Here is a 65,414-nt window from a genome sequence, read left to right as displayed (position 1 = left end):
CGGGATTACAGGCTGAGCCACCGAGCCCGGCTAGGAAGTCCAATGTTAAGGCCCAGACAGTGGTGGTCTGAGGACTGGGATAAATGTCCACATTGGATACAGAAGCTGAATAGCAATAACAGCTAATGCTTTTATCATGTACTCTTCATGTACCAGGAATTGCTCTAATCATTTTATATGTAGTAACTCATTTGATCCTTCTCGGAGCCCTATAAAATGGAATTGATTAGACCCATTTTCCAGACAGAAGAAATGCAGTTAAGAACCACAGCTAGTGCAACCTCTTTGGAAAACAGTGTGGCTATTTCTGAAAGAACTGGAAATTGACCTTCCATATGATCCAGCAATCCCCCTATTGGGAATATACCTGGAGGAACTCAAATCATTCTATAAGAAAGATACTTGCATAGACATGTTTATTGCAGCACTATTCACAACAGCAAAAACACGGAACCAACTGGGTTGCCCATCAAAGGTGAACTGGATAAAAAAATGTGATACACATACACGATGGAATATTATGCAACCATAAAGAAGGACAAACATATGGACTTTGCAGCAACTTGGATGGATTTAGAGTCTGTCATACTCAGTGATCCATCACGGAAACAAAGAACAGAGTACCATATGTTCTCACTCATAAGTGGACCTTGAACAATTATCATAGTACTATAATAAAGGGATCGGCAGTAGTGGGGAACTGCCGGGGCGGGTGGGATTAGCAGTTGAAGGAAACTGCCAGGGTAGTGGGGGGAGCACACGTCATCCACAAGGGTACCTGCATAATGAACATTTGTATACCTAACCCTGAATTGTGCCCCACATCTTTAATATTAAAAATTTTTTAAAAGAACCACAGCTAGTAAGTGCAGTAGCCCGCTTTTGCACCATACAGCAGGACTGCAGAGCATGTGTGTTCAGCCAGTCCCCCCATGACACCCCTGAAGGAGACAGGAAATTCCCCCATTCCTGGCTCCTGTATGGAGATTCTGGTGTCAACTGCCAAGGTGAAAGGAGCCTCTGAGGAAGAGCAATGGCACACCTGACAAAGGCAGCCGTCCACACACGGGTCAGGAGTTAATAGCCTACTGCATTCAGGAGAAATCGAAACTCGCAAAGTAATATTTTTGATGAAAATCAAAAACACATTTGTATTTGTCAGATTCCTAAAATACCTTGTGTCTATAGCAAACAACAACAGAAAAGTTGGGTTGGTCAGTCAGTATGATTTAGGTGTCCCAGATTCAGCCTTGACTTTGACCTGTTCTTTGTCAGTCACATGCAGGTAGCCAAGCTTACAAAGCCCACCTTTTCCTCCAGTAAATTCCCAAAGTTGGATTCTGGCTGCACCCAGATGGATATTAATGTTCCCTTCTGAAAGGAGAACTGAAAAAAACCCAGTTCCCCTGTTGGAGGGACTATTATGGCATTGCCCATTCTAGTCACTAAACTTTTCACATCAACAGATAGATGCAGAAACCCATTGAGTCAGATGTCTAGCTGGAGGGTTGTATGAGTTGGAAATAATGAAATTAACAACTGGGACACCACCGATAATGACATTAATAGTCAACATTTATGGAAATCCTGCCAAGTATGGCACTGTGCTCAACACTGTCACAGTCGTGAACAGAAAAGTTAAGTAACTTGACACAAAACCACACATCATCTAGCAAATGGTAGAAACAGACTTTACAACCAGATGTTCTGACGGCAAAGCCTGCTCTTTTACCCTGTGTGAAATATTGGCCTGGTTTCATATGAGGTTTGGCAATTAGGCTCGCAAATTCATCTAGAAAAAGTGCTACATACCTCATTGCTGAATATCACTACAGTCACCTTCAAAGTACTTCCCTTGGGAAGCTGAGTATCAATGCCAGTGCCTAGTCCACCAAAGCAATTTTGGAACTCTTTTTCTAGAATGGTCATCAGAGCCATTGTCGTATTACCTTTGATATACTGAATGTCATCAAATGTCTTCCTTTCAATATTTCCTTTAACTTCGAGTAAAGAAAAAAGTCACTGGGGGCCAGATCAGTTGAGTAGGAAGGGTGTTCCAAAACAGTTATTTTTACAGCTCTGCCAATGTAAGTGCACAGTGGCAAATTTGCAAAGTTAATTGTCAGACTTCAACAAATAATGACAGCAGCTCTGAAGGCCATCCCAGAAAAAGAGTTCCAAAATTGCTTTGACAGGTGGACTAGGCACTGGGGTCAGTGCATAGCTTCCCAAGCTGAGTACTTTGAAGATGACCATAATGATATTCAGCAATGAGGTATGTAGTACTTTTTCTAGGATGATTCGTGAACCTAATTATCAGGCTTCATATGTTTGATTTACTACGCAGTTAAGCAGATTTGTACGACAAACTATGGAACTGCTAGATTGAGGCTGTGATGTCAGATCTGATGTCTTCCTTAGCTAGGGAAGTGGTTTCTGGTCAGGCAGGATGGGATTCTCCTTGCTTTGGTTTGCTGGTAAGATCTGCTGATCATCTTGCGAAGGTCTCCGCTCTTCTCTTTCATGCTCCATCTGAGAATCACATCACTTCCATGAATGGAGGGTCTTAAAACCCTTTGAAGAAAGATCTCGGTTGTTATACCTTCCAGTTCTCAAAGTCTTAAGTAAGTACGTCTTGAGTTCTGATCAAAGAATGGCTGTCTCACTTGTGAGTCTGGAATAGACATTTCCCTGTGGGTGGGTGCTGCGGTGGCATGTCAGTCTCTAATCAAAAAGTTCTACCTCCCTCTGTGAGATATATTCCCCACCAGCAGTTGCTAAAAGAGGGCACTTGTAGAGTCTCTTTTAGAGAAAATAGCTATTTTGATTAAGATTTGCAAGCCACTTTCTGAATTGCAAATTCACTTGTTGATAACTCGTCTTGGAAGAGTGTTTGCCAATGCACCACCCCACCCTGTGTTGTATTGCTCTCCCCTACATTGTGTCTGGGTTGGCCCTGTGACCCACTTTAACCAGCAGAGTGTGATAGAAGCAACTCCATGCCGGTTTCTTAAGACAGTCTGCCTACTTCTGCATTCGTGCTCTTAGGGGCCCTGAGTTATCATGTAAGAAGTCCAGTCCCCCTGTTGGAAGGACCATATAGAGAGGCCAGTGGAGTGGCTACCTGGAAAGGAAGAAACCTAAGAAGGCCCTCATCCCCATCCATGCTGTCCCAAACAGCCCTCAGCCACCAAGCCACAGAGCAGAGTCAGCGACCTGTGAGTGGAGAAACCACCTGGGGTGTTCCAACCCCAGCAGACATCATGTGACACAGAAGTGGCCATTCCTACTGGGTCGGCCTGAATTCCTGACCTACAGAATTATAAGTAATAGTAACATAATTGATGTTTTAAGCTTCTAAGCTTTGGAATAGTTTCTTATGGCAATCCTAGATAGCAGAAACCCTGGGTAACATTACATAATATCCATAACTGCATCATAATTCAAAAGCCAGACTATTCAGTCATTCACTGTTTGTTTCGGGGCTTCACAAGAACAGGAGATGTTTCTCAGACTTCCCTACCCCAGCCGCCACCCCAGTGACATAAGGAAAATATATGGTTTTCTACTTAGAGTTACCCATGTCATAATTATAGATGTGTACAATTACTTGAGTTTATTTCCTCTATTAAGCTGCATGCACTGCTGAATCCTTTCTGTAGCACAGGGTCCAGTGCATGGTGGATGCTGAAAACATGTACTTTTGAATAAATAAATCAGTGCAAAGTTTGCATTGAGGTGAAGTTTAGAGTAGCTGAAGCATGCAGATTGGGAAATCGTTCATTTGCTGTGCTAAGGTGTTTGAACTTGATCCTGTAGCAAATGAACAAACAGATGAACAAGGTGGCTTAAATTTTACTATTTGCCACTGCTAATCTACAAAATCAATGCAACTACATAGTCCATCCAGTTGCTTCCAGTCCCCCTCAGGTAATTAATTTCAGGGCACAGTGCCAGGTGGAATCTCATTTTCTCCCCTCACACACCTCTAGCATCCCTGGAAATATCTGAAAAGAGAAAATGAGTCCTCTTCCCATTTTATTTTTTGTCAGTCAATTGCCTGTACTTATATATAAAAACATTTGCAAAAATGTGCTACCCTAAGTTGAACTTGAGATGTTTCATTGTCTGTGCCAGTGGTATCAAGACCTCATGCCTTGTGAGGTCACTAAAATATTCAAACTTTTCTGGGAATCAAAAAAGTGGTTAATAAGAAATATGTATGGTGCCTCTGATAGTAAATGCATAGCTAGACAGAGACATGGAGAATCACTGGGTGGCCTCTGAGCCATCCAGCTTATGGAGCCATCTACATGACATCCTGGAGATACTCCTGCTCCATGACCAGTGTCTCAAAGTTTCCCCTGGTTGTGGAGTCCCCACTGAAAGTATAAGCTTCATCACCATCATGGCCCACTGTGTTTTTCTAGTGTTTTTTCTTGACCCCTTCTCCTCCTATATACTGGTGAGTTCCCTCTAATGACACTCTGGCCTGTGGTCAGGAGCCAAGCAGTATGTCCACGCCAGGCCCTAAATCACTAGCACCAAATCAAACTGTACCTAAAGGGTGATCTCCCTCATCTTTCCAAGTATTATTTAACAAGCACATCCAAGTGATGGAGATGAAGGTTGCAAATTCAGCTCTCCTCTCAGCACTCTGGGGAACCCTTGGCCTTGGACACACTGATGGCCTCTCACATTCACCTGGTTATTATAATGTTCATCATCATTGTCATCAGTGCTGACCAACTGTCCTTGGTATATGTCCTGTCTGTTCCTGAACTGTAGGGTTACACACAGTGTCCTAAATCTATTTGTACTTATAGCCAGAGAGAAATACTTGTCTATAATTTATGGATCATGCACAATAGAAGACAAAGGGCACCTGTGCATGTCTACAGAGAGGCACATATCTATTCTTTATATACAGAGATATACATAATAGAGGACACAGAATTCATATATCTGCCAACACAGAGGACAAACAAAACCTTGAAACCAACCGTGAGCCCCCTCTGCTAAATAAACACTGCCTTGCTGCCACTAGCAGAGTCATTTCATAGTCATTGGCCACTTGGATGACCATTTTCAAGTCATGTCTCCTTTCCAGTGAATATTTGCCAGTTCTGAGAGGTGGAAATGAAGACTGTGAGGAGGGTATATTCACTGAGGTAACACTAACCACTATACAGAAAACACTGATATCTCAGCGAGACTAACAAGTTTCTTTCTTACTCATGTATAGTCAATCAGTAGAGGGTGGGGAAGATTCTTTTCCATACGGTCATGCAGAAACCCAGGCTTCCAGAGATTCTGTCTTCTTCAACACAAGCTTTCAAGTTGACCTTGGGTATCCACGTCTAGCTGCCAGATGGGGAAAAGAGGTATAAAATTGCAGATGGGAGGTTTTTTTAAATGGGTCAGGTAGAAAACAGCATACAAAACTTCTCCCTATATCCCCTTAACCAAACTTTATCACAGGGTTAAGCATAATTCCAGGGGAGGCTAGTGTAACCTTAGAGGCAGGGCTCCATGGCAGCTATTATCTTTGCCACAAGAGAATAATTTTGTCTATAAGAAATACTTATAGACAAGTATTTCTTTCCTTTAATTTTGTTTCCTTCTTATTTTTTCCAGTTGGTATAGAGCCATTTCCTTTTCTCATTTGAGTCTTATTTTCCCCAGGTAGTCCTCCAATGACCCCACTCAGTCCACCAGCACTTCTTTCTGGGACAGTTTTGAACTTCAGAGCGGTGAAAATACCCATGCCATGAATAGGGTGCTCCACTACTCATAATCACCTTTGGTAATGTAAGGACCACAGCAGTCTGCTAAAAGCTCTTTTAAATCAGTTGCCCAGACCACAAGGAAAATCCTACCATAAAAACGGTAGAGATCAAGGATTCTGAGGCCCTGATTAGGACTCGAACAGTAGAAGGGAGATAGAGCCTCCAGAATTCGGGAAGGTGGGCCTGAAAGACAAGGCAGTCACCTGAAGGTGGCTGAGTCTGCACTGTCCTCCACAGGATTGTGGGTGATGAAGGAGGAAATGTGTGCTGTGTAGGGTGGTGTCCCTCTGAACAGCTGCCAGGCTCAGCCTGGAGACTTCACAGACTTTCCTTAGCAGAGAACCATAATCTCAGTCATCATAATCCCACCTTTGTGCAGAGCTGCATAGGGTACACCGCCCTTCACTGCTCACTCGTAGTGTGTTATTTACTTCTCTCAGCAACCTAAGACAGACATTATGTTGGTGCCCCCTCTCCATCTCTGTTCTCTCCTCGGTTACCACTGCCGGCATTCAGGTCTTCTTCGTCTCCCAGTAGACTGTCAGAACAGCCTTCTAACGCGTCTCCCTGCTCCCATTTGTCTTCCTCTAATCCATCCTCACAGTGCAGCAAGAGTAATATCTCAAAGCAGCAGCCTGCTTCATTCCCCTCCCAGTACCCCTCAATAGCTCCCCTTCTACTTAGATAAAATCTATATCCCTAGCTTGCCCATCAGACCCTACCTGATATGGCTTCTGCCTGCCTCTCTCAGTCCATTTCTTCCCACTGCTTCTGCTGAACTCTGTGCCCCGGTGGCACTGATGGCCTATGGTTCCCATGGACCCTATGAGGGTTCTCACCTTTGTGTCTTGATTCTGCTGATCCAGTTGCTTGTAATGCCACGTGCCCTCCCTTTGGTTTGCAAACTCTTCTTAAGGGTCAGCTCACTCCTGAGAAAGCTTTTCCAATGACCGCACACACACACACACACACACACACACACACACACACACAGCTGAGGCCCAAACTATACTGTACAGACCTCGCTCACTGTACTTATCACACTGTACTGCTGTGATATTGTACTGTGCCTGCCCCTCTCACTAAGCTTGTCCGCTCTCATAGGGAAGGCCTGTTGCATAACCATCTTGATATCTGGTCAACTAACATTGTGCTCAATAAATGTTTATAGAAGCATTATTCCAACAAAGCCTGCATTTTAAACTAAGAAAACTATTGCTCAGAGGGCTTAAGGAATTTGTCCAGGATGTAAGCAAATACACTGGAACCTCTTTTAAATCTCAGATCCTTTTGAGACACTGTGGAAAGGTATGGACTTTCCCCCCCCAAAAAATGTACACATACATCAGATTTTATATGTAGCATAAAAGTATATTGGTCAAGATAAGGTAGTTATTGATGCAGTCATACGTAAACCACAAAATCTCGCTGATGGAGCACAACAATTGAATTCTCACTCACATAAAGTTGTCTGTGATTCAGCAGGGGCTCTCCTTCATCCAGTGACTCAGGGGTGTAGATTCCCTTCACCATAAGACCCTGTTATCTCAACACATGCTTCCAAATCAACAGGATGGAAGAAGAGAGAAATGGAGAAGGCACGCCCACTCTGAACTGCCTCAGCATGAAAGTGATGCATGTCTGTAGTAAGTTGTGCGATAGCCACAAATCCCTTTCAATCTTGTATGCATACCCCTTTTCATTGTCACTCTGCTGTGCATATCACCAGATATAAGTTATTACTCTATCTCTTGACTTTGGGCTTTGGCCAATGAGACACTAAGAAACATCATGCAAGCAGAGGCTTGGAAAGCACTTGTGTACTGGAGCGTGTACTTTCTTGCTGCTTTGAGGAACCAGGAACTCACCATGAGCTCAAGCCCAAGTTAGTCTATTGGGAGACGTGTAGTCCAGTCACTTCATCAGCCCCTGCTGACCTACCAACTGACTGAAACCAGGCAAGACCAGTAGAGCTACCCAGCATAGCCTAGACTTATTGCATGACCCTAAGAACTATGAGCTGAGAAATAATTATTGTTTTAAGTTACTGCATTCTGGGGCTATTTGTTATGCAGCAAAAAGCTAACACATACAAAAACAGATACCAGGAGTGAGGCACTGCTGCAGCAAAAACCTGAAACATGGCACTGGTTGTGGAATTGCTGGAGGCTGGAAAATCAGTCTTAAAAAAGTTGTAAAAACAACACCTGTTAGTGGATTTGTAGACGTAATTTCTACACATGAATTAAAAGTTTAGAGACATATGATCACTCTTAAAAGTTCTCTCACAGTCAGAGACGAGAGCTAAGGCTCTTAGTAAGAGCAGCTAGTCCAGAGGCGTGGTGAGCTATGATAATTGTACTAGACCTGTGTTCAGTGCTGGAATATTCTAAGGGCAAGTTAAGGGCAGGATAAAGCTTCAGAACCAGAAAAAGTAGAGTTTGGGGGCCAGAAAAACTTGCATTTAGCCATCTATTTGCTACGGACGAGCTGTTAACCCAACTGTGGAACCCCATCTCAGAGGCATGGAAGACAATACTTTGTTGGCTTCTCATCAAGATCAAACGAGGTGATGTATGGACAAACTTATATTGCTAAGAGCCGTCAGAGGAAAACGTGTGTATTATCATCACTGCAACCTGAGGTCGCCTTTCTCCTGTAACGATGCAGGTGAGCAGCGGAACCTGACACCACCAGGGGGCGCTATGGGGTTGGGATTGCTGGAGTCCTACTAGACTTTGGCACCAAGGGACCCGGAGGGAGCCAATGGGGAAGGATTTCTTGTAATGAGTTGTATTTAGCCAAGTAGCACATATTCCGGGAAAAGGGGAAAAGGGATGCACAAAAACCTAGAGGTGAGAGAACACACGATTCTTTCCTGTAACTGCAGATTTGCTGGTTCTTCCTCGAGTGCATCAGGTTGAGGAGGTCTAGAGAAGGAAGTCTTACCTCGTAGGGATTTAGTTTCTCTTAAACGTAGGCACACAGGAGAGGGGACATGGATCTTTCTTGAAACGCAATTTTCTGCTTGTTTACAAATGATTAACTACCACAATCAATTGTGTCAAAGTTCAGGTCAACTGCATCCTTTGGGACCGTGGTGAAATGGTGCCTTGTGCTTGAACTAATGACAGCTTGAATGTGTTCTGTATGGTCTGACAGCAGAGCTTGTGTTCTGTGTTTGGGACAAAATTAATGCGAGCAAACTATTGTCCTCTGTGGTTTTCCATCCATCCCTTAGCTATGCTTTCTTATTATACTTCCAACCCCGACCTGGCTGGCAGCTCTGCAGTCATGGCAGGATGGGAAGTACTCTAATGGTGTCAGAAAAGAGATCGAAGGCATCATGGCTCACACATTCAAACCCCAAAGCAATCTTACGGGTATTCATGAATTACTATCCCCATTTTACAGATGAGAAAACGGAGTCTTCAGAGACATTGTAGAACTTGTCTAAGGAAATCCAATCCAGGCTCTGCTCTTTCGACCAGCCCCCATCATGTGCTTCCTGCTGCCTCTCCCTGCAAGGCTGCCCACCCACAACTGCCATAGAACAAGCAACAGGACTGTCATTCACTATGAGGACTCAACACTTTATGGGTTACAGATTGGTTTTGTAAATGCCAGGTTGGTGCAGTTTAAACTTTAATGTGTTGAATCTGGGGAGTCAGGGGTGGTTCTCAGGAAGGTAGGTTTGAGAGCCTCCGTCATTTTTTTGCATATTGCCGTTGAGTTTGCAAAGTGCTTCTCTCTCACGCCTGTGCTCCTTGCCATAGGTAGAGTGGGCCCTGTCTCCAGGTCAGGAATCAGGGCTGACACTCTGTGTCCAGGCTGGAACTGGAAATGTGAAAACGTCCATCCCACATCTGGTCACGCATATTCTAGGAAGCACTTCTAGTGATTTTGAGCAAGGTGGACGTTTGCTTGGATTATGCTACTTCAAGAGCACTTGGTGTGACATTTTCCTTCAATCCAGGTTAACCGGGAAGGACTGTAGGTTAATCTGTGAACTATTCAGAACAAGAAAAAGAAGGAGGTGGGAGTCCTCTTCCCAGTTCAAATAAAACAAGTTGACTCATCAGACTTGAGTGACAACTGCCTTAGCTATGTTCGGCTCTAGAAGAAAGACAGCGGGTCTCCTCTGACCTTGAAGGTGGGAGAGGTGATGGGTGAAGGGCAAAGGCATTTACTGAGCTCCTCACAAGTGCTGCTGCCACTTGTGACTTTGCAGGGTTGCTAGCAAATGTTGGAGACAAATGTTAAATCTATCTATACCAGTCATCTGCTACACATCACTTCCCAACAAGGTCAAGGAAGCTATCTCCCCCTAACTATAGTGAAACTCCATTTAAGTTATATAATAATAGCAGCAATAACACATTTTGGTTAACTATTCTCATAGTTATTTTGAATACGCCTATTCGTGCAACATTTTCACAGTTAGTATTTGGTCTGACTCTCCTAACACTGATAGGTAGGCACTGTCTTCTCAGTTTCACATATGAGGAGACAGAGTCAGAGGCAGTCAGTAAAAGTATCAGCTCGCGCCAGGTGTGGTGGCTCATGCCTGTAATCCCGGCACTTTAGGAGGCCAAGGCCAGAGGATTACCTGGGCCCAGGGGTTCGAGACCAGCCTGGGCAACTTAGCGACACTTCGTCTTTAAAAAGAAAATATAAAGCATCAGCTCTCTTATAGAGAGAGCCAGACAATGATCAGAGTGTGACTATTTAGATTTATTTAATCTTCACACAAGTGCTGTGAAGTTGGTACTGTTATAATCCTTGATTTATAGATGAGGAAACCTAGGCTCAGAAAAGGTGAGCAACTTGCCCTGGTAACACAGCTGGTAAATCATATGGAAGAAGTTTGAGCTCAGGTAAAGGGTCTCTAGAGCCCCACAGCCTATTCCTGATTTGCTCAAACTCACATTACTAGAAGGAGGCAAATCTGGAATTTAAACCTTGACTTGTCTGATTCCAAAGCCTGCACTCTACTTAGTCATGATAGCTCAAATGTCTGAATGCTCTACCTGGGCCTATTCTAAGTGCTTTCGTTCTATCAGCTTATTTAATTCTCACCATTTTGTAGATGAGGAAACTGAGGCACAGAAGTAAAGCAACCCATCCATGACATCAAAGCTAACAAGAGGCAGAAAATGTACTTGAACTCAGACTGTCTAGACCTCAAACCCACAGTCCTTACTGCCTCGCTAACAGCCTTTTCTCTGAGTGGCTGACCCCAAAGGCTGTGACAGACAAATAAACACGATGTTGCTGCAGAGTCTTCCATCATTCTCATTGGTTTCCAGAGTTTCAGGTAAGTTTTCCATCTGTGCAAAGTCTAAGCAGTTTCCAGTCACTGATGGTTTTCTGTTTACTTTGCTGAGCTGTTTGCACTTGGGGACAGAAGCTGATAATGACACTCCCTGGGCAAACTTGTCATGAACATAGAAGCCTTGGTGGCTTCTCCTGTCATGTAGAGAAAATGAAGAATTCCAGGATGTGGGTGTGGAGGGCACCAGTGAAGCTATTTCTTTTCTGTGCTGTCCTGGGCTGTCTCAGTTTGCCTGGTTCCAGGTAAGTGATTGGTTATTGGTGATTCCCTGATCAATAATATGACAGGGAAGGTGCAGCCACATAATACTATTATCTCTCTGTCACATGTCTACTGAATGGAGGACATCTCTTGCAGAACTTTGCATGCATCTATTAAAATAATATCAACAATTCTCTTCAAATTATTGTAGAACCAGGGGGCTGATTTCAACAAAAGTTCCTGTAAGAAACTGACATGTTTAAATATATTTTGTCATGCTGAGAAGAATAGGATATTCGTTCTGTATTCCAAATGAAACCTCAGTGTGATTTATTATGCAAAAGAAAGTTTGTTGTGCACAGGGGGGAAAAGCTGATTCCTAAGCTGTTTTTAATAAGTGAGAGAGACCCCCTCTACCTGCTCACCAACCCCAAATCTCGGGATTCTCAGGTTTTCTCCCCCCAAATTCTCTTTTTCCTTCACACACATACACGCATTCTCCAGATGTTCCCAGCAGTGAAATGCTAGCTGATTATTTCATCATTTTTAGTCTCCATTAATAGGGTGCAAAACGAACTAGAGAAAATATCTTATGGGTGTTCAAATTTGGGCTCCAGTGAAAGAAGAGCCAGTGACGGGGTGATTTGGGGTCCCTGCAGGTGCACGAAAAACCCTACGGTGAGATATTGAAGCACTCACGTGTCCCAGACCTCCTAGCGAGCGCTTCTGTGGGAAGACAGACTATGAATGCCATTCCTTTTGCTTTGTCCAAAAATGCTATCTGAGCACAACCTCTCACTTAGTGTGAGGAGTATCTAATACCCATGGGACACATCCTCTGGTCTCAGCTCTGCTAACTACTCAGATCCCATTAGGCACCAAAAGTCTCTGAGTATTTACTCACTCCCCATTGGGTACTCCATAAGTAATAGCTATTAGGATGGTCAGAAATCTCGACTTAGCCCAGGTAATAACTAAGCTGCAAAGGACGTCCCTGTGTATATTATGTGTACACAGAAAAGTACTCAGGACCCAAGGAAATGTGTCTGGAGCAAAGAGGTCTTAAGCGAATTGCAACAACCTTACCTATAGCACTGTGTCCCTGAGTAAAGCCCTCTGTTGGACTCTGAGGATACAGAGATAAACAAGATACAAGACTTCATGGCCTCACAAAGAATGTCAATGTGTGAGCACATGCTGTGAATTCCATTGCAAACCATGGTATGGTGCAGCTGGGAAGTAATTACTACCAAGGAGGGAGTAATTAACTCTTCTGGGCATGGGGTCTGCAAAGGTTTCTTGAAGAGACAGTGCTTGAGCTAAATTTTTAGATATGACTAGGTGTCCCGGAGCCCCTGTCTTCATTCTGTGGAATAGCTAGGGAGTGGAAAAGTGTGGTAGGCAAAGACATGGAAGTGTAAGAGAGCTGGCATGTTCCAGAAGCTTCAGGGCACTTCAGTAGGCCTTGAGCACGGGCCACAGCAGGGAGCTGCAAGGATGAGGTAGGGTAGGAAAGAACGGGAGTCAGGTCATGGGAAGAGTCAGGGGAGGCTGGAGCACCAGGTAAGGACCTTGAAGTGTATCCTCCAAGCGAAGGGAGCCATGGAAGGACTTGAAGCAAAGGAGCGCCAAGATTAGATTATGTATTAGGAAGTCCACTGTGATGTAGGGAGTGGAGGTTCCAGTGGGTTAGTATCTAATCTTTGTTGAATCCTTTCAGCAATGTCATGAGGTGGGGGTCACCTCTTCTCATGATGTGGAAGAACAAACCAATCCTCTGAGAGCAGAAGAGATTCACTCATGTGTAGTGAGTCTTAAACCCTCACATGAATCCAGGTGTACTGTCTGGCTCTTACCCAGGATTCCCATGGGCAGTCCCAAGCCTGGCAGGTATTTGAATGCCATGCATGAAGTAGAAGCATGGTCTTCAGTTCTGGAATAGAAGATGCTGAGACCACCTTTGCATTAGCTAAGAGAGTTTGGGTTTGTTTGTTAGTTTTGTTTTTGTTTTTATTTACTCTTGTATTCAAGTCAGATAAATCATCATCCCCCTTTTTATAAGACTTGTCAATAATTGATTGCCACCCCATGCAAGGCACTTGGAAACATTAGCTCTAATCCTTACAGCTATTTGGGGTGCTATTGTTTACAGTTTCATAGAGAGGGAAACAGCTGAGAATCTGAGAGAGCATGAGCCTGTCAAGGCCGCTCACCTAATATGGGCTCAAATGGTTTTTGTTCGGGTTCCAGAGCCCCCGTCTTACTCTGCATCTCTCTGTCTCTCGCTAGTGCATTGTCCCCTCTCCCCCTCAGTTGTGTGCCTGACTTGCTGACCTTCTACGCTGTATCTCTATCTCTGGCCACACATTTCTTGCCCTGGATGTTGCTTTAAATTTCATGTCTACCACAGCAAACGACAGGGAGAAGAGAAATTGAAAACCTGCCACCCAGAAGCTGCCCCTTCTAGCAAAGAAAAAGGATGCTGTTTGCGAAGGGGATGCAGCTGCCTAACAAATTGTGTGTGACAAGAAAGTTGTTGTGTCAGGGCATTTCTACCGAAAGTCAAAATGTATTGACGCACCCCATCTATATAAGCTGATGGTTCGCAATTTACTGCTGACCTAATCCTGCTGTACTGGGTGGATCCATCTTTATTTTGATCAGAGACGCCTGTTAGGAGGAGAGTGGGAGATCTGGGCCCGGTGAAATGTGTCCTAATGCTAGCTACAGCATTCTCCGCACCCCAAGGAAAAGTCCCTCCTTGCCAGCCACCTAAGTAGAAGGAACACATGTACATGGACTTGTGTAAGAGTGTTTATTGTAGCATTAATTGCAATTGCAAATCATTGGGAAAATATGAATATCCCCCCAAAAGAAGCAGAATAAATTAAATGCAATTTATGTCCTATGATGGAACATGCAGACAAAAGAAAGAAATAAACTAGATCTCTTTATGAATCAACAAAGCTAGGCCTCTGAAATGAATTTTGTTTTTGTTGTTTGTTTGTTTGAATCGAGGTCTTGCTCTGTGATCTAGGCTAGAGTGCAGTGGCACAATGAGGGCTCACTGCAGCACGACCTCCTGGGCTCAGGTGATCCTTCTGCCTCATCTTCCTGAGTACCTGGGACTACAGGGGCATGCCACCATGCCCAGTTACTTTTTCAATTTTTTATAGAGACAAGGTCTTACCATGTTGCCCAGGCTGGAGAAAAGCAATGCTGATCAACAAAAGCAAGTTGCAGAATAGCATTATAGTATGAGCAAAGCACACACAAGCAATACTATAGTGTACATGTGTCAACATATTTTTTTAAAATGGGAAAGATACACACCAAATTCATGGCAAAAGCTTCCCCTGAAGCAGGGGAGGAAAATGAAACTGAGGTTGCTGTGAAATGCAGGTGTCAAATGTGCAAAGGCTTTTTTTTGTAATGTAAAAAATTGCAAAAAATTATAACTGTACTTTATTACAATTAAAAAGTGTAGTTTTTAAAACTTTTTTTAAAAAAGACTTGAGGGAAGTATGTAAAAATGTTAGCAATTGCCAATCTGGGTGTGAGTACATGAGTGTTTGTTTATTTTTATTTTTTGTACTTCTTTAGAAGTGCTAATTTTTCATTGTTAACAAATACAGAGAAGCCAGGTGCAGTGGCTCACACCTGTAATCCCAGCACTTTGGGAGGCCAAGGTGAAAGGATTACCTAAGCCCAGGGGTTTGAGACCAGCCTGGACAACTTGGCAAGATCTCCTCTCTACAATAAATTAAAAAATTAACCAGGCGTGGTGGCACTCACCTTTACTTCTAGCTACTTGGAGGGCTGAGACGGAAGGATTGCCTGTAGGTCAAGCCATGAGTGTGCCACTACCCTCCAGCCTGGGCAACAGAGTGAGACTTTGACTCAAAAAAAAAAAAAAAAAAAAAAAAAAAAAGCTACAGAAGATTTTAAATGCCAGAAATCCAGTCAGTTGGCCAAATGTCCACTGGTTTTCTTTCTGTGAAAATGTCCATTGGTTTTCTTTCTGTGGAAGTGCATAAGGGTGAAAGGCAGGTGTTGGAACCATACACAGAGGCCCTGATGAAAACTGGCCTTAATGTGGCTTTCTGTCTTTCTCAACAATTATAGCTGCAATTTAATGCTAGCCATTCTTTCAGATTTGCATTTTGTAGTACTAATAAACCACACACATCTCATCCAATGTAATTTACAAACATACTATTTATTTCTGCTGATTACTTCATTATATTGCCACCTCCATAATGAAAATTGGGTACAAAAATGAGAGATCTGGTAGTTATAACTACTTTTTACCAAGTTCCTTCTATAAGTGAGTATCTTGCCCATTAGCAAGCTTTCAAATCTCAGAGAGGAAAATAATTGTGACTCTTAATAGTTAGTGTGCACATTACTTATCCACTCAGTCTCAACTGTGGCCCTGGAGTTGGTTTGATAGTTGCTAAAAACACAGTGTAACTGCTTTGTAGTTGAAATAGGAAGAGGGTACCCTGCAGAGCTGTCAAATACATACTTAGGCGAAGCCAAATCACAGACAATATTGTTTTGTCAAACCCTGGCAAATTAGTAGATAAGAACACATTCTGAAGCCCCCCGCTGGTGTGCAGCATCCTGCCTCCAGTAACCATTTTAAAGTATCCACCTGTGGTTTTCAGTAGAGTCTTTGACCTTTCGTTAAAGATCCAGCTTTACTAGGCAATTGATTTTTGCTGGTCTCTGGGGCAGTCATGGACATGGATTTCACCATAGTTACTATTATCCTCTTTTTTAGAACTTTTGCCAAGTGAGAATGTATTGTTAATGACCTTGTCTGGAGTGGCATCCTGTGTATTTGAGATGGTAAAAACTATGTGATGTTCTTCTCCCTAATGACTCAATCTTGGATACAGGGATGAAGGGGCCCTTACAAAGAGACCAGAGGGAGTTGGTGGAGTTGGTATGGTCCGATTCCCTTCCATGCAGCATGGGGCAATGGGCAAAGCACATACTCTAGAGTTGAGCAGACCTCTGTTCAGATCCCAATGCCACTGCACACCAGCTGTATGACAATGGACATACCACTGTCTCTCTGGGTCACTTCCCTGCTCCGTCCAGGTGGTGATACTCCAGAGCTGCCTTCTAGCCTTGCTATGAGGATGGAATGAGATTGAATGTGTAAACACCTAGCACAACCTTGACACATCCATCATGGGTGCTCAGTAAATCTTCGTTCCTTCTCTCTCTTTTCCTTTTTTGTTTTGGAAAGGAACACAGATTACCAAAAAAAAAAAAAAAAAACTTACAGTGTGATATACTCTTTCAGATGCAGGAAAAAATAAGAATTATAATATACCCATCATATTACATTTGGGAAATTGGAGGCCCAGGCAGATTTTAAAAATACATAGCACGAGCATTCATTCACTCATGTCCACTGTATGCCAAGAACTGCACAAAAAACATTGCCTAATCTTCTAGACGTATTTCAAAAGCTCAGGTAGCTTGACTGCTTTGCAGATGTCTGCTGCTTCCGCAGCCCCAGACCTCACCCCTACACCCCTTACACCTCTAAAGAACAATCATACCCTGGACTGGCAGGTCCCCAATCTCTCCTGGTCTGCTGATGTTGCCCAAGGGCTTATCCTTGGTTTGCTTCTCCTTTCAAGAACGATCTCACTCTCTTCCATGGATTTTCATGATCAAATGTCTATCATTAGCACAAATCTCCCTTCCTGAGCTCCAAACCCATATAGGAACTATTCATGGAATGAGGCTATGTAGGTGTTTCAGGGGCACCCCGGACTCAGCATGCCCCAGCCAAAACTCACATCTTCCCCAACAAGTCTTTTCCTTTTCTGTCATATTCTCTGCCCCACCACAAACTCAAACTGGAAACTGACATTCACCTAAGCTCTTCCTCTCTCTAACACTCCCCTCTGCCATCAAATTACCCATCGCTTTCTTTCTTTTTTTTTTTAAGTTGGAGTGTCACTTTGTTGCCCAGGCTGGAGTGCAGTGGCATGCTCATGGCCACCCCAGCATCAACTGCTGGGCTCCGGTGATCCTTCCACCTCAGCCCTCCAAGTAGCTGGAACTATAGGCGCACTACCACGTCTAATTTTTTGATTTACTATAGAGATGAGGTCTTGCCAAGTTGCCCAGGCTGTCCTTGAACGCGTGGCCTCCCAAAGTGCTGGGATTATGGGCTTGATTCACCGCACCCAACCCAATTACCTATCACTTTCTATCTATTCCGCCTGAGAAATGACTTCTATGTGGTCCTCTCCTTGGCCACTATGGTGGTTCAGGCTCACAACCCTCACTGACACTGCTCGCCAGCCTCCTTCCTGCTTCTTTCCCACCAGGTTCTCCTGAATCCCACCCAGTCTGCACACATCCTAAAGCACAGCTGGGGTCTGCATGCTGAAAAACCTTGCCTATCAGGTACAGCCTCTTAGAGTTAGGATGTGAGACATGTTTCTCTTTTTCTTTTTCTGAAACAAACTGTGACACAGGCAGAGCCTGTGTCTTGCATTTCTCTGTATCCCCTATAGCACAATAAACTGAGTATCTTTTGTTCTTGAAAAATGTTTCATAGACTCTTAACACAAAAAGTTACCTTAAAGACAATCTAGTACAAACCTCTCATTTTCCAGAGGATAAAATAGAAGCCCAGAGATGGGGAATGAGTTGCTTAAGATTGTCCATCTAGCTGTGGTTGTATTCCCTGCGTAGTTGTAGAACTTAGAGTCTATAAAGTGTTTTTCCATATACTATAATTTTTAATCCTAGAAATAGCCTTATGTGGTAGATATAATTGTCCCTATTATGTAGATGAGAAAGTGAAGTTCATACAGGTTAAAAAACGGAGTCAAGATCACCCAGCTGCTAATGGACTATCGTCTGGTCCAAGTTCAATACTCTTTTGACCATAATGTTTAGGCACTTACTGGTGGCTCAATAAATATTTGTTAGATGAATTAACCTATACTGGAATGTAAACTAATAGCCTTTCACTAGCAAGCAAATATGTATTTATTAAATGAACGGAGAGGTGTTTGGATGTATACTTAATTCCCTTCCGATTCTTGACTCCCTTCTCTCATGATGACATTTTAGAGGTGAAAGGCTGCCTTCCTTTGAGTCAAATGCTGTCAACAAGAGCTTCGCTAGGAGCAGACAGACGCGGAGTGTGGATGTGACCCCGAGGCCAATTGACTGTGAGCTGTCCAGCTGGTCCTCCTGGACCACATGTGACCCCTGTCAGAAGAAAAGGGTATGTACCCAGGCCTCAGAGAGCTTCAAAGATACCGGGAGCCCTTGTTCTCAGCAAGATTGACTGATACATTGCTGACAGTGCCTGGCACATAGTAGGCCGTCAATAAGTATTGGCTGATTTAGTTAATTCTCCCAGGTAGCAATCAGGTCCTTCCTTTGGTCCCTAGGTGTTTTCCAAGCACATCCATCCTTGCTTACTCTAGCAGCTCCCTAATTGGACTCCCTGCCTCGAATCTGGTCTTTCAATCCATCTTTCATGGTGCAGCCAGGCACCGCATCACAGTGTAAGTCTGAACTGTCTTTCACCAGCTGGAAACAATTCAGTCTACCTGTGTCCCTAAGGATGAAGTCCAGACTCCTGGTAGTCAAGGGTCCCCATGCCCTACCTGGCCAACATCGCCAACACACTGACCCCTTGCCCTACTCTGACCATGCACTCTGTCTGGGCCTTTATTCATGCTGCTTACTCAGGCAAAAGTGGCCTTTTGCATTTCCTTCACTGGCTGATGCCTACCCATAGTTTGAAACTCTGTTTGGGAGCCACCTCTTTTGAGAAGTCTTCCTTGACTCCTCTTCAGCCCATCTCCGGTTAGGTAAGGCAACCCTTCACAAGCTGCGATAGCTCCCCAATACCCCTGTATCCTACCAGCTGTCACACCACACTGCTTATTCTTTGCCTTCACTAAACAGTGAATTCGTGAAGGCAGATCCAATTTTGCATCTTCAGTGTGTAGGCCAATTCCTGGCACATAATAGATGATTCATAAATATTTGGTGTTTGGTCTCCTATTTTTTGTGGTCTCTTTCAAGAAAAGATTGCTGTTACACTTTCCATTAGTTTGGTGAACAGAATCAGAGCAGGTAAGTGATTTTTTGGGTTTACCTGTAGTAAATACAGGCTTTGAATGCAGGCCCCTGGCTCTTTGTCTAGTGTTTTACCAATGAACACACAGAGTCTCCGCAGTATTTGTCCTTCAGCCTCCCTTGCCACAGGAGGGCTGACCCAGGATCCAAGCTCTGAGAAGAGCAGATGTGTCAGAGAAAAGAGAATGGTGGCTATTTCCCCAGCTCCTTGGGAAACCAAACCAACCAAGGGCTGAGACCCTAAAGGGGCTGTGGAAGTAGGCCCAGGACAATTACGAAGTTAATTGGATCAATGGAGAGACCCAAGCAGGATCATTCCATTCCCCAAGTAGGTTTTATTGCTGAAGTTATCAGCATTGATCCAATTATCTGGATAATTGCTTCATCTGCACCATAAACCAGGAAGACTCAGCATGGGCCAGCCAGCCAGAGCTCCCTGTTCTGACTTTGCTGCAGACTTCCTCCCAGCTGGCCATCCCCCCGTCTGCAGGGTCACTAGCAGGGATGCAACAAGACCTCTCTACTTGGGTTGGAAGATGTATTTCCTCCATTGTGTCCAAATAAAGCCTACTTTGTTTTTGAAGCCTGGGTGAGTCTCCTCACAGTCTTCCTGGCAGGCCTTGTCCCTGCTCTGATGGGCTCTGCCTTTCAGGAAGAATGCCCCTTTGCAGGAACAAAGGTGCATGGGTGATGGTTATCAACATTTCTTCTTTGGATTTCCAAAGCCCCAAGTACAGATGTAAGGAATAACTATGCCTTGTTAAAATGTCATTCTGCAAAGGGGCAGCTAGCCCTGTTTGTTCTTTTTTTGTGCACCAAAACTTGCCTGCAACAAACATGTGAAAACCACCCAAATCCGATCAGTTCCTTCTTCTGAAGTGACTTCTCCTTGCCCAAGGATAAAACACTAAATCTACCTTCGGGAGGCCTGGAGGACCCTGTGTTACCTGAACGTGTCTATGTCTTCCTCCCACTCTGGTCACTTACCCTCTGGAGCCTTCAAGTTTCAGCCTAGGTGTTACTCCTTTCAAAAACCTTCTACCATCTTCTAAGTTTGCATGAGGGATCCCCCACAAGTGTATAGAGCACTCTGTACTTCCCTTCATGGAACTCTTGTTCCTTCTTGTTGCTGCCTGGGGTCCAACAACGCCACGTGTGACCTTCTCAAGGGCAGACTGGAGAACATGATTCTGAGTGAAAACAAAGCAATAATACCACCTACTTTTTTCAACATTGGGTGTCTCAGTCGATACTTTGGAATAAATGAACAAGAAGGAAGCGATCTAGCAATGTTGACTTCTAAAAATCATTAATGATAACAAAGTTCAAGAAATTGAGTGTTAATTATGTACTGTGGAAGAGCCAGAGAGCCTCTCCAAGACACTGTTAGCTCCAATGTGGGCTCTTTGGCTGAATCTGGAAACCATATTGACACAAAGCAGATCAACAGGAGAAAGCATACACATGTTATTAGTTTTACATGTACATGGGGATTGTTACAAGAGTCTGAAGAAGTGGTCAAAACAAGATGCTTTCATACTTTTTAGACAAAGAACAATACATTTATAAAGAAATTATAGGACAGAGGGGATCCGGCTAAGGGCAGTAAATTTCTAGAGGAGTCGCTGGGAGATAGAGACAGGGTATAAAACTAGTGGAAGATAAGGGAGACTTCGTTAAGGGTGCTTTTCAAGTCTGTTGCAGCTCCCGACTCCCAGTCTCTGGTGATAAGGGTTATTTTCTTTCTCTGGTACAGGGAGAGAACACATCCCAGAGGAATCTTTATGACTTGCTTCATGCAAGGGGAGACAGGTTAGCTAGCACTTTCTGCAACTGCAATTTCTCTAATGTTTTCTTTTCTTTTCTTTTCTTTTGTGTGTGTGTATGTGGGAGTCTCACTCTGTTGCCCAGACTGGAGTGCAGTGGCACACTCATGGCTACCCCAGCATCGACCTGCTGGGCTCAGGTGATCTTTCCGCCTCAGTCTTCCAAGTAGCCGGAACTATAGGCACATGCTACCTTGCTTGGCTGATTTTTTAATTATTATTATTTATTGTAGAGATGAGGTCTCGCTAACTTGCCGAGGCTGGTTTTGAATCCCTGGGCTCAGGCAATCCTCTCACCTAGGCCTCCTAAAGGGCTGGGATTACAGGTTTGAGCCACCGTGCCTAGCCTTTCTAATGTTTTCAACTCTAAATAATCAGTATACGAATCTGGCATATTTTAGGACGTACATCCTTCATTCCTTCAGTACTAGACAACATAATAAGATGATATATATGTGCATAATTTAAACTCCCTAACTATACATTTAGATAATTCATTATCCCCATTTTACAGATGAGAGTCACAAAGGTTAAGTAAATTGTCCAATATCACATGACTAGAAAGTATAAGACTGAGTTGTAGTTCCAAAGCTCATGCTTTGTCATTTATAATATACTTATGCCTCCCAGCATAAATGAGAATATTTGAGTCAACCCACTGGAGTAATTAAGCTAATAGATTTTATTATTGTGGTTATTAGTATTATTATTTGTTATTCAACTGGCTACATCAGTCCACTTACTAATTTTTTTTTTTAGTCAGAATCTCACTTATCACCCAGGCTGGATTGCAGTGGTATCATCACAGCTTACCACAGCCTTGACCTCCTGGGTTCAAGCAATCCTTCCACCTTAGCCTCCTGAGAAGCTGAGACTTCAGGCACGTGCCACCACACTAGGCTAGTTTTTTTGAATTTTTTGTAGAGACCAAATTTTGCTATGCTGCCCAGGCTGGTCTCAAAACTCCCCAGCTCAAGCAATCCTCCCACCCCAGAATGAGCCTCCCAAAGTGCCCACTTACTAACTTTTGACTCCAAAGCCCATGTCTTTCCCACATCCAGCAAATCTTGACTGTCACTGCAGATGCAGAAATCAAAGGCAAGATCCTTGCCCTCAGAGAGCTCGCAGACTAGCTGAAGAGCCCCTCAGACAAACAGCCAATCACAACATAGACCCTTAAGAGTACCTAGTGAGGGAAGCGCGAGGGGCTGAGGCAGCAGCAATCAGACACCTCAAAGCTCTTGTGGAGCCCAAGTCTTGGCTTGAGACCCATTTGCACAGGTATCCCTCAGATCTGAGGTCCTGTCGGCTCTGCCTTAGTTCACCCTGCTTTTCTCTGCTACAGTACAGGCATGCCTACTTGCTACAGCCCTCTCAGTTCCTCGGGGAACCGTGCAACCTCTTTGACAAGGAAGTTGAAGACTGTGTTACCAGCAGACCATGCAGAAGTCAAGTGCGATGTGAAGGTTTTGTGTGTGCACAGACAGGTATGACTCCATTAGGAGTGGGCCGGGGGAGCCTGCAAATGAGGAGAGGGCACGTGAAGAGCAAGAGGATGGGCCATGCCTGGGGCTCAAGATCAGGGTCATGGGACAGGTCAGGAGGTCCCCTCGTCCTCAAACCTCTGATCCCTTTTCGCATGTGTTATTTCATGAAAATAACCCCATAATATAGATATTATTTTACCCCCATTTTACAAGAAATTGAGACTTGGAGAAGTTACTTGCCCAAGATCATATGACAGATAAGTGGAAGAGCTTCAGTTAGAAATCTGAGTACTCAGACTTACATTCCTTGACATTAAGGACACCAAAAAGATGCATGCTAATGTCAGAAATCTTGGGTCACGTCTTATCTTGACTTATTGACCAGGCGAAACCTTCTTGTATTTTGGTTCCCTCAACAGAAAACTAGGTGATGTGAAAGCTTCAAGTGACATCATGGATATGAAAGCTCTTTGGAGACTGTTAGCTCAGCTAGCTCGCTCAGAGGCCTTGGGTTGAATACAATGTGACAAATCCTAAAACAGTTAAACAGGGTGGTTAGCATCATTTATCTCTGAGGAGTCTTCGCAAAGATATTCCCTGTCACTTGCATTTTTGCATCACCAAGTCCAGGATGCATGATGTAGTCAGTAAAAATGACTGATTGTAAGAAGGAAAGAAAGAAAAAAAGGACAGATGGATAGATGAACCAAAGGAAGGAAGATACAAAAGGGAGGGGGTAGGGAGAGAATGAGGAAGGGAAGACAGAGTGCACAAATGAATAATCACCTGCTGCAAAACTAAATGAACGGTTATTTTTTTCAACGTATTCATTTAGAAACTCCAAGCAAATGTATGCCTCTCTATTTCTTCAAGTCTCTGGAAAAATAAGAATATCTAGACCCAAATGGTCTAGATAGGAGTTGCAACTATCTGTATTTACTGTAGCCATGTGGACTGTGCCTGGGGATCTTTTAAGAAGGAGTTAGAGATTCTTAGGACAATTTCTAGGGCTGATTGCAAATGCAGAATTCCATCCAATAAATCTGAGATACGTTTTTTACAGTGTATCCATGTACTCATTATGGCCAGTGTTCCATGATTCTGACCAAAGCCATAATGGTTATTCAGGCAGGATTTAGTTTAAACTCCTTTTGAGAAACATTTAAAGACCAGATTGTTATTTTTCTGCTGTTAACACTCCAAGAACATTGGTTAAAAGTGACCAGATGCATCTAAGGAAACAAGGTCACCTGTTTTATGGGCTTTATCTCCTAACAATATACAAATGAGAAAGAAAATCAATCAAAGGGAAAAAGGTTAAAGAAAGCAAAAGCAACACAAATAATTTTCCACGGTCCAAATGGCTATGGTGTTGAAGATGGTGTGGTTTGATGGAAATAATTTGTGATTAAAGAGTCAAAAGTCCCAAACCTATAGCAAATATATTCTACCACTGTGTTCTTGGTCCTTTAAAGCACTAACAACAATAATGATAACACTCAACACTTCCTGGGTGCGGTCAGTACTGTTTTATTATTCATTTAAATGATCAAAAACAACCCTATGGGATAGGTATGATGACTTTCCTATCTTACAAATGAGTAAATTGAGGAAGAGAGGTTAAGTAGCACATGAAAGGTGGCCCAGCTAGAACTACTTGCAGGATCCTCCAATCTCACCTCCTCTCTCCAACTTGAAAGAGGGAGTCTAGATTGTCCTCCTGTCTGGTCACCTGGCCCCTATTTGTGACACACTTTCCCTGTTCCCACCTCTCCCCTTACAGAATGATTCCAAATCAACCTCCCTCAAAGTGCTTTTGGGAGTACAACCCTGGCCTCTTTTCCCTGGGGGAAGTTGAAAATTGAGGAATAAACTGTGAGTGCCACAACCAATCTGGATACATGATGAGTAATTAAAACAGCATTAAAGGCCCAGCAAAATGTCTGGCACCTAGTAGGTGCTTATACTATCTTGCCATCCTTGTGGTTGTAGGTAAAACCCTTTCTCCATTCCAGGGAGGTGTGTGAACCGCAGACTTCTTTGCAATGGGGACAATGACTGTGGAGACCAGTCAGATGAGGCAAACTGCAGAAGAATTTATAAAAAATGTCATCATGAAATGGACCAATACTGGGCAATCGGCCGTCTGGCTAGTGGGTAAGTTACTGTATTTCTGGTGTGTAGATGGGTAGGCACAACATTAGATAGAATTCTGGAGAGTAGAGAGGGAGAGAGCTGATAGAAACAGAGGTCCTCTCTTTCCTTTCTGAGAAAAAACTGTAGTGTAGGTGATGTGTCTGGCTGCTCTTTGAGAACAGTTCCAATTGCTGCAGGAGAGTGTCCCATGGAAAGATCTGGAATTGGAAGGGCTGGGTGAGGGACACCAGGACGGAGCTGGGCATGGAAACCACATAGGCTGCTGCATGAGGGCTTAGGAGAAAGCTTTTTTAACTCCAGCACTGTGACTGTGTTAGGTGCTTCCTAAGCATTTCCTCTTGAATCCTATTGACAACCTGCAACATAGATTTTATCTATTTCTGTGTCCCTAGCTGCCAGTATTTGTCCTGGCCGAGAGGAGAGGCTTCTAATTAGTCAGTGAAGGAATGGATTTCCAGGATGCGAATACAGTCTGTTTCAAGCTTCTGGGGATCTCTGAGTTGGTCCAATCTTCTGGCAAGGTCAGAGGAGCAAATTCAGAAGGGAACACACTGGCCTGACATTCACCCTACTTTTCTGCCACATTTTGCAGCTTCTCAGCCTGAAGGTAGAAAAATGAGGCACTCCCTTCAGACACATTGAGAATCATCATATGTGAGACTGGGCAAGGTGGTTCACACCTATAATCTTAACACTTTGGGAGGCCAAGGTGGGAAGTTTGCTTGAACCCAGGAATTTGAGGCTGCAGTGAGTCACAATTGTGCCACTGCACTCCAGCCTGGGCAACAGAGCAAGATCCTATCTTTTAATTTAAAAAAAAAAAAGCATCACATGTAATGCAGCCTGGGGAGTGGAAGAGTGACCTGAATAGACTTCTTCCTAAACAAACATCAAATCTCAGTCATTAAAGATTATCTTTAGAGAGAGAGACTCTTCATGTGGGGTGGAGCTTTTCTCAGGACCACCTTATAAGCTAGTTATCATAACCCCTGCCCTGCAGACACAAAAACCAAGGCTTGGAAGAACTGAGTGAGTTACACAGCTAGAGGGTGGTGAGCAGAGCCAGTACTGAGGTCTGCCTCGACTCTGTAGGAGGGGACAGAAGGAGCATCTCACTGGGGACCTTGAGGGAGGCACTTTATATGGGACTTGAGTTTGTCATCTGTAGAAGGATGTTAATCGTATCCTTCTTTCAAAGTTCTGTGAGGATTGAATAAGTGAGTGTGACTGTCACAAACAAAGTGAGAGGCAGCTTGTGTGGTGGGAAGAATACGAACTCTGCTCTCAAACCAGACTGTCAAACTTCGAGTCCCAGCCTCACCCATTGCTGCTGGCAGGGAGGCCTTGGGCTAGTCGATTATTCTCACTTTCCTCATCTGTGAAATGGGGATAGCAATATGCCTACCTCATAAGGATTAAAGCTCATAAGGACTAGATGAACCAATATATGTAAACTGATTAAAATGATGCCTCTACAAAGTAAGCACATGTTATATTTCTTAAATAAAACCAATAAGCATGCATTATTATAATATGTGGAAGCCTGTCTTGAGGAAGAGCCCCCAGACAGCTCCGGTGAGGAACAGAACCAAGGCCAACAGGTGGAAGCCACCCAATTCGCAATACTACACACTCTGTCCCTGTAACGAATACACATGTGTAACCTCTGAATCTAAAAAATAACAACAACAACAAAAACAAAAACAAAAACAACTGGAAGCTGATAGGAGACAGAGCCCCTTTCAACAACAACAACAAAAAAAGAACTTTTAGTAGTCAAAGATGGTCAAAATGGAGGCTGGTCTTAGGAGGCAGTAAGAAATAATGTCTGAGTAGAGGCTGAACTTCCTCTCTAAAATGGAGATAATAACATCTGATGCCCAGGGCTGCAGGCACAGTAAATGAGACGAGTCACGGAACCACCCACAACTATGTCTGTCACCAATTAAACTCTCAGTAAATAGTAATTATCGTGAGCAAATTTCATAATGAGGTTGTACAGAAATTAAGAAAACTGCCACCATCAAACAGTACATGATATAGTGGAGGTGACAGACACATAAATAGCAAACATTTACCATGGCCCAAGCAGTGTTTTAAGCACTCCATAAAAAATCACATATGTGATTCTCACAACATCCCCATGAGATAGTATTTTCACTTCCCCATTTTGCATATGAGGAGACCGAGGCACAAAGAGCTTGACTGGTTTGCCCAAGGTCACTTAGGACGTAACTGGCAGAAAAGAGATTTGAACTGAGGTGTCTCCCTCCAAAGACTATGAGTTTATCTATCCCACTCTTGTAAGAAATCTGCAACAGCACAGAACAATAAATGTATGATGGGGCAAGCACGTGGCGTTGTGAGGGTCTCTAAATCAGCTGCAGTGGGAGTTTCAGGCACAAGTGTCAGTGAAGCCTTTCTGCCATAGGTAACTACAGAGCACAATCTTGACAGACAAATAAGAGATAAAACAGCGACTAACTGGAAAGGCATTCTGGGCCCAGGGTACAGTATTGACCGAAATAGGAGCAGTACAGACTTGAGCGAGAGCAAGCCTCTCTAATGGCTGAGGAGGACCAGGGTATGCAGTCCTGGTTGGGAGTGGCTACAGATGAAGCTGGAAAGTTGGTTTGGACCAGACATTGAGGGCCTTTGAATGCTGTGCCAAGACATTTTTGGTTTCATGCAACAGAGTCTGCCAATCAAGATCACACAACCTGAAACCCTAACCTCTTCACCATCTCTATGCCTTCCTTGCAGGATAAATTTGTTCACAAACAGTTTGGAAGGTCCGGTTCTTGATCATAGGTACTATGCTGGAGGATGTTCCCCTCACTATATCCTGAACACGAAGTTTAGGAAGCCATACAATGTGGAGAGCTACACGCCACAGGTAAGTGACAGCCAGGTGGAAGGAGGAAACTGAGGCATAGAAAGGCCAAGTCATTTGCCCACAGTCTAGAAAAGGACAAAGACTAGAGAGGGGCAGTGACACAGTGCAGCTCAGCAGCCTTACTGCAGACACTTCCCAAATCACTTCTGCTTTCTTCTGCAGCAGCTGAAGTATTTGCCTCTTCTGAGAATTGCAGACATTCGGAAGTCCATGGAACTTGGACTTCAGGACCATTGAGGCAGTACTCTTGGCCCTTCCCTGTCACAAGAGGATGAATACTGATGTTCTAGCAAATGGTTCCCCTAAGTTCTCTCTAAGGCACTTTCCTGCTCTTGCCACTTCGTCCCCTTTATTGCCTCAGACCAAACTCTCATCAATTGTCATCTGCACATACAGCCTCTACAAGGGCTTGTCTCTCTGACTCCAAATTGTGTCTTGCAATCCAACCATGCTGTCCCAAATGATCTTCCTGAGGCTCAGCCACTTCCTCTGTTAGCTCATCATTGGATGAAGCCCAGATTTCAGAACACGAAGTTCAGAAACCTCAATGTTTTGGTGCCAGCATATCCTCTCACAACATCTTCCCTCTCTCCTTGCTCTTGCATTCTCTGATTCCACCTTGCAGCTCCTAGAAAACACCTTGCCCCTCCCCACTTCTATGCCTTTGCTTGAGCCGAACCCATAACCCAGAATGTCCTCCTGGATTTCTACCAGTCGAAATCCAAATCAGACACCAACCTCTGAGTTTCAATCCAAGTATTGAACAGGTCTGGATCTACTGATCAGGAACCGTGAGGGTGGGATCACAAATTGGCCCTGAATTTTCTGTATCCAGAGCATCTAGTCCAGTATCTGGCACATAGTGAGAAAAGGGCATGTCTGATGACTTGTACTGAACTGATTTGAATCAAATAAAATAAACGTTTTCTTTTTTATTCCTTTAGACCCAAGGAAAATATGAATTTGCACTGACAGAATATGAGTCATACTCAGATTTTGAACACAATGTCATAAAGAATGCAACTGGCATGTCTAGTTTCAGTTTTGGTTTTAAAGTCACTGGAATATTTGAACTTGGCATTAACAGTGCAAGTGGTCAAGGCAGACATTATATTAGCAGAACCAAGCGATTCTCTCATACTGTAAGTATCCTTTTGTTGCTTTTAAACTAATAAATTGTTTTAGCTTAGTTTCTGCTGCTATAAAATAATACCTCAAACTGGATAATTTATAAAGCTAAGAGTTTTGTTTGGCTCACAGTTCTGGAAACTTGGAAGTCCAAGAATGAAGGGCCACATCTGGTGAGGCCCTTTTTGCTATGTCATGCCATGGTGGAAGGTACCACATGGCAAGAAAGCACACACATAACGTCAGATTTTTACCAGGGGCCCACTTCCTTAATAACCACCCCCAGACAATGGCATTAATCCATTCATGAGGGCAGAACCCTCATGACATAATCACCTATTAAAGCTTCTACCTCCCAACACTGTTAGAATAGCAGTTAAGTTTCAACACAAGTTTTGGAGGGACCATATAAACCATAACATATGGATTCTTTTGAAATTGCATGCCCACAGATGCATCTATATTCCACATAACCACTAGTCCTAACAACCAACTATGTATCTGTTGTTTTGAAATCTTTTCACAAAAAAAATAACTTGGTCTTACATTAACTCTTTTTTTCCCTATTCTTTTCTTCTTCTTTTTTTTGAGTTGGAGAATCTCACTTCGTCACCCAGGCTGGAGTGCAGTGGCAGGTTCACGGCCACCCCAGTGACGACCTGCTGGGCTCTGGCAATCCTTCTGCCTCAGCCTTCCAAGTAGCCAGAACTACAGGCATGCGCTACCTACCACACCCGGCTAATTTTTTGATTTTTCATTGTAGAGATGAGGTCCTGCCAAGTTGCCCAGGCTGTTCTTGAACCTGTGGGCTCAGGCAATCCACTCACCTTAGTCTCCCAAAGTGCTGGGATTACAGGCTTGAGCCACCGCACCCAACCGATATTTTTTTTTTATTTATTGTAGAGATGAGGTCTCAGGCAATCCTCTCACCTCTGCCTCCCAAAGTGCTGAGATAACAGACATAAGCTACCATGTCCAGCTTCATCTTCTTCTTCTTTTTTTTTTGAATTGAGATTTTATTTTATTTTAAAGATGTGGGATAAAGGGCAACCCCCTTGGGTCTCCTCCCACTGTGGGAGCTTTTCTGTTTTCTAAAAAACAAAAAAAGATGTAGAGTACAATTCAGAATTAGGTACATAAATGATCATCGTACAGGGACAAGCTATGAGCCTTTACCACTGCTTCCAACTGCTTTCTGTAAATCTCCATAACTGTTCCACCCACTCTTCTGAGCATCTAACCTGGATGCCTTGCTGACACTCCAAAGCAACTTCTTCTTTCTAAATGTTCAATCTGTGTTAGTGGCATTTTTCCATCTTCATCTTTTCCAGGCTAAGAACTGCAGAATCATTTGTGGCTGTCACTCCTGCTTCATTTCCACATCTGTTGGTCGCCAGATCCTTCAATGTTACACTCCAATGTTTTTGTTTGGTTGGTTTTATACACTCTGGCTCCTATTACACCTTAATTAACCCAGGCCCTTTCATCTCTTGCTCTGCCCTACTAAATGGTCTGTCTCCCAGCTTGCTCCTTCACATATACATGTTGGCAGAGAAATGTTTCTACAATACTAATTCAATTATATCGCCTGCTCCGTATTGCCCAGAATGTAAAGGAGAAACCCTGTGGTTTGATGGGAGGGGAGTAACTAGAATGGGAATCAATGGCACAGGATGTTGGAAGAAGCAGGTGACAGGCAGAATTGAGCAACCCCGAATCCCAGGGTGGGGGAGGTGCATTTTATTCTCCAGTCTCTGAGAGTTTTTAACTTGAGTGTGATTTAATAGAAAATTAATCAGAGGGGCATATGAAAGAGAAATATAGATTCATATGAGCAAAAATACATACTGAGGGACTCAGAAAGGTGTCTGCTGCCAATATAATAACCAGCAGCAAATGGGTCCTGCACCTCCCATTTGCTCCTTGGAGGCAGAGGCTGTGAGCTCCTTGGAGGCAGAGCCTATTTCTTCCATCTTTAGACTCAGAATGACTCAAGACTAAACTGTAGCAATTAAAGATAGTACCATTTAAAAGGAACTTACCTTGTTAGGAGGGAAAACAAAGGATGCTATCTGTTATCTCCCTCTCTTTCTCCTTTTCTTTCTCCTCCCTCCCACCCCTTCTTCCACAATCAGTGACCAGATATAGGATGCTAACGTTATGCTAGGCAACTCCCCCTAGAGACTAGGGACCCAAATGATTCTTGTCTTCATGTTCACAGCCTAGTAGAAGCAGTAAAGAAGTAAGTAGATACATTATTCTTAATTGTTTATATCAGTTGTAATACAGCATGGCAAATGCTTTAAAGGAGATACAAGCAAGTGCAGTGCAATGCTAGAAAAGGGAATGCTGAGTGTGTGTCTGGGACCTTCAGGGATGGTATCAAATAGGAGGCAATGGCCAAGTATGGGTTTAAAAGATAAATAGGTGTGCATCAGATAGATAAGGAAGGGAAGAACATTTCAGGGAGAAAGAACAGCACATGATAATTACATCATGAAAGGAAATGTTTGGAAACATGGGAAAATTGGATGAATTCTAATGTATGGTGTGTAGGTAGAAAATAGTAAGGTATGGAGAGAAAAGCTTCAAGTGTGTAGAAATTGAATCCAGAGAGGCCACTGGGGGACAGATTGTGATGGTCTCATACTCAAAGCAAGGGAGGTGGTTTCATTCTGGAAGCAATGGTGAACCTATGCACATTTTATTTTAAGTCCAGAGGAACATTATTCCAATATTGTCAGAGTTAAAGACATTGATTCTAATTGGGCATTGAAGGCAGGCTAGAGAAAGAAGGGAGATGGGGCGGGGAGAAGCTTTGATAATAACCCAAGCAAGAGGAGGTGTAACCTAAAATATTCAGAGTATGAACAGAGTACCTGATGACTGCTTAGGCAGGAGGGGCAAGGGAGAAGGAAGGGGATCATGAGTCACTGGGCTGGACTAAAATGGAGTGAGAGCAAGCCAGGAGACAGGGTGAAGAGCTTGAGCAATAACCTCTAGTAGAGTTGGCATGGATTTATAAAGCTGAAGGATTTAGGATTGGCAGATTGTAGCTTACAGATGTTTCCCACCCTTCCCCTTTTTCTTGGCTCATATTTCATTTGGCATCACCAACTTTCAGGCTATCCCATACATCGAGGGGTTACCAGACTTACTCTGTAAAGGGCCAGGTAGGAAATATTTTAGGCTTCGAGGGACCTCAGGATCTCTGCTGCAACTACTCAGTGCTACCACTACAGGACAACAACAACTGCAGACAGTATGTAAACTAGTGTATGTGGCTGTGTTACAATAAAACTTTATTTACAAAAGCAGGCACTGGGTTTGATGTGCTGGTTGTAGTGGTGCTGACTCCTGCAATGCCTACCATAGCTGGCCTTCCTAAAGCACTCCTTTGTTTCCCATCAGAATGGCCCCAAGCACTCCAGCTGCTCCCTGCCATGCCCACTTCTGTTACACTTCTCAGTCCTTATTCGATACAGTGAGGAGGCGAATTGAGAACCGTTTTTTCCAAGCTGAACAGGATGTCAGAATATGCATGAAAATTGAAAATTTGTCATAGAGACCGTCTGTCCTCCCTCAAGGATCCTAAAGGAATTATAAGAGTGATGACCCTGGGCCAAGAACATCGGATGGTATTTGTAAAGTTCACCTTCTCGTTCCAGATTCCTAACTTTAAAGGTCTGGTTTTCCCATGTTGGTATTTCATTTAGAAAAGCACATTTCTGCATGCGCGCTCTGACCTTGAAGTAGCACATTACAAGCTGAAACCCAGAAGCCTCATGCTCCATTACGAATTCCTTCAGAGAGTTAAGCGGCTGCCCCTGGAGTACAGCTACGGAGAGTACAGAGATCTCTTCCGTGATTTTGGGACCCACTACATCACCGAGGCTGTGCTTGGGGGCATTTATGAATACACACTCATTATGAACAAAGAGGCCATGGAGAGAGCAGGTACGCTGCCCTGGGGACCATGACTTTCCTGGTGGGGCTCTTGTGAATGATGGGCTGATGGGAGAAGTTGTTATTCATTGTTGCGGGGAGAGTCCTAAGTTATTCTTCTGGTTTTCCTTCTACCTACCTGGCTACATTCACAGTCTCATTGGCAGATGCCTCGTCCACCTCTTTTTGATTTGTTAGTATCAGTCCTCTTCAACCTAGCCTTCTGTTTAGACCATTTCCTTCCTTACAACTTTTCTCTCTAGATAATTACATCCAATCTCATGGCTCTAAGTGCCTTCAACACGCAGATAACTCCTAACATATATACCCATCCTGGATCTCTTCCCTGCACCCAGGAGCTTATGTTGTAAGGTCTCCTTGATGTCTCTACTTGGATGTAACAGCCATCACAAATGTAAGAAACCCCTGAGAAATTTTGTTTTTCTTTCTCCAACATGTTTCTTCTATAGTCATCTACATCTCAGAAACAGTTTCACCCTCCAATCAGTTGCTCCAACCAAAAACCAAGGAATCAACCTTGATGATTTTTCTTTATTTCTAATCTATTAGGAAATCCCATCAGCTCTACCCTCAAATTACATTTTCTGCTTTTTTACTGCTACCACCATAGGCTCACCACATGACCAGAACTTCATGTTCAGAATTTAGTGTGGAATGTGAGTTACATATGAATCTTGGAAGAGGTAGATCCCGACTCAGTGGGTTTGGAGTGAGACTTGAGAGCCTGAGAGTCTACCTTTCTAACAAGCTTTGAGGTGATGCTAATGCTGCAGGCTCAGAGACAACACTTTATATAGCAAGATCCCAAATTATTACCATAGTTCCAAACTAATATTCAACCTCACTCCTTCCCCATAATCTATCCTCTATACAGATATCCCAGTCAGAAAGCTAACTGTAGTCAATTACAAGTCTGAAATGTAAGTCCTGCTTTCCTACAACATGGCACTTGTCAGGTTAAGCAAACTGGTCTAGGTCACACAGATTACAGTGGCATAGCCAGGGCTTGGTTACAAGTCCAGGGTACTTGCAAAAAGACTCATGGTATATGGTGTAAATTTATGTCAGTGTGGCCTCAGTCTTGCCAAGATCAGGGGTACCTTTCCCCATAACAGTGGCTTCAAAAATGTTATTAATTGTTCCTCAAAAATGCCTCCTACAAAGGGGCTCTATAATCAAATAAGTCTGGGAAATGCATTATAGATTCCACTCTTAGGGTTCATTAATGTACTGCAATAAAATGACCTATCTCATTTGATGCAACATTTGTCACTCTTACTTGACCACAACAGTTCTTTTTTTAAACACCTGCTACTATCTCATAGGACTCGTTTCAAGGAATGCACTTTGAGAAAAACTGGTCTACACAACATTTCTAGACAACCCTAGTGGTCAAAATTGCTCTGTTGTCCCTGTAATGGCCTCAAGGTGCTCCAGAAAAAAATACTTACGAGCCATATCTGAGGTTTCTGCAAGACCAAGGGAGGAGGATGGCTTGGGGAGAATTAGGGAGTAACAAACTGAGTAATGGTTCAAAAATAAAGAAATAAGGAAAATTGGCTGTCCTCTTTACCAGGTACTGTATTAGACATTTTAAATACATTACCTCAATCAACTAATTAAGAAGGTTTTAAAAATAATTTATTAAAGATGGGTCAGGATATGGTGATCAGATTGCAGCAGCCTCTCTACTCACTGGTTCTGTTCCTAGAGACTTGATTAGAAGTCAAATTTTTAGAAAATGGTCCCCTGAGTACTTCTCCTCTTTGGAGGGCAGCAAAAATCCTCAGAGTCTTGGGAAGAGGCTGAAAAAAGTTGAGTCTGAGTTCTATGAGGTCTCTTCTCTTGTGCCAGTAGCTGCTTACATTTCTTGTCATCAAGGTGGTGACCCATTTATTTGAACCCAAGTCCCTGTGATGGCCTTCAAGAGTTGGACCTCTGGAATTGATCACAGGAAAAGGGACAGAGTGAACTACCTTTTTAGGTCATGGATTTGTTTCCTTGCTTCCTTCAGATTATTCTCTTGACAACGTCCGTGACTGTGCCAAAAACGATTTTAAAATTGGTGGTGCCATAAAAAATGTCTACGTCAGTCTGGGTGTGTCAGCAGGCAAATGCAATGGTATTCTGAATGAAATAAAAGGTGAGTGGCAGGGCCTTGTGACGTCTATGCTTATAATCTTTTTCTCCTTAGTGCCTCCTGGTCCCAGTCTTTCTTTAAGCCAAAGACTGGCTATTCAAAGCATTTCAATTAAAATAATAATATATCCATGTTTTTACTGTTGTGAATAGTATTGCAGTAAACATGTGTGTGCAGGTATCATTTTTATAGAATAATTTGAGTTCCTCCAAGAATATTCCCAGAAGGAGTATTGCTGGGTCATATGGAAGATAAATTTCTAGTTATTTTTAAAATCGCCACACTGTTTTCCATAGAGACTGAACTAGTTTGCATTCCCACCAACAGTGTAGAAGTACTCCCTTTTCTCTGCATCCTTGCCAGCATCTGTTTTTTTTTTAAATTTAATTAATGATTGCCATTCTTACTGGAGCTAGGTGGTATCTCAATGTGGTTTTGATTTGCATTTCTCTGGTGATTAGTGAGGCTGAGCATTTTTTCATGTATCTGTTGGCTGTTCATATGTCTTTTTTTTTTAAGTGCCTATTCATGTCTTTTGCCCACTTTTTAATAAGGCTGTTAGTGCTCTTTCCTTTCAGCTCATTTGAGTTCTTCATAGATCTTGGATGTTAGGCCTTTAGGTACACAGTTAGTAAAATATTTTTTTTCCCTATCCTGTGTACTGTCTCCCCACTCTCTTGATGGTTTCTTTTGCTTTGCAAAAACATTTCAGTTTGATGAGGTACCACTTGTCTGTTGTATCTTTTATAGCATATACTTTTGGGATTATGATCAAGAATTGGTTCCAGTGTGCAGAAGACTATATCCTGCATTTTCTTCTAAGATTCTCATAGTTTGAGGTTTTACATTTAGGTCTTTGATCCAAATAGAGTTGATTTTTATGTATGGTGATAGGTAGGGGTCCTGTTTCATTCCTCTGCATGTGGTCAACCAGTTTTTCCAGCACCGTATACTGAATAAGGTATCCTTTCCCCAGCTATTGGATTTTAAAAATGTAGTACATATATATGACGGACTATTATGCAGCCATAGAGAAGGGCAAAATTATGGATTTCACAGCAACTTGGATAGATTTAGAGGCCATTATACCCAGTGATCTATCACCAAAACAAAGAACTGAATACTGCATATTCTCACCCATAAGTGGTTCCTGAACAATTATCACAGTACTATAAAAGAGGGATCAGCAGTAGTGGGACATTGCAAGGGAAGGGAGAGAGGTGAAGTACATAACATCACTAAGGTTACCCAATCCTAAACTAGAGGAAGTGAGGACCAGTGGGAGGCCCAAACTTCACCTGCACATAGACCACTTATATACCTAATTCTGACTTGTACTCCACAGCTTTAAAATAAAATAAGGGGAAAAATAATAGTTTATCCAATAAAAATGTTCCAAGGTTTTACTCCTATGTGCTGAGTGTGCAAAAAGGTGTAAGACTGAATTCACATCCTCATAGTGTTCATGTGAGGTTAGCAAACAACTAAAGAGATAATGGCAGGGCCATATCTGGTCCGGTACATCAGAATAGGCTTCCTAGAAAAGGGAATAGGTGAACTGCAAGTTGAGGAGCAAAATAATGAACTTGTTTCTAGGCAGGAAAAGGTCAACTGATAATGTAAATCTGCTCTGAGGGCTGGAAGTTGGCCTGGCTCATTGTAGGATGCTGGGGTGGATGGTAGGTAGAGGAGGTTAGTTCTTACCTGAGATAATGAATGATATGGAGACAAGAAGAGCAGGCAAGGTCACAAATTCCGTAGCTGGAACTAAGTGGCAGGAAAGACAAGACCTAAGTTGGGTATTGAAGCCATGCTGTAGAGCCAGCTGTCTGGGGGCAGGAAATTTGGGAGCAATTCAAGGGAGTCAGGAATCCACATAGCAAGTAGGGTAGGCAAGAGGCTGAGCAGCTGGACTCTGATTTCTAACCCTTCTGTACTCAAGCAGCTCTGCCTTTATCTTTCTACTTACTAAACTTGTGCCTGGAATTATATGGGACACAAAACAAAATAAGACTATAACCACAAAAATCAACTGCTAATCTAGCACAGCCTCTTGTGCTTGTGACTGACTTGTTGATATTGCTGTTTCTTTGTTCATTTTGGTGGGGCTAGGTTGGAAGACGTATCATACATAGGCATACATAAAACACAGGCACTTTTTATTGTTTATTTATTTATCTTAAAATTGTTTTATTTTTAAAATGTGGGATACAAATGAGGGTTAGATACATTCGTAGTCATCATACAGGTGAAGTATGGGTACCCTTATTGATGTTATGTGCCCCCCATCCCCTAGCAGTGTCTCACTACTGCCAATCCCTTTCTTATGGTATTATGAAAAATGTTCAAGGTACACTTATGAGTGAGTACATGTGGCACTTCAGATCTTTGTTTCTGTGATAAATTACTGAGTACTATAGACTCTAATTCCATCCAGGTTGCTGCAAAGTTCATAATTTTGTTTTTATTTATAGCTGCATAATATTCCACTGTGTAAATTCACCACATCTTCTTTATCCAGTCCACTTTCGATGGGCAGCATGGTTGGTTCCATGTTTTTGCTATTATGAATAATGCTGCAATAAACATGTGTCTGTGTATATCTTTATTGTAGAGTGATTTGAGTTTCTCTGGGTATATTCCCAGAAGGGGGATTGCTGGGTTGTATGGAAAGTCAATTTTCAGATTTTTTAGAAATCGTCACAGTTTTCCACAGAGGTGTACTAGTTTACATTCCCACAACAATGTAAAGGGGTTTCTTTTCCCCACATCCTCTCCAGCATTTGTTGTTTTTGAGTTATTTGATGATAGTCATCCTGTTAAGTGGTATCTCAGTGTGGTTTTAATTTGCATTTCTTTGATGACTAGTGAGGCTGAGTATTTTTTCATGTATCTGCTGGTTGCTTGTGTGTCTTCTTCTGAGAAGTGTCTATTCATATATTTTGCCCATTTTTAATAGGGTTCTTTGTTTTCTTTCTTTTTGGCACATTTGAGTTCTTTGTATATCCTAGATAAAACATAGATACTGTTGATGGACATGTAAGTTATTTCCTTTTTCAAGCAATTATAATCCATGCTGCTATGACTTGAAAAGTAACCCCTCATCTAGGTCACTAAATAGAACATTTCCCACCACACCAGAAACCCTTGCTGAAGAACAGCACCTGCCTCCCTTTTTTAGACAAATACTTTCTCAACTTCTATGCTAAATATGCCCTTTCATTCTTTATGGTTTATCACCTACCTGTGTCATTAGCCAATGTGACTTAGTGCTGCTTGCTTCTGAACTATATGTTGATGGAATATAATCTTTCCAGGTTTGTATTTTTCATTCAATGTGTGTGTGTGTGTGTGTGTGTGTGTGTGTGTGTGTGTGTAAACATAATTAGTTCACTTCCATTGCTGCATGCTATTTTATTATGTGAATATACCCCTGTTTCTTGGTCCACTCTACAGTTGATGGACATGTAAGTTATTTCCTTTTTCAAGCAATTATAATCCATACTACTATGAGCATCTCTCACAGTCATCTGGTGCACATGTAAGTGTTTTTCCAGGGAATATACTTAGGACTTGAATTGCTGAGTGGTAGAGAGTGGGTGTTTTCTACTTGACTAGATAGTGCTAAGCTGTTTTCTAAAATGGTTGTACCAATTTATACTCTTATCAGCAGTATACTAGACTTCCATTTTTTATGATGCTTGAGTGTTGCAGGCTCAGAACTGAGGAGCCATTTTACACCTGTTAGCTATTTTGGCATTGAAAACATAGACACATTAGAATGGGAATGACTTCCTGATATGATTGAGGGCTTTCTTGGCAACTCCATGATAAGTCAAAATAATAGTTGCTTTATAGTAGCCACTGGTTAGTGAGTTTCTCTTAGGTACTGAGCACAGTCATTGTAAAATTTCTAACATTTGTCATCTCACACAAAGACAGGCTAAAGGCCTGGACAGAGCCATCTGGGTGAGTACCTTTACCTCTCTGAGATTTCTTATCTGCAAAATGAGGGCTCTATAGTTCCTATTTTGTAGTAAAGATTAATGAGTTTTATTCATGTGCAACATTTGGATTAGTTACTGATGTATACATGAACAATAATTATTAGCTGTTATCACACCATTCATTTTTTACATTGATGTAGTAGATCCACTTCATAAATGAGGTGAAAAGAAATGTCACACTGAAAAAAAAGAAATGTCACACTGTATAAATGATTTGTTCAAGGCTGCAAGGCTATACCGATGTCCTATCATCTATCTACCTATTTATCTATAGATTATCTATATACCTACTAGCCTACCACCTTATTACCTACCTATCAACTTTCCTGCCTGCCTACCCACCTATTTACCAATCTATGATCTACCTATCTACCTATTTGCCTATCTGTTATCTATCACCTACCTACTTACCTACCTATACACCTACCTATTTACCTATTTATCTGTCTACCAATCTGCTATCTGTCTCCTTTTATCTACCTATTTACCTATTATCTATCTATCTACCTGTTTATCTGTCTACCTACCTATTTTCCTATTAATTATCTATTTATATCTACCAATCTATTTATATCTATCTTTTATCCATTTATCATCTTTCTATCTTTCATAAACTCACTCAGTGACTGGCACATATAGATGCTCAAGATAAATGTCCCCTTCTTGTCCTGCCCCCATCTTGAGCGAGCTTCCATTTGCCCTATGCACCATGATAGCAGAGATGTGTCTTGTCCACTCACATCTCCCAGGTAAGCTCAGTGAATATTAAAATGGTCAGGTCATTGACTGGGCTGCAGTAAATTCCAGAGTGTAAAACTGAGTCCTCTAATGACATGTCAGCTTTCCGTGTCTATTCCAGATAGAAACACGAGGAACACCATGGTGGAGGACTTGGTGGTCCTTGTACGAGGAGGGGCAAGTGAGCACATCACTGCCCTGGCATACAAGGAGCTACCCACAGCAGAACTGATGCAGGAGTGGGGAGACGCAGTGCAGTACAACCCAGCCATCATCAAAGTTAAGGTACGCAAAGCTGCTCTGTCCAGGTCCTAGTGTTAAGGCACATAGATTAATGTGAAAAACACATATGGGATAAAGAGATTATAACATACTGCTCAGTATCACCTAGAGACCTCTGACTCCCTCTTACTTGGGACCCCCTATTGCTAGAGGAAATTAATGATCAGCTTCTAATTCTAATATTCTTAACTTAATGTTCTTTCTATTTCAACAGGGAATCACTTGTTCAGTTATTTGTTCATTTAAATATTCATACATTCAGCCAAATAGCTGCTAAGTTTCTGCTGTGTTTCAGGAAATAAAGTCCTGAAGAAAAACAGAGGAAGGTGCAAGGATGAAAAATAGTCTAGGATGAAGAGTAAGATACACCCATAACTGTCTTACAGGACAGAATAAGGCACCATGATAATTGCTAACGCATTTTGCGCACCTACTATATTCATGACTTTCTGCCAAGGGCTTTAGAAATGTCATTTTATCTAATGCTCACAATAGTCTGCAAGTTAAATATTCTTCTCTCCATATTGTGACTGATAAAAATCAAAGGTCAGAGAGGTTGTATCCATATGTGACTGTTCAAGAGTTTCTGTTAGGTCCAGACAGAAAACTTTAACTTCTTCCTTCCCCTCTTAGACTTTCTTGTGTGTTTACTGAATAAAAAATAATGATCCCAACCACCTGTCACCCAAGCAAGAGGAGTTTTACAATGTTAAACTAAAAAGACATGTGTTAGATCAGGACTGTCAAACATATCAGCAATGGTAGATCCTTGCCTGTGGGGACTTCTGCATGCTATCCACAGCCCGTCTTATACCACCTCTTCTTGCCAGTGTCTGTACAGTCATTGATGGGCTGGTGTCCATCCCCTGGAGACCCTTCTTGCAGTCAAGGTGGGGGATGAGGGGTTGGAACTCTGGAGAGACTGTAGTCCCCACTCCTGGCAATTCCCCATAGTGTCTTTATTTGTATGTCCAATGTACAGTTTCTGCAGAATAAGAAGGCTGCCATTCAAACCCTCTCCTCTGCACTTATTCAGCAGTGACAATTAGAGTACAGTTGCTGGCGAGCATGAGAGGGATAAAACCAGCTGAGTTGCCAGCAGTTCCTGATAAATCAGGCATTGGCTGATAGTGGCATTAAGGTATGCGAAGCTGCTCTGCCCAGCTTTCCCTCTACTCAGAAAGCATCTTCAAAGATGGTCATGGAAAAGAACAGAAAGTTCAGCAGAAAGCAGATCCCTGGTCTTTACTTTTTACTGAGATGTCTTATCTGCATTTTTTCAAAAAACTGAGAACCAAAGGAATGCCCTGGTTACTCAGAGAGGTTGAATATGGCTGCCTATACACTGGGAATGTCAAGTGCCAAGCAGGTAATGTGATGTGTGATGTTGGAGAATCAGAGGTGTTTGCAGGAGTGTTGCAGGAGTTGAGGAGGCAAGATTTTGAAGATTTTAAGCCCCTCTGTGCCTCTCTACCTTGAGTGGGAAACATACATGCTGGGCTTCCCACTCTCGCGAGCACTCTTTCCTGGCAAGAAAAAAAAAACTGCAGATGTCTTCACATTATGTCAGAATAATTCCTCTCTGCAAAGTCAGCTTACCAGGTAGTAGGAATGGCAATTGATTTCAAGATAGCAGGGCCTATAGACAAGAAATTCCTAGATACCAGAGTCTTAGCCAAAGCTTGAGCACATAAGCAAGTCTTTAAAATCAAGATCTGAAACATGATTTCTATAGAAGCCAGATAGGCGGGGAAGGCGAACACAGAGGAGCCATTCACAATGTTTTGTGGTAAACTTTACCCGTAGAGGGATGGGTCTTTGCTCAAAGAAGACTTAAGAGATAGCAATGGACAAATAAAGAGATTTTTGAACACAAAGGACTGAAATTGTATTCAAGATGTAGAAAATTAGCCTATATCTAAAAAATGGAAAAAGAGAAGTAAACTTTAGAATGCATTTTCTTTGTGATTATAAAAAAATTCAAGAAAAATGAAGAATGTATAAAATTCAAATAATAGAAGCTGAGGTGTTTAGACACTAATCAGATGAAAAGGAAAATGGTTGAATATAGGAAACCAACAGCACAAGAGCAAAATTAAAAACCTACATTAGAAACTATAAAGAACAGAATTGACACTGCAGAAAATTGAGTCAGTGATGTGGAAGGTGCTGTAAAAATGTTCTTATAATGCAAGAGCAAAAGACAAAGAGATTAAAACAATGACAGAAAAGAAATATGATGGACAGAGAGTACAGAAGAGAAAATCTAAAACACAGAGACTATTTCCTAAGAAAGAGATGAGATTAAATGTGAAGATACATTAACCGAGACCATAATAAGAGAAATTTCCCTGAGCTGATAATGCAAAATGAACAACTCATTGAAAACTAGGCAAAAGTACTGAAAACAAAACAATACTGAAACACATCCTGGTGCAATGTTTTTACTTTTAGAAACTACCATATGCTACAAAAGACAAACTTGTCTTAGAATTCCTTGTAACATGAAATTCCTGATGATAATGGAACAATAACTATGAGATCTCAAAGGAAGAAACTTGTGGCCTTGTGAAACAGTCATTAATAGGTGAATAATTCAAAGACATTTTGAGATATTAAAGAAGTCACAAAAGGTTTGCCAGATTCTGCAAAGAAAAACATAGGGTATCCAGTTAAATTTGAATTTCAGATAAATAAAGAATCATTTTTTAGTATAAGGATCTCCCAAATATTGCATGGGACATACTTATATTAAAATAGTATTTGCTGTTTATCTGATATTAAAATGTACCTGAGTGTCTTGTATTTAGGTGGTAATCCTAGGCATAAAGGCTATCTTCTGTGTGCATTTCTGTACAAGTAAGAGTAGCTAGGTTGTGGGCTGGGATCCATGCTGATGGAGAAGTCATTGTTTGAATTATTGGCATTGCCCAGGATGAAAGGAAGAAAATAAGGTAGAGAATGTTGCTGACACAAAGACCAGGATGACCTAAGCCATACTGCAAAAAACAACCCCCAAATTTTAGTGGCTTAGTACAAAATTCTATCAATCATACAACATGTTCGAAATGTGTTGGCGAGAAGGCTTTGCTCAATGTAGTCACTCAGCGATCCAGAAATGGGGACCTTATTTTGTCATGGACTCCCAAGATCTTCACAGCAGTGATAAAAGAGTGGGCCAAATCACCTCACTGTGCTCTCGAAGTTTCAACTGGGAAATGACACCCTGTTCTTCTCACCTTTCACTGGTCAAAACAAGTCACTTTGCAAATGTGACTTCACAGAAGACAGGAAATGCAGCCCTCTCTTGTTCCAAAAAGAAAAAAAGCTGAAATATATGATAAGCAGTAAAAATAACCATCACATTCTTCTAAAAGCAGATTACTTGAATATTTTCTCAAAGCAAATTACTCCAGCCAAGAGAAAGTTTCAAGAACAAATGTGGTAGCATGCTCCTGGTAAGACTACATTGGATTTGAACCCCCAAAATAAATTCTGAATTTCAAACAAGGAAACCATGAATACAACTAAATGGCAGATAGCACACCAAAATAAATAAATAAATTTGCCACAAATGAAAGCCTTACTATGTGAGGAGTGATACAATTTCTAAGAAAGAAGCATCTCAAAGGAGATGGACACTTCTCAGTTGGCCAACAAATACACAAAATTTTAACTTCTCTAGTAATAAAAATTAAAATTAAAGTAACACTGTAACACTATTTTCTACATATCAAATTGATAACGGTTAAAAATCTGTAATACTCAATGGCATTGAAAGTGATTAGATCTGCACTTTTGTAAAATAGGATGGGTGTATGATTTGATATAACTCTTTAGAAAAAGAACTTAAGCAGATATATCCAAAGCATTAAGCATGTTTATAGCTTTTGATCCAATAACCCAAATGCAAGAATATACTAAAGAAATTGAAAAGGTGGTAAAGATGTATGTGTAAAGAGTGTTTTGCTCTTTGTAGTAGCAAAGGAATAAAGGAAAACGGAAACATCTTAAAGTCTCCACAATAAGAGAAGAGTTGAATATGTTGTGGTTCATCTGTACAGGTGGATACTCTGAAGTCATGGAAAATCATTTTATCAAAGGCTATTGAATCACACGGGAAAATATTCTTCTTCTTATGTTAAATAAAAAAAGTGAGATATAAAACTGCACTTATGCCACCAATTTGGTGTAGATAGCCACCTATCCATCCTTTGAATAGGGCTACCTACCTACCCAAAAATATATGCTGAAAGAAAAGAGACCACAACAGCTAACAGTTCAAATCCTTTCCTACCACTTACTGTATAACTTTCATCAATTGACTTAACTTTTCTGTGCTTCAGCTTTTTCATTTGTTCAATGAGTAAACAGAAGACAAATACCTAAGACTGTTGTAGAGATTAAGCTATGTAATATTTGTGAAGTACTTAGTTTGGCCCCTAATAAATGGTAATAATTATTTGTTTTCACATGAATACAAATGTCCACTATAGAGACCAGCATGGAGTTTAATAGATGGTGCTCGCCATGTCTTTGCGACAGTGTGATAAAGAAAATGTTTACAAGGGCAGGTGTTCGGTGGACCCAATGATTAATGTGAGCTGTTAGTACCATGTGCTGGGGGAAGAGATGGCAAAGAAAGACAAAGAGGAAAAAGGGGAAGAAGGAGGAAGACAGGGAGAAAACAAAAAACACTAAAAAAAAGGAGCAGCAAACCAAAGAACAGACAAATGTGCTCTGCTAAGTTAAAAAGGTAGCTGTGGAGTCCTGAGAAACTACTGCTGAATTCCAAGGGAAAGTGTTGCCTGTAAAATTTGGAGAATCCTGGAATGGAGAGGATAAATGGGAGTGATCATCATGACTAGTAGGAAAAAAACAAGCTTTGGTTTAGAATCCTGGTAATGACATTTTATGAGTTGTGTGTCCTTGATCAAGTTACTTAACCTCATCTAAAAGTGGAGCTAATAGTTGCTACCTTGTGAGGATGATGTGGGATCCTATTTGTAGACCTCCACATAATCTGGAACACAATGTGTGTGGAGGGTATATTTCAGTTAGGCTACTGACTTGCTCTGTCTGGAGCAAATCTCAGTACTGGTAGAAAAAAATACCTTGGTGGCTAAAGGCAGCCTTTCAAGGTACTGCTGGAGCAAAAGCAGATTGTTGGAAGAGCTCTCTGTTGGTGTAAAGCAAGCTCCCCCTTTTCTCCCTCCCAACCTCCCTCCTCATGTGTGGTCAGCAGGCTGGATAGTTCTGCAACAGCCTCTGGATCAATTCATTGACCACAAAACGGTGAGACAATGGGACCACCAAGGGGTCTTGCTTTGCCCACTGGAGCGAAGGTCAGCATCAGATGCATTAAGAAATGGAAGCAATTTTCTTCCCACTGGAGGCTTCTATTAGTCATAATTGCCTGCATTTAGTCAGACCCTAAACTCTCCAGGACTGGATTAGGGCAGGATCACAAACAAAATCTGGAGAGGAACCTGACCCTGGAGTTGAAACTTGAACCAAGAGGAACTAAACATTTTTCACTACCTCTTTGGACCATGCTTCTGGTTTTTCTAGTTTACAAACAACACCACGTCCATCTGTGACTTCTCCTTCTCAAACACTGCCACATCCACCGAGCAAGCAGTATCTGCTGCTGCTGCTCCTTCTGTGTTTTTAATAGCCACACCCTCTCCTCCATGCCTGCTGCCAACCCTAAGGAGGCCCTCCAATTTCCCTGCATCCATCTAGCCACTCTACCCATTCAGCTGGGGGCTGGACCCTAGAGACACAGAGCTGAGCTATAGCCCTGAGCTCCAGGAGCTTACAAACTAACCAGGAAAGGAAAAGAAGGCCTTTGCACATAAAAAAAAAATTAATAACTGTACAAGAGCAGCTAAAAACATGGAATTTTTATCAGATGAGTCTTGAGTGTTTAAGGAAAGGAAGATGGTCTGTGGTCTTTGGAGCTTCCTGATGGAAAGAGGAATGATATTGGGACAGTGCTCCTATAATCCTTCCAAAGAACTGCTAAACATCACGTTCTTTGCCCCACCAGAGATAGATAAACCATCCATCCTCTCTACCTCTCACCTGCTTTTCTCTGCTTCTGCTGCCACCTGTAACCACCATGTTGTAACCATCTGTTGGTGTGTTTCTTTCTCTCTCTCTCTCTATTCTGAGTTCCTTGAGAGGAGGAATTTTATCTTCCTCATTTTTTAATGCTTAATACGCTTTTGTACCTAGTACTTAGTAGGTATTCAGCAAGTGTTTGTTGACCTAAACTTGAATGAGCTAATTTGTGTGTTATCTGAAGCAAAGAGAGGATGAAGCATTCATCCAGTTCTATATGAATCCACATGTGGTCCCTGCATTGACCCCTGTCCACTCTTGTGTAGTTTTGCTTTATGCTTCTATTTGATAAATGTTTTCTCTCAAATTAAGTGCTTGTTCCCTTTTCCAGGTGGAGCCTCTGTATGAACTCATAACAGCCACAGATTTTGCCTATTCCAGCACAGTGAGGCAGAACATGAAGCAGGCCCTGGAGGAGTTCCAGAAGGAAGTCAGCTCCTGCCACTGTGCTCCCTGCCAAAGGAATGGAGTCCCTGTCCTGAAAGGTACATTTTCAGGCAACTGATATCCCTTGTAAAAGTCACAATCTGGAGGAAGCTGGCTCTAGGACCAGCCATTTGCCTGCACCTGTTTCCTAAGAAGTTAAAATGCTATCAACTAGAAGATACTTGGGATACCTGGGTTCTAGCTCCAGTAGGCACAGTGTTGACAGTAGCATTCAACTGAAGACAGGAGCAGACTGAGACCATGTGGTCTAAAACAGACAGTGGGATAAACTCAGGAAATCTTTAAGGGCCAAAGATGAGAGCCTGAGCTGAATAAGAGAAAGCCTTTGTGCATGTTCTGATTAATTACATAGCAAGAAGAATTAGCAGCAGCAGCAAAAATTGACCACTAGAATGTTCAGAGTCATGTCTGGGGTCACTGTGGTGGGCAGGGCAAACTGGGACGGGTGGGGACCTGGAATCTTATGCTCTTATTGTAATAGCCTTGCAAGGCTTTGAAGAAGAGTCCAGTCTATCACCCAAAAAAAAGCATCGGGTGCAACTGGCTATAGCAAGTCGCAGCCCAGAAGGAGCCAGCTGGAGTCAGGACAGAACCCATATGGATAAAAAACGCTCAACACAGGGGATACAAGAGAAGATGTATTATCAGAAAGAAAAATTCCAGCCTTCAGTCTGGGATTCAGGAATACGTCTCTGGCTTCTTGGATAGGGTGGATATGAGCAAAACAGATGTTGAGAGCATAAGGCCTAGAAGTTCTACCATAAGTGCAAGGACCCCTATGTAAGAGTCAGCTCCACAGCAAGTGGGATCAGCTCATCAGTTCATCAAGGTTTTGATCTAGGGTTGCTGAAATCTCCCTTGCTGTGTGTGACATTTGGACCTGGAAGCTGGAACCCACCTGAGGCTGTAAAGTGGAGATGAGGGAGAATATGAAGCCAATGACTGGAATACGCACAGGGCCTGGGCTATAAAGGACAGTCCTACAAAGAGATTCTTTGGGATCCAGATGAGAAGTTCTATGACAGATTACAAATAAACATGGAAAATCACTTCCAAAGTGTCAGAACTGGCCATGGATAGGATAAAGTATCTAAGGGTAATGTGTTCCCCCAGGTATCTAAGAGTAATAAGTTCTCCATCCTAGAGATATTCAAGCATAGGCTAGACAATTACTTGTGATGAACATCAGTGATGGCTGTCTCAGTGACTGCTAATATAGCTTCTGGACTTGAAAACTTATAAGTCAAATATCAGCTAATGAGTAATTGTCCTCAATGACTCTGTGAAATAAACATTCCTTCAAGGCAAAGGATCCTCAAGAAAAGAGTAGGTATTCTTCGCATGGAACCTGCTTATTGAAAACCATTCAACTAAGTAAATGCTGTTTTAACCTGATGGGAATGCAGCGATGTGGAGGACTGAGCTCCAAGAGTTCTTTGCTCCACACGGGATGATTCAATCTTTCTTCCTTGTCTTCTCAGAATCACGCTGTGACTGCATCTGTCCTGCTGGATCCCAAGGCCCAGCCTGCGAGATCTCCTCTAGGAAAAGTAAGGAGTCTTTGAGAGTTTGTTGGGAAAGAGAAATCTGGGGGAGTCCAGAGAATAATTCACAAGGATAAGAGCAAGGCCGGGGTATGAAGTAGGGGGCTGGACACTAGGAAGTTTGAGATCCATCCTGACTCCAGATTGTATATTTCATTGTTTTCAAAATCGAGCGTGCTTTGTATTACAGAAATATCAATGCATGTCATTTGTAAACCATCTCTTTGGATCATTTTGGAATGCTTACCCTCTTTTTCTTTCTTTTTTTTTTTTTGAGCCGGAGTCTCACTCTGTTACCCAGGCTGGAGTGCAGCGGCACCCTCACGGCTACCACAACTTCAACATACTGGGCTCAGACAATCCTTCCATTTCAGTCTTCCAAGTAGCTGGAACTAAAGGCACGCACCACCATGCCTGGCTAATTTTTTTATTTTGTTTTATTGTAGAGATGAGGTCTCGCCAAGTTGCCCAGGCTGGTCTCAAACTCATGGGCTCAGGCAATCCTCTCACCTCCCGAAGTGCTGGGATTATAAGTGTGAACCACCGCACCCGGCTCTCTTTTTCTATATAGCCCTCAAATTCAGCCCTCAAATTCCAGCACAGTTATCCCCTCCACTGTAAAAATTTCTCTAATCCTCTAAGTAGAATTAGTTCATTCTTCCTGTGGGCTCCCTGAAGACTCTGAACATATATTTATTACAGATCTTTGCACGTAGTATTTTTTGTTTGGCATGTGTATCTATCTCCCTGGCCTCTTTAAATAGGCAGGAGCATAAGTACAATGGTCATAAAGAAGGAAGATTGATTAGAGGAGGAAGATTAGAGATTCAGAGTCCCAAAGTCTTTTGGCTTATATACTCCCCACCACCCCAGTAAGGCAACAGAATGTAACAAAGGCTAATTAATGTGTGTTGACCTTCTTTCTTATAGATGTCCCCATTGATGGGAAGTGGAATTGCTGGTCCAACTGGTCTTCATGCTCTGGAGGACATAAAACAAGACAAAGGCAGTGTAACAATCCACCGCCTCAAAATGGGGGCAGACCCTGCTTGGGCCCTGCTTCAGAAACACTGAACTGCTAGGGAAGAGAGCACGTCTAGTAGATGACACAGCTGTGGGCTGCACACAGTGAGAGCTCTGAACCCCCAAGAATTCATGCTAGCTCACTCCCACACCAGCATCCACCTGGGGCTTGCCCATGAACGAGGGCCAATGCCTTTCAGGCTATTTAAAATAAATGTATTCCGTTTGTAAAATGCATGTTGATTTGGATAAATAGTGAGTTCAACAAGAATTATAGGTTCCTTAAGGGCTTAAGCATCTTTGTAATCCTCTCTTTGCTCACTCTACTATTTTATCTCCCTCCCATTTGCTACCCACCAGGAACTCTGTTGCAAGTTGTTCACACTGTAGTTTCACTATCTAGCAGTGACTGGCATGTAGTAGGTGCCTAATAATGAATCAATGAATGGATAAGAAGTTGTTTTTTCCTTGACAAGGACAAGGTTTGTTCAACAATAATGGCAGTTAACGTTTATTGGATGATCTCTATGAACTGGCTACTGATTCAGTGTATTAATCTGTTCCATCTTCATGACAACCTTCTGGTAGATGCTATGCAACTGGGGAAACTGAGGCTTAGGACAGTTAAGCAACTTGTCTAAGATTACACAGTGAGAAAGTAGCAGACCTGGGCTATAAACTCAAGCTCTAGAGTTTTATATTCATAACGATGATGCTCTCTAACCTCTCAGTAAATGAGTATCTGATTAGCAAAGAACTTTTCATGGAGTAAGTCACCACAGAAAGTGTGTGTGTGTGTGTGTGTGTGTGTGTGTGTGTGTGTGTGTGTGTGTGTGTGTTTGACAAATCACCCACCCCTTTTGAGGAAAGTGGAGCCTGGTCACACTAAGCATAGAAAGGATATGGTTATACTTGTCAGAGCATGAGTTCTAGAGCAGAGCAGAATTAGGTGCTTAATAAAGGAGTGGCTTGGGTGGGTGCCCCAGGAAGTTTCTAAGCTGGAGACAAGAGAAAGGGAAACTGATCCCTGAATGAAAGTTTGAAAAGAAAAAGATCGAGGCTGAGATGAGAGGATTGCCTGAGCCCACGGGTTTCAGACCAACCTAGGCAACTTGGCGAGACCTCATCTCTACAATAAATCAAAAACTTAGCTGGGCATGGTGGCGCGTGCCTGTAGATCCAGCTACTTGAAAGGCTGAGGCGGGAGGATCACCTGAGCCCAGCAGGTCGAGGCTGCGGTGGCCATGAGCGTGCCATTGCCCTCCAGCCTGGGTGACAGAGTAAGACTCCAACTCAAAAAAAAAAGAAAAAAATCGTGGTGACTGGAGGAGAAAACATGTCAAGGAGACTTTTAAGCTGATTGCTGTGGAGTATATGCAATGTAAATATTCTCTGCTTCTCTCACAAAACTGTCTGTGCACTCTACTTTGCTCACTCACTCTTTTGTGCAAATACCATTGGGTGCAGGAAACTTGAAGAGGAGAGTAAGAGGCCGGGTACAGTGGCTCATGCCTATAATCCCAGCATTTTGGGAGGCCGAGGTGAGAGGATTGCCTGAGCCCATGGGTTCGAGACCAGCCTGGGCAACTTAGGGAGACCCCCATCTCTACACCAAATCAAAAAATTAGCCAGGCGTGATGGCGTGTACCTGTAGTTCCTGCTACTTGGAAGGCTGAGGTGAAAGGATCACCTGAGCCCAGTAGGTTGAGGCTATAGTGGCTGGGAGCATGCCACTGCCCTCTAGCCTGGGTGACAGAATGAGACTCCTACTAAAAAAAAAAAAAAAAAAAAAAAGAGGAGAATAAGAAGACAATTATTCCCTAGGTTCCAGAAGCCAAATATTTTTATTTTCTAGATTGTCAGGTGAGCATTTAAACTTTATTTTTCTCATTCATTCCATCATATTAAAACATGCCTTAAGATTTTCTTTGCTCTTGGGCTCTTCCTGTCTGATTGAAATACTTCAAGTGAATCCGTGGTCACTAAATAATAAAACTGGTGAAGGAGGGAGCAAGGAGCAATTGGTAGAGGTGAATTAGTTCATCCCATTTTCAACTAATTTGTTTTCGGCAAAGTCATCTGTTTGGAGTTTGCTGCTGGGGCCTAAGATCTTAACACACGACACCAAAACTTTGTTTACTAGCACCCAACCAATCTGGCCCAACCAGCTCTTTGAAATTGAGGCAATGAAACAACTGTCAGAAGGCGCTGGTTTTGTAGTGCCATGAGTTCTTGCAGCACATGTGGTCATCTGCCTGCCTTCCTGTGTCTCCGTGGCCTCTGCATTGAGCTGACGGGTTGGGGCCCTTGTTTGGCTTAATATTATTGCTTTGCCGTCTGCTGTTATTTCAACAGGCTAATCCAATAATGTTTTATCTCTTTCATTATACTGAGGCTGTATAATTTTCTTGAGTTATAATCTATCTTCTTTTAAGATTCCCCAGAGACGGGGAAGAGTGCTTCTGTCTTTGGTTGATGGGAGGCTCCCATGAAGCCGACCCTAGCACATTGAAGCCTGCACTGCCAAATTAAATTCTGAATCTCAATCACAGCCACTGCTTCTAATGGGAAATTTGAGTTGATTATGGAGATGACAGCCCAGGTTCACGTTTATTGCATTTAGCAGAAATTGTTTATCCTATTAAATATGGTCTTGAAGGAGAGACAATTGAATTTTAGAGCACCGGTGAATACCCAGGTGATGCCCAGGCGCTGCTAAACTGTGTAATAATTATATTCTTATTTGTGGGCTGAACTTTCCCTCGTGGCTCTTTCTGCAAACAAATGCATTTAGGAGGAGGCTGAAACACAATGTAAGAATTAAACAAAATAAATGCAAACCGTGCTTTTGGAAAACCTTGGCAACTGTAGCTTGCACTGGCGTGCCCACGAAGAACCTGCAGATCTGAGGGGCAGAGTCCAGGCAGTATAGTTTGGCAGTGGTCCTGGAAGCATGAACACAGCACAAGGTACCTGGATAGGGAAGAGTTTTGCATCTCAGAACGTGATTCTTTGAAATGCCGTTAGCTCTGTGTAGTTAATGTCTGGATGGGAGTCTTCCTGTGTGACCTTGGACTAATAATACAACTTCTGTGGGAATAGTAATTACTATAATTAGTTTAACAATAGTAATAATAATAATAGCTGCCAATTATAGAGTGCCTCCCAGTTTATGAAGTCCTTTAACCTACATTACCTTACTTAATCTTTATCTGAATTTTATAGGGGCAGATATTAGTACAATCATGGGTGACAGGTAGAGAAAGCTTCAAATGAAAACTCAATCCTTACAACGAATGGGCCAACTATGGAAGTCAAGGTGGGACACAGAGACCAGGAGAAAGAGCACCTGCTGGCAAAGAATCTAGACAGAGGACAAAACCATCTCTGCCTTAAAGAAGAGAACCCTGGTTTACTGCCAGAAATTTACAAAAGAAATCCTCAGGCGAGAGTGGGCCTGGTGCAGAAAGCTCTTGGGAGCATCAGCCTGGTATCCCTTGGGGTCTTCATGATCTACACCTTGATGGAAAACACCCTAACCATAGGATCTTGCACATAGCAGCCCCACACTCACCCTCCCGTTGAAGCCAATTCCTCACTCATGCTTCAAACCTCAGCTGTCTCTTCTTTCAGACAGCCCTCTCTGATCCCATCAGGTCAAGACAGGTGTCTATTCTCTCTGTTCCCATTTCACCCAGTATGTCCCCCATCATAACACTCATCGCAGTGTGCAGTGTTCATGAAGTCTGGAAAGGTAGATAATATTTTGTTTTACAGACTGAAGATGTCCTTAATGACATCATGTCTATTCACCAATATTTCCAGACTTTGTATGATAATTTGCTCATTGATTGTCTCTTATTTCTTCTTAGATATGGTATCCTTGAAGACCGGGTCAGTGTCTGTCTACTGCACAAATTTATCCCATGTACCAAGTACAGTGCCTGGCACAAGTAGATCATCAATAAATAATTGTTGCATGAATTAATGAAGTGGTGGAAAGGGAAGAGTAGGGCTAAGAGTAGAAGCTTTCTATGCTGATGAGAAACTTTAGTGAACTAGCGGTGCATAATAGTGGCATCATGGGACTAGGGGCATAGCAACCCCAAAGACAGAGGCAACCCACACAGCAGTGAAGGTGAGGCAGCTTTAACTGGTTTTGTGGGAAGCACTGCAAAACAAAAGTGAAATGAAAGAGTAAGAAAAACAGCTGATGTCAGGAAATGGTGGATAGTTCTTGTTTCAAAATGGAGTTGGTGACACCCCCTGGGAAAAGCCAGGAATTTCCAGGGCACCTTTAGGGAGGAAGAGAGCAGAACTCTGAAACAATTGGCAGGGTACACCTGAGAAGCACACTTACCTGTTGGTGAGAAAACTAAGTCTCAAGAGATTTTAAAAGGCCAGCCCAGTATGTGGCAGAGATAGGAAAGAGTAACTTAAAAGAAAAAAACAAAACTCCAACATTCTGCCTTAACTTCAGTTTTTTCATTTTAAAATTAGTTTTAAACCTGAAATGCCCACCTAAAACATAACAACAACACATTGGAATAGTACATGTTAGATCTTTGAGATTCCATGTTTATTGAATAAGTTGTTTCTATGTTATATTTTCCTCTAGAGTTGTCTTTCTTACATGTTAGACCAGATTGCAATACTGAAATATTCAATAACTTGGGAAAGACATCTTAGAGAGAGATTGAACAGCAGAGTGCTTAGAAGCCAGGCTGCTGGCATTTGAAGCCTGGTTCTTGACTTGCTACTTGGTGTCCTTATGCAAGTTATGTGCCTGTCTGTGTCTCTGCTTCCTCATCTGTAAAATAGGGATGGTGGCACTATCAGCCTCCTGGGGTTTTGTGAACATTACGTGAATTATTGTACTTAGGAGAGCACCCCTCACCCAGTAAGCACTCCGTATTTAACTGCGTAATTACCATCATCATTTCCAGAGGTTTTTAAAACACCAACAAGAACCCCAGATTGTTTTTTTAAGTCATTTGAAACTGCTTTAAAGACATTTCAGTGCAAAACCCACTACAACATAGAACAAAAAGACATAAAATAGCTTAGCTCCTAGGAGATGTCTTAATAAAGGACATGGAGGGCTTTTATATTCCAAGCTCTGGGTTATTAAGGGAAAATGTATCAGCATAATAACTAATATTTGCAGAGGGCATTACCAGTTACAAAGAACTTTCACACACCTAATCCAGTTTAATCCTCTCAATGCCTGCAAGAGGAAGGATTTATTATCTGACTTTGACAGGTGATGAGACAGAGCCTCGGAGAGCCTGAGTGATTTGCCCAAGACCACACAGCTTGAAAGATGCAGAGCCCAGTCCTAGGATTGCCGATACCAAGCTCACATCCCCCATCACAGCAGAAGCAGATCTAGTTTCACCCAGAGAGCAAATGCCTGACCGCCTGCTTGCATGGGAGAGGCAGAGAAAATCCCTTGGTCTGATACCCCTGAGATGCAGAAGCTGAGTGATTTGGAGGGCTCTGTAGCAGACAGACATAAGACCCAATGCCATCACTTCCTAGCAGGGTGACTTTAATCAGGCCATTTATTTGCTCTGTGCCTCAGTGTCCTCTTTGGTTTTTTTGTTTGTTTGTTTGTTTGTTTTTGGTTTCTTTTGAGTTGGAGTCTCACTCTGTTGCCCAGACCGGAGTGCAGTGGCCGCTCCCGGCCACTGCAGCCCCGACCTCCTGGGCTCCGGCGATCCTTCCACCTCAGCCTTCTGAGTAGCCGGAATTACAGGCATGTGCTACCACACCCAGCTGATTTTTTGATTTATTGTAGAGATGAGGTCTCGCCAAGTTGCCCAGGCGGGTCTTGAACCCGCGGGCTCAGGCAATTCATTCACCTCAGCCTCCTAAGGCGCAGGATTACAGGCTGAGCCACCGAGCCCGCCTCAGTGTCCTCTTTGAAAAATCAGGCCATTAATTCCAAGGGCACAAATAACTTGACATAAACACAAACAAAGGGGCCACCATTATCCCAAAGGGCCTAGCATGTGGTGGGTGCTCAGCTCCCTTCCTGTTCTTGGGTGCTGAACAAAATGACTCTGCCTAACTTCTGCCTCTTCTCACCCTGCCTAGCACCTGCCTCTTTGAACAGGTAGATGCATTTTGCAAAAAGAAAAAGGAAAAGAAATAGTGATCGCGTTTGCAGTGGGGAATTCTCAGAAAATTGTCAAAGAGAGTCAAGTGACTGGTCTGACATTCACCCCTGTGCAGGAGGCCGCGCCAGAGCCCAGACACCCCCATTATCATTATTGGTTGCATCCACCAGTTATCTCAAGTCTACACCTTGCAACCCCAGGTGTTCCTTCATCCATCATTGGCCATTGTCTGTATCCACTCCTCTTCCCTTCACCACCTTCTGCCAGATGACTTCTTGTTAATAAACCAGTTTGTTCACATCCTGAAGACTATCTGATTCTGGCCCCTTTTATCCCAAACACCAACCATCCATCAACTGCTTACTCCACATGCTTGGTTAGGAAAATGGGAATGGGGGAGGGAGACAAATAATAGATAAAACTTCTTAGCTGCTATCTCTAAAGAAATAGAATGGATAAATAGATCTGTCAGACATGTATCATGCCACTGGACAGCAAAGACCATTTGTCAAAAACAGGTTAGGATGGGAGGATTTATCTCACATTTTAAGCTGTTAATATAGAAGGGAAACATATTTTTCCTTATCTCTCCCAGGGGAAGAGGAGGAATTCTAAGGCCATGAATGAGGAATTTTTAACTCGATTTGATGGACTTTCACTAAGGTAGAAAAGGTGGGCTCTCTCTTGAATTTGTGCAGCCTTCAGGAATGGTGTGGGCTTGGCTGTCATCTGATGCACCAGGAAGGTTACAGGACTCAGAAGTCCCATGGCCATGAAAGTGTCTTCCATTACGTTTTCTCTCACAAGTTCCTACACATTAGATACGAGGGCCATTCTGGAGTCTTTGCCTCAGCACAGGGAAATGGGAACGAGAGAACAGCATCCAGCAAACTTTTCCGGGAAAGCTCCTATGTACCAAGCACTACACTAGGTGCTGGGGCTTCAGCGGTAAATAGGAGTCCCAATGTACACTTCAAGGAGTCACTGGGTGGGAGAGACAAACAAGTAGGCTAGAGTGCTAGAGGATGGAAAGTGCTAGAATACAGAGACACATGAGGGAGTAGCATCAGATGAAGTGTGGGGAAGAGGAAGAGGTTGGGGTTGGCTTTCTGGATGAATAGACACCTAACCTGTGCCCTGAAGACTGCAGGTGAGGGGCTGGGAGGTGGCAGCTGAGAGTGGAAGTGGGGTGGTGCTTCCAGGAGTAGTTTGTGCAAAGACTTGGAGGGGAGAAAAGGCCTGATTTATTTGGGGACCTAAATAAATAGTTCTTTCAGTCAACAAATATTTGTTGAACTCCTACTAAGACGAAATAATATTTTTGGTATTGGGGATATAATCAGAAAAAGACTTGGTTATTAATGTGGGAAGGCATGCTGGCTTAGTCAGTTTGGACTTACCCCAGACTGGGTGACTTGAACAGCAGACATTTATTTCTCACAACCTGGCAAGTCCAAGGTCAAGGTGCCAGCTGATCCGGAGTCTGGTGGGGCCATTTTTCCTGGTTTGCAGATGGCTGTCTTCTCAGTGTATCCTCCCATGGCAGATAGCAGAGATAAGTAGCAAGCTCTCTTGAGTCTCTTATATGGGTACTACTATCATGAGCACTCCATTCTCATGACCTAATCACCTTTCAAAGGCCCCACCTTCTAATATCATCTCCTATGAGTTCATCTTATGAATTTGGGGTCAGGGGACACAAACATTCAATAACACATATTAAGAAAAAAGAAAGAGTAATTACATCTATAATGTCAGGTAATGATAAGCATTATACAAGAAAAATAAATGAGTGTAAGGGTGAGCATCTTTACGTAGGATGGACAGAGAAGGTCTTTGGAGGGATGATATTTGAGCAAAGATGTGAATGAAAGGAGAAAGTGAAGTGAGCTTTGACTGAGCTCACTCAGGGGGTGAGCATTTCAGGCAGAGGGGACAGAAAGTGCAAAGGTCCTGTGGCAGGGGAGGTCCTGGCAGGTCTGCATGACTGGAGCAGCATGATTGAGGGAAGAATGGAAGGGAAAGAAATGATGTCAGAGAGAGAATCAAGGGCTAGTCATACAGGGCTTTGTCCTTATTGTCATAGACAATAGATTTCTAGCCCAATTGGCTTACAGAATCCAAACAGAAAGCTAAAGACGGAGTAGTGCATCAACCGCAGTTATGTACCTGGTGAATCTAATTTAAAATTATTTCCCTTTATAATGACAGCTGCAGGGTGCTGAAACACCAAGAGCACTCCCAGGTAAGCAAGGGAGGGGCTGTCTGAGAAACCTCCCTGGGACCCAGCAATGGCTGTCCTCAGGTAAGACTCAATGACCAAAACAGAGGTTCAAACTCAGCCATCGCCAGCCATATCCAGCCTCATTGCCAAGGGAGCTGAGCAGAAACCGCCCCCTACTCTGTCTCGTGGTTTTCCAGCTCTACGACTTTGCACAAGCATTTTCCCTTCATCATCATGGCCCTCTTTTGTCTTTCTTTGCTTTCCCAACTCTCCCTGGTATCTGAGACTCTGCTGGCCATCCCCTCCTCCCCCAGGCTGCCTTCTCTGCTTCCCCAGCAGGATTGTCTCCACAGCTCCATGGGCTTCTTGCTGGCCTAGGACCTCGTGCCATGGTTCACAGCTCTTCTCTAGCACACTGTGCTTTCTCCCAGGACTGGGACCATGTCTGAGTCATGCGTGAACCTCCAGCACCACACGGGGTCTGGCACCCGAGATCGCTGAGTACTTTGTGCATTTCTGAAGCGAACATTTTCTCTAGGGAGGGGAATTGCCATTCCGTGAATCCGTTTCACATCCCCCTCCTCCCACAGCACTCCGTGACTTCACCGTGCCATCTCTCATTTTCACAATGTGGCTTTTGAAGCCTACCCTTTCTCTCTGTCCATTTTCTTCACCCTAAAGGCATACAGTTCAGAAGAGATTCATTGAGTGCTGAACTCTTTAGATCTTCCTTTCTCTCAAAGAGGAGGAAAAAAGAAGAAAGTATCTCCTTATTGCTTTTTGTTCTGTCGTTAATTTACTTTTCAAAAGACACCTTGTCAAGCTAAAGATTATATCTTTAAACCGTGTATTTACACCCACTGCCTATAAAACCTTAGATTATAGATCTTCCTAAAAGACCTTAGGGAGGATACGTTGGATGAGTTTTATGCTTTTTGCTTTGTGGGAGCCAGTCATTCCTGAAGATGGAAAGCTGCTGATCTGGAAAGGGTTGCCACTTTTGAAACGGCCCGTGGTATTTTAACTTCTAAATCTGTTGGGGATGTGGCAGGCTTGGGAGGAGTGGAACAGATGATGGCCTGGATTCTCTGGCTCTGACAACAGGAAGACAGCATTGCTCAGCTGGGGATTTGGGCTACAGATGATCCAAGCAATCACTTCATCCCAACAGTCTCACTTTGTGCCCGGGTTACTACACTTAGCTCCTGATGAGCCACCCTTCCTCCGGTTTGTTCCTTTTCTCTGTGCTCCACAACTATCTTCTAAATTCCTCCACTAGCAGACAAGAACTAAGTGGGGAGAGGGAGGGTGAACGTGTGCACTTGGTGTGATGCATTTAAACCCTGGCCTGCTCTGTGGCCCACGAGACTCAAGCTCACTGAGACTCAGCTTCCTTAGCTGTGAAAGAGGTCTTATAACACAAACCTTGAGAGGTCCTGAATAAGACAAGGTAAAATAGCACAGATTAACTTTACTGTTCCTACCCTTCTGTTTTGTCACACACCCTATTCCTCATGAACATATAATGACACCTCCACTCTCAAGGGTTCTCAACCTTGGCTGCACTTGGAATCGCCTGAGTAGCTTTTAAAACTATGAACGTCTGGTCACTCTCAATACTTCAGACTTAATTGGTCTGGGGTGCAACCTCTGGATATCAGGGAGTTAAAACGCCCCAGGTGATTCTAATGTGCAACCAAGGTTGAGAACCACTGTTCTTAGGTCAAGATTGAATGCCCTCTATAAAGGGCCCACTTGGCTAGGTCAATCTGGCCTCTGGTCACTTTCTAGCATGCAACTGCCACTCCCCAGTAAATAATGAATGTAAATTAATTATTAATAGAAGCTAATTTTTAAAGTAAAAAGTAAATTAATGACAGAATGAATAGCAATAAGACAATCTTTCTTTCTTCTTTTATATAGAAGATCTAAAGGCTGGTTGTGATGGCTCATGCCTATAATTCCCAGAAGTTTAAAACTGGCCTAGGTAACATAGTCAGACCTCATCTCTACAAAAAAGAAAAAAAATATCTGGACATAGTGGTATGCACCTATAGTCCCAGCTACTTGGGAGACTGAGGCAGAGGGATAGCCTGAGTCCAAAAGATTGAAGCTGCAGTGAGTCATGATCATGCCATGGTGCTTGAGTCTGGGCATAAGAGTGTGAATTCCCCAAAATTCAAACAAACAAATAAAAAATAGATAGAAGATCAAAAGAGTTAGGAAATAAACTTTTAAATCTCTTGCTTTAATTAATAGCAATAATAATAATAATAATAATGGAGGGAGGACCCAAGAAGGTCACTGTGGAGCCACAGACCAGAACCTGTGTTGTCAAGCAAGGCAGACAGTCGGCACCCAGCCATCAATAGCCTGAGATACCCTGAACACTTTTGGATGTGTGAAGCACCTTTCTCCCAGGAAAGATTTCTTTAAACACATAGAGACCAGAAAGTGATAGCAGATATGAGAATCCAGGCACCCCATCCCCTGCCTTGCATCAGGCTTGCACAGGAACCAAAGCCCTGCCCAGTGAATGAGAGTGGGTGAGTGATTCTAAGACATTTTGGAACAGTTGACCCCCTCCCAGCTGTGCACAAGTCATTGGTCCCATGCAGGAGGAGTCCTGGTCAGAGTACAGCGGTGGGCAACTGGAGCCCAAGTGGAATGGGGAATAAAACCCATGTCTAGTCAGCCACAGTGAGTGCAACGTCCACCAGTAGAGCCTGTCAGCTGGCTTCCAGGCCGGGAAATCCTACCTCCAGAATGAACCTGGCTGGTTCCTGCCACTAACAACAGACACCCATCTTCCCAGCCAGATCAGAAAGAATCACCTCCAAGTCCTGCTGTCTTACAGGGAAGATGTCCCTGCCACCCGACATACCTCTATGCTGTGGCAATGACTTCACTCTTTTTCAAGAGCAGAGTGTGGACTTGAACAGGGAGGGAGGGGCACGAAAGACACCTGAAGTCTTTCTCAGTGGGAAGGCTTCTGGGCTGCAAACCATAGATAGCAGATGGAGGGCCCATTCCACCACTCACTCTCTGCAGAGTGAAAGTAGCAGGGACTGAAAATGAACCTGAACAGATTAACAGTGGAAGAGAAAATTCTACAGGTGAGAAACCTGCCACAAGGTGGAGCAGAAGTGAATGCCTCTCTCTCTCTCTTTCTCACTGAGTGACCTATTTTGAACCACAGAAAGGGCCCTAGAACAGAAAGTCATTGGCAAACTCCAGAGCAACAAAAATATAGAGGAATTGCAGAGAGGGAAGAGAGGCCAATCACAAAAGAGGAAAAATCAGCAAAAAAAAGACAACTCTCACAGTCCTAAAGAAACAGCACCCAAAAAAGCAGCTGTCAGAACACAAACAATGGAAACTACCCCCAGAACAACCTACCCCAGATGATAGTCACAGAGATTGATGGCTATAATGAACAGAAAGAATTAAGAGAAACTAGAAGTGAAACTCACCAAAGTTGTACAGGAAGTAAAAGTAGAGTTGGCTGATTTCAAAAAAACTTATTCTAAAATATGAAAATGAAGAACTCTATCCTGGAAATCAAAAACATAGTAAAAAAAAAAAACATAGGAAGCAGAATCAACCAAGCAGAGGAAAGGATCTCATAAGGAGCAAAGCCTCCAAGAGATGTGGGACTATGTCAAGAAGCCAAATTACACCTGGTTGGCATCCCTGAAGCAGAAAGGGAATATGAGAGCATTCCATGAGGCCATCCAAGAAAACTTCCCATATCTCACTAGAGTAGCAACCATTCAAGTGCAAGAAATTCAGAGAACTCCCACAAGGTGTCAAATGAGAAGACCATTCTCAAGACACATAGCAATCTGCCTTTACAAAGTAAATGTAAAAGAAAAAAATCTTAAAGACAGCAAGAGAGAAAAGTCAGACTAATTACCAGGAAGAATCATCAAAATGTCTCCAGAATTCTCTGCAGAAGCACTACAAGTCAGAAGGAACTGGAGTCCAATTTTTAATATTCTTAAAGATAAGAAATTACAACCAAGAATTTTCTGCTCTGCTAAGCTAAGCTCCATCAGTGATGGAGAATTAAAATCCTTCCCAGACATCCAATCCCTAAGAGAATATGACACCTCCGGACCAACCCATCAGGAGATGCTTAAGAAGGTGTTAATCATCTAGGATCTACAAGGAACTCAAACATGCCAAAAAGAAAAAAAAAAACAAACACACAGCCCCATTACAAAGTAGGCAAAAGATATGAATAGACACTTCTCAAAAGAAGACATATGAGCAGCCAACATATACATGAAAAAATGCCCAGCCTCACTAGTCATCAAAGAAATGCAAATTAAAACCACACTGAGATACCACCTATCTCTAGTCAGGATGGCCATCATCAATAACTCAAAAAACAACAGATGCTGGAGAGGATGTGGGGAAAAGGGAACACCTCTACACTGTTGGTGGGAGTGTAAACTAGTACAACCTCTGGAAAACAAGGAGGCTGTTCCTAAAGGATCTAAAAATCGACCTTCCATATGACCCGCAATCTCCCTACTGATAATATACCCAGAGGAATACAAATCACTCTATGAAAAAGATACCTGCACATGCATGTTTATTGCAGCATAATTCACAATAGCAGAAACAGGAAACCAACCATGCTGCCCATTGAAAGAGGACTGGATTTTTAAAATGTGGTACATATACATGATTAAATATTATGCAACCATAAAGAAGGACAAAATTATGAACTTCACAGCAACTTGGATGGACTTAAAGCCTATAATACTGAGTGATCTATCACAGAAACAAAGAACCGAGTATCACATGTTCTCACTCATAAGTGGACCTTGAACTACTATCATAATACTATAAAAAAGGGATTGGCAGTAGTGGGAAACTGCCAGGGGAGGGGAACTACTATCATAATACTATAAAAAAGGGATTGGCAGTAGTGGGAAACTGCCAGGGGAGGGGGCTATACCTCATCAACAAGGGTACCTGTATAATAAACATTTGTATACCTAAACCAGAATTGTACCCCACATATTTAAAACTAAAAAAAAATTTTTTAAAAGAAGGTGTTAATCACAGGGAAAAAAAAGTGATCATACCCATCACAAAAGTACATGTAAGCACAGAATTAACAGAGCATTTAGAGCACTCACAAAAAATAAAAATATACACATATATAAATACAAAACTAAAATGGAAAGCAACCCCCTAAGAGCCCTATGACAGAAATAAACTCTTACATTTCAATAATCAAGTTGATCTTAAATGGGCTAAATGTGACACTGAAGAGATGTAAAGTGGCAAACTAGATAAAGAAGTATGATCCAACAGTCTGCTGTCTTCAGGAAACTTATCTCACTGCAAAGGAAACCCACAGGCTCAAAGTTGGGGGCTGTAAAATGATCTTTCAAGCAAATGGAAACCAGAAGAGAGCAGGTGTAGCTATTCTGATATCAGACCAAGCAAACTTCAATCAAAAGTTTTAAAAAAATGGAAGGACACTAAATAATGATAAAAGGCTCAATCTACAAGCAAGAAATATCCATCTTAAACATATATGCACCCAATACAAGAGCACAAGTTTTTATAAGACAATTTGTTTTTTTTTTTTTTTTGAGTTGGAGTCTCACTCTGTCACTCAGACTGGAGTGCAGTGGCTGCTCCTGGCCACCACAGCCTAGATCTGCTGGGCTCTGGTGATCCTTCTGCCTCAGCCTTCCAAGTAGCTGGAACTACAGGCACGCGCTACTATGCTGGGTTAATTTTTTGATTTATTGTAGAGATGAGGTCTTGCCAAGTTGCCCTGGCAGGTCTCAAACCCGCGGGCTCAGGTAATCCACTCACCTCAGCCCCCCAAAGCATGGGATTACACACTGAGCCACTGAATCTGGCTTATAAGATAATTTCTAAGTAAACTAAGAGAGGGGTATTGACTCTCACACTATCATAGTTGGAGACCTAAATACCCCACTAACAGATTATGGAGGTAACAAACCAACAATGAGATCCAGAACCTTAACTCAATTCTTGATCAAATGAATTTAATAGACATCTACAGAACACTACACCCAACATCAACAGAGTATACATTCTAATCATCAGCACATGGAATATACTCTAAGATCAATCACTTTCTCAGATATAAATCAAGTGTGAACAAATTTCAAAAGATCAAAATAATCATGCATCCTCTCAGATCACAGCGGAAAAAAATAAATATTGCCACCAACAAGATCCTCCCAAAACACACAAAGACATGGACACTAAACAACATGCTACTGAATAACTTCTGGGTAAACAGAAATCAATAAAGAAATAAAAAGATTCCTGGAAACAGATGAAAATAAAGACATATCTTATCAGCACCTCTTGGATACCATGAAAGCAATGTTAAGAGGAAAATTCACAACATTGCACACACACATCAAGAAAACAGAAGGATCACAAGTAAACGGTCTAATGACATACATAAAAGAGTTGGAAAGGCAAGATCATCTAAATCCTAACTTCAGCAGAGGAATTCAGACCACCAAGACAAAATTACAGTTGCAGGATATAGAAGACAAAAATATCACAGAAAGGATCAACAAGACAAAAATCTGGTTATTTGAAAGGATAAATAAAATTGATGGATCCCTGGCCAGATTGACTTTTAAAAAGAGGGAGGAAGTTCAAATAAACACAATTAGAAATGCAAAAGGCAAAGTCACAACTGACATTGAAGAAATTCAAAAGATTATTAGAGATTACTCTAAAAATATGTATGCAAATAAACTAGAAAACCTAAAGGAAATGGAGGACTTTCTGACATCACACAACCTCCCAAGGTTGAAACAAGAAGGAATCGAAACTATAAACAGACCAATAACAATCCAGAAAATCCACTCAGTCATAAGAAGTCTCCCCACCAAAAAATAAAAATAAATATCAGACCAGATGGCTTCCCAGTTGAATAGTACAAGACATACAAGGAGGAGCTGATGCCAGTTTTATTGAAAGTATTCCAGACAATCAAGAATGATGACGTTCTCCTCAACTCATTTTATGAAACTAACATCATACTGATCCTTAAACCTGACTAAGACCCAACAAGGAAAGAGAACTATAGGCTAATCTCCTTGATGAACACTGTCACAAAAATTACCAACAAGATTCTAGCAAATCAGATTCAACAACACATTGCTATAATCATCTACCATAACCAGATAGGCTACATCCTGGGATACAGGGCTGGTTCAACATTCACAAGATCATAAGTGTAATTCAGCACATTAACAGATGTAAAAACAAGAACCACATGACTATATCATTAGATACAGAAAAAAATATTCAACAAAATCCAGGATTCCTTCTTGATAAAAACCCTTGAGCACCTAGGCATAGAAGAAATATTTCTCAAAACAATAAGAGCTATCTATGATAAGCCCACAGCCAATATTTCGGTCAATAGGCAGAAGCTGGAAACATACCCCTAAGAACAAGAGCAGGACAAGGGTTCCCTTTCTCTTTCCTCCTGTTCAACATAATGCATGGAAGTTCTAACTAGAGCAATCAATCAAGAGAAGGAAATCAGGAGTATCCAAATAGGAAAAGATGAAGTTAAGCTATCCCTCTTTATGGATAGTATGATTCTATGCCTTGAAAACCTTAAGGAGTTTGTCAAAAGACTCCTCCCTTTGATAAATGACTTTGGTAAAGTCTCAGGCTACAATTTCAACATGCAAGAGACAGTTTCATTTCTATACACCAGAAACAAGCACATGGAGAACCAAATAAAAAGGACAATCCCAGCCGGGCTCGGTGGCTCAGCCTGTAATCCCGCGCCTTTGGGAGGCTGAGG

At 42.4% G+C, this 65,414-nt stretch overlaps 1 protein-coding gene across 2 annotated transcripts; it reads left to right on the top strand.

The window, feature by feature from the left end:
- The first annotated feature begins 11,077 nt into the window (after window positions 1-11,077).
- C8B (complement C8 beta chain) lies at window positions 11,078-49,493 on the top strand. Of its 2 annotated transcripts, none has more exons than XM_008053051.1 (12): window positions 11,078-11,366; window positions 18,439-18,595; window positions 22,633-22,774; window positions 24,790-24,931; window positions 27,695-27,827; window positions 28,772-28,969; window positions 32,672-32,912; window positions 34,936-35,064; window positions 39,928-40,091; window positions 46,546-46,699; window positions 48,143-48,211; window positions 49,136-49,493. In XM_008053051.1, the coding sequence occupies exons 1-12, from the start codon at window positions 11,206-11,208 to the stop codon at window positions 49,285-49,287; spliced, it is 1,842 nt and encodes a 613-aa protein (XP_008051242.1). In that variant the 5' UTR covers window positions 11,078-11,205; the 3' UTR covers window positions 49,288-49,493. The 2 variants fall into 2 exon arrangements, with proteins under 2 accessions (XP_008051242.1, XP_008051243.1); XM_008053052.1 differs by lacking the exons at window positions 11,078-11,366; window positions 18,439-18,595 and adding exons at window positions 14,121-14,142; window positions 19,028-19,068.
- The last annotated feature ends 15,921 nt before the right edge of the window (window positions 49,494-65,414 follow it).

This window comes from Carlito syrichta, unplaced genomic scaffold (assembly GCF_000164805.1).
Source record: "Carlito syrichta isolate Samal-C Ts95f unplaced genomic scaffold, Tarsius_syrichta-2.0.1 Scaffold287800, whole genome shotgun sequence".
NCBI lineage: Eukaryota > Metazoa > Chordata > Mammalia > Primates > Tarsiidae > Carlito > Carlito syrichta.
Note: the sequence above shows the minus strand (reverse complement) of the source record. Positions and strands in the feature narration are given on the sequence as shown.

Coding starts and splice junctions, on each gene's coding strand:
- C8B (XM_008053051.1), top strand. CDS start 11,206: ATGACACTCCCTGGGCAAACTTGTCATGAACATAGAAGCCTTGGTGGC. Junction 24,932..27,694: donor ATCGGCCGTCTGGCTAGTGG/GTAAGTTACTGT, acceptor CCTTCCTTGCAG/GATAAATTTGTTCACAAACA. Junction 27,828..28,771: donor TGGAGAGCTACACGCCACAG/GTAAGTGACAGC, acceptor TTATTCCTTTAG/ACCCAAGGAAAATATGAATT.